Source organism: Marmota marmota, unplaced genomic scaffold (assembly GCF_001458135.2).
Source record: "Marmota marmota marmota unplaced genomic scaffold, marMar, whole genome shotgun sequence".
Taxonomy (NCBI): Eukaryota; Metazoa; Chordata; class Mammalia; order Rodentia; family Sciuridae; genus Marmota; species Marmota marmota.
This window is the reverse complement of record NW_026000016.1, coordinates 1,602,039-1,663,500: the sequence shown is the minus strand read 5'-3', so window position 1 is coordinate 1,663,500 and position 61,462 is coordinate 1,602,039. Positions and strand designations below refer to the sequence as shown.

The 61,462-nt window shown below is 34.9% G+C and overlaps 2 protein-coding genes across 3 annotated transcripts in view; both read left to right on the top strand.

Annotated features, from left to right (window-relative positions):
• The first annotated feature begins 1,354 nt into the window (after positions 1-1,354).
• Positions 1,355-29,021, top strand: LOC107140222 (signal transducing adapter molecule 1). Of its 2 annotated transcripts, none has more exons than XM_048809043.1 (10): positions 1,355-1,568; positions 6,118-6,208; positions 8,094-8,286; positions 11,757-11,851; positions 15,197-15,285; positions 18,399-18,486; positions 19,383-19,437; positions 20,020-20,173; positions 22,379-22,562; positions 27,715-27,846. In XM_048809043.1, exons 1-9 carry the CDS (start codon positions 1,458-1,460, stop codon positions 22,556-22,558), a joined length of 1,056 nt encoding a protein of 351 aa, XP_048665000.1. In that variant the 5' UTR covers positions 1,355-1,457; the 3' UTR covers positions 22,559-22,562; positions 27,715-27,846. The 2 variants fall into 2 exon arrangements, with proteins under 2 accessions (XP_048665000.1, XP_015338767.2); XM_015483281.2 differs by having other exon boundaries at positions 1,366-1,568; positions 22,379-22,554; positions 27,715-29,021.
• Positions 29,022-48,713: 19,692 nt separating this feature from the next.
• Positions 48,714-61,462, top strand: part of Tmem236 (transmembrane protein 236) — a 50,000-nt gene continuing 37,251 nt past the window's right edge. The window contains exons 1-2 of the mRNA XM_015483280.2: positions 48,714-49,667; positions 51,543-51,675. Of these exons, the coding sequence (XP_015338766.1) occupies positions 49,411-49,667; positions 51,543-51,675 (390 nt within the window). The 5' untranslated portion in view covers positions 48,714-49,410. The remainder of the gene's footprint in view (positions 49,668-51,542; positions 51,676-61,462) is intronic.

Sequence of the window (61,462 nt, the reverse complement as noted above, 5' to 3'; positions counted from 1 at the left end):
AACTTTTTTTTTTTTTTTTTTTTTATCAATGCCTAGGAATGTTCAAAGCCCTGGCTAGGGTTCAGGCCTATAGATGAAATGCAGCTGGATGGGTCACAGAGTGCTTTGTTTCTTCATGAGGACTAAGACAGAAAGTGGGAGTATGGGGGACCCTACAACTGTCTGCATATTTGGATGTAAAGTAAAAAATTAAATCCCCCAATTCAAAGAAGTTAAAAAATTAATAAGTATAGTTTAAGTTTTTCAAGTAAAGAATTATACATTCTGAAGATAACTATTTCTGGCTTTAAAAAATTTTTAGTATTATATATAAAAACTGTCAAAAAAGTTGGGCTGGGGTTGTGGCTCAGTGGTTTAGCACTTGCCTAGTAGTATGTGTGATGCACTGGGTTCAATCCTCAGCACCACATAAAAATAAATAGATAAAATAAGAGTATTGTGTCCATCAACAAATAAAAATAACTATTAAAAACTATCAAAAGGGGAAATGCTTCTTTTGGGGGGGGGGACGACAAAAAGTAGTTCCAGATTTAGTAGAAAAAAGCAGTGTAGAAATGTCATAAAAATTTAAAATTCTGTACATTTCAAATATGATTATGTGATAGTTCCTTTTCTGCTTTATTCAGGTATTTATGTTTAATTTTTTTCTGTTAATTAATAAACATTGTCTTTTGATGTCCTGAATGTTGATCAAAATGTACAAAAGAGATTCTATTCTTATGTTTTCTATAATTTAAGTGAAGATGTAATCTGAAAACTTACATATTAGTGTTATCAACTATTTTGAAAAGCAACTATGTATCACAGAGAGGACTTTATTTTCCAAATGTTTTATAATTTATATCATCAGTTTTATACTTAAGGAGGGGTTTTTGTTCTGAATAAATGAACTTTCCGAGATGATTAACATGTAAGTATCTCAGACCAAGCCTCAGATAATTAAACATTGTGGGGAAAATACACAGTTAAGAACATTAAAAGTCAGGAATTAATAAAAAGAATTGTACATTCTCTCCTTGCAGTCTTTAAAAATTGTTGTACAAAAAGCAAAACAAATAAAACTATTTTTGTCTTCCTGACATGCTTAATTGCAAAATACTCAAGTCTATGTCCTGTTGTTCTGATCTCCACAGTGTTATTACGTATTTAATACATTTCACTTTTGAAGTGAGATATAATGGCATATTCCTTGTCCCCCCCCGCCCCCCGTAGTGTGAAATAATATGTTTTTTTCCTACTAACTGTTCTATTTCAACATGTATAGTCTAGGGTAGTTATTTCACATGTATAACTAGGGGTGACTTGTAATTGAAAAAAAGGTCTACAATACTTTTAAAATTTTTATATTTAAAGTGTCTGTACTAAGTAGTTACCTAGGAAGTTGGTACTTTTTTATTAAATTTGTTGTTGTTGTTTCTTAGGGTCATCCTAAAGTATGTGAAAAATTAAAGGCTCTTATGGTTGAATGGACAGATGAATTCAAGAATGATCCACAGCTTAGTCTAATATCAGCAATGATTAAAAACCTTAAGGAACAAGGAGTTACGTTCCCAGCTATTGGCTCTCAGGTAGTATGTGTATGTGTGCTACAGTTTGTTTCTATAAAATAACTATGTTCAGTTGAAGTTTTCCTTTCTTTGTCCATTTTCTATGTAGTTTTTACTATTTCAGAGGAATTTTTAATAAGAATGATGGATTCAAAAGTGCCAGAAAAATGTTGTAGTGAAATGTTAATGTGCTTCAGCCTCTACATTCCCACTGTCTTTTCTTTATAAATGAATTTATTTAATATTTTTAATTTCTAATTTTTTTGTGTAGTTTTAATGTAGACAAAATTTTGGGTAAGGTCAGCTGTTTTGATTAGGAAGTTTATGAACATCTGTATTGAAAATAGGGCAGTGATATGAGGGTTGAATGGAAAGAGAAACACATTTTCCTTAATATGAGCTAACCTATATACCTGAGTCTTTTCCCTTTCCCTCAGTAGATGTGACAGAGTAAAAGGGTTAACTTCCCTCTTATACACAAATACATACACATAGTACACAAACACATGGAATTTTGTAATGGGATCATTTCTGATTTATGTTATACAGGGAAAAAAATCAAGTGGTATTTTTTTTATTACCTTCCTATATTTTTTTATTCTAGGTAACCATCTTTTAGCATGTCCAGCTAATCTAGGGGGCTTGAAATGGTTGGTAATTTAGTATACCATCTTCACCTACTGTGTAGATCAGGCCAAAATATAATGAATGGCATGAAACGATCAACAGAACACACTCAGTTGTGGAGGGCTCACCTTTGGGCTTTTGACTGCTTACAGATGTCTCCTATAGTCTCATCCAAATCTATGTAGATCTTCTTCCCAAGGTATTTGCATTTTATGTGAGTGCTCTTGTGATATGAAGATCCAGAAATATATATGAGAGAGGAAGCAAACAGAGGACTTTTCCTTCATAACTTAAATTTTTGGTCTTTGATTAGTTTTACAATGCTATGTCTTTGAGAAGTTATTTATTCATAATTGCTACCTGGCTTTACTAAGAATAATTGCAAGAATCTGTATAATTAAGCAATAATTTTATGAAGAGTGATCTAAGATAATATCTATCAATTTCTTGACCAAAAAACAGTGCTTGTTTACCAGTGAGTAAACTCAGTGCAGAGAACCAAAGAACACAGATACACAGTGGAATTGCATTTTCTTTTTTCTTTCTCTTTTTTTTAAATATTTTTTTTAGTTGTAGATGGACACAGTATCTTTATTGATTTATTTTTATGTGGTGCTAAGGATCGAACCCAGTGCCTCACACACGTGAGGCAAGCGCTCAGTCACTTAGCTACAATCCCAGCCCCTGGAATTACATTTTCTATACTTATTTTAGAACTTGTTCCTTGAAATATGATTTACTGGACAGCATCATCAGCATCGCATGGACACTTATTAGAAATGCAACCTCTCCTGTGACACTGCATACCCGTGAACTCATTTTTTCCATTTAATGAGATTCCCAGATGATTCTATGTACATATTGAAGTTTGAGAAGGAAAACTCTATAGAGTACAGGTTTCAGTGCAAGTGAAAACCACATTTCATTCCACAAATGGACTTAATCTGTAAGAGAAAGAAGTAATGATATATTTGACATGTAGCTTTGCTTGGTTAAGTTAGAATCTTAGCTATAGGAATAACTTAAGAAGAAGTGTCTAACCTTTTTCTCTCATTTTATAGATGAGGAAACTGGTACTCAAAATGGTTAAGGCACTTGACCAGGACCACAGCTAGTAGTTGACAGAGCTGGAACTAGAATACAAGGACAGTGATTTTCAGTCCAGTGATTTTCTCCAACCTGATCTGATCTTCTGTTTGATACAGTTTAGTGGATATGTGTCTGTCCAGATTAGGCTTCAAAGCACAAAGAAGTATAGCAAACACTGGCAAGGGCATTATTTTTTGATTGACAAGAGAAATCAGATGATTCTTTTATTCAAAATATTTAGGATATAGAGGACCAGTAGCAAAATTAAAACTGTATTTCTTTTGATCTAGATGTTATAAAATATCCCAAGCTAATTTTGTTATACTTGGTATATTTCAGTTATAAGAAATATATTAACTAGATATTAAACAAAATATGATAAAAGAATAGTGGGTTTTATTTATTTTAATTTTATTTTTTTAGTGGTTCTGAAAAGTTTTTTATTGGAAACGAGTATCATGTTTAATGAAAAAATGGCTCATTTGAGTTCAGCTGCAGAACTCCCTCTAGATTTTAAAGCTACTTAATTATTTAAGTCATTGCTACAGTTTTATCAGGTTAGATTTTTGTCGTAGCATACTTAACAAAAGTCCCTGAAAATAAAAAGATTTTTCCAAGTTTATTTTTTCATACAAGTACAGAAGAAAATAGTGTAAAAATGTTAAGAACAGTCGTACTTCAGATACCTAATTCATACTGATACATTTCTGTTAGCACTAATTTTTGATGTACTGATAGAATTAAGGCTAGCACTCTTACTATATTAGATTAGTTAATAAGACAAGTATCATTGTTTCACTAAGAACTATAGAGTATCACTGACCAAGTATACTTACAATTTTTCAGAAGTGAATAATTAAAACATTATCTAAATAGGTTTACAATTGGAGATGGGTCATAAGTAAGAGTGCTTAAAGTTGTATTCAAGTGAATTCCAAAAAGCTTTTTTAAAAATTTGCTTTTCTAAAGTAAATTCCTGTGCTTTTTTTTTTTTTTTTTGGTACTAGGGATTGAACCTAGGGGTGCTTAACCACTGAGCCACATCCCCAGCCCTTTTTAAATATTTTATTTAGAGACAGTCTTGCTGAGTTGCTCAGGGCCTTGCTAAGTTGCTGAGGCTGGCTTTGAACTGGCAATCCTCCTATCTCAGCCTCCTAAGCTGCTGGGATTATAGGTGTGCACCACTATGCCGGGCCTGTGCCAGAGTATTTGACAGTATGAAATACATTGAGAAATAAGAGTAATATATTTTGCTCTAATGCTGAATATTTTGGCTTTTTTTTTTTTAACACTCAACAAACATTTATCGAGTACTTGTAATATTTAGATACTTTTTCCCAAGGTACATATAGTCTAGTTGTGGAGAAAGAAATGTAGCCAGATAATTATTATATAAGCTGAGATTGATTGCCTATACTGTGTGCCAGCTAGTTCTAAATGCTGTAGGTATGATAATTTGAGTTCCATTTTTCTTCCTGATTGCTCTGGGAATTACAGCATCTATTTGTTACTTTTCACAATCTGCTTGAATTAAAACTAATATTGTATCATTTGCTGTAAAATATGGAAATATTAAAACTGTGTAGGTCTATTTACTCCCTGCCTCACCATACTTGTGCTATATTTGTCAGGTGAATTACCTTTACATATATTATAAACCCCTGGAGGTGATGTTATATTTCTGTTTTAAACCCTGAATGATCCTCATCTCTTCTGATTTTGCAGGCTACATGTGTTTATCCTCTAAATGCGCTGTGAGGAGCCCATGAAGTGTGGGTCTAATATTATCCTCATTTTATGGATGGGGAACTTGTGCAAAGAGCTTAGTGCACCAATGTCAGACTGCTAGAAAAAGTGTTAAATTTGTGGAATTTGACCTATGTTGGCCTGACTCCACAACTTTCCTTCTTGTCCACCCATACCATAGTACCTTGCTTAAAAGTGTTATCAGAGGAATACAGAAGAAAAAGTGCTTAGTTAAGAAGTTTAGGAAAGTTTCATTGAGAAAGTGATATTTTAGCTGTTCACTGACTCATGAGTTGGATGTGACATAAGGCCAGCGAGAGAGAACATTGTAAGTGGAGCAAAAGTGTGTCTTAGGTATAGAAGTAAAAGTATATAGACTGCTCAGGAACTGCTAGCAGTTTCTGATAACTGGTAGAATGATTGAACATGAGGCTGATAAATGTGTGGAATGTACATAAACTTAGAGGCCATGGAAACATAAGGCTTAGAAACTTGTAATTCCAGACATGTGAATCATTTTACATATTTGCTTACTTGTACATTGCCTTATCTATAAAATATATAGGCAGTAATATACAGTCAAAATTAATTATTTATATTTTGGTTTACAGTAGGATTTCATGAGCATTTATGTTGTTATATAGAAATCTGAGTTCCTGAAGATAATACCCTGGCTTTTGATCTAAAGGAAGCAATAAAATCTAACAATAGAGTAGTATTACATTTTTTAAAAACTATTTGTTTTTAAAATAATTATCTACTTTCCTCTCCCAGCCCCTTTTCTGGTGTTAGAATTTTTGTAAAATTAAAAAAAATATATTCTCTAGTCTCTTCATACCATGTTTTCTGTTTTTAGTTTAACCTCTTTTTACAAATCTTTGGGAATGTATTGGCTCTGTTTACTATAAGTGTCCAGTTGCTCTCAGTGTCTTTCCTCCAATTCTGACTGTTCTTTCTTCCTTTCAAGGTGGAAACTCTTTCAGTTTGAATGTCCATCATATTCAGAAATCTGTAGTGGGCTGATGAGAGGGTTCTTGCAAGTTCTTTAATTAGGTATAGTGGGAAAATTTGAGAACAACCCTCAAATATTGTGTTTCTTTATTTTTAGGCTGCAGAACAAGCAAAAGCAAGCCCAGCTCTAGTAGCCAAGGATCCTGGGACTGCAGCAAACAAAAAAGAAGAAGAAGATTTAGCAAAAGGTGCATTTTTAAGTCCCTGAAATATTTAAAGGAAATAGGACTTTATAGCTAAAGCAGAAATCTACTTTGTCTCTCTTCTTCAGAGGCAACTATAATCATGATTCTTTTCAGTCTGTTTTTATAGTATTTCACTTCCTTGTATATTCAGAAACTATGAGTTACTTTTTGCTATCCAATAAATTCATTTTTCATAAGCAGTACACTCTACCATCTGCAGCTTGCTTTTTCATGTATTATGTTTGAGATTTTCATGACACAAATGAACCAAGTTCATTTGTTTTAACTACTATATAAAATTCCAGTGTACTAAGATAGCACACCTTTTCTCTCTTTCTACAATGGGCATTTGCATTGTTACTATTTTTTCTCTATAACAAATAGTGCTGCAATATCCTCTATGTATTCTTTTTTGCATATATGTGTGACTTTATCATGTGGCACTAAAAGTGCCATTGTTGGAACATGAAATAGGTATGTCTTCACTTTTCTAAAGGGTTGCATGATTTTTTTTTCCATTAACAATGTATGGAAGCTGTGATTATTTTTAATCTCCTCACAGGAGTTGGTGTTATTAGAGTTTATTTTTTTGTGAACCTGATAGTTTCAAAATGATGTCCAGTTATTTATTTACCTGATTTACCTGATTAGTGAGGTTGAGTCCTTTTTTGTGTGTAGTGGCTGTTCTGGTTTCTTTTTAGGTGAATTGTCTTTTCTTTTGAAGTTCTTTTTTTAAAATAGTGATATTTCTAAAGATATAAATATTTTAGGTATTTATCTATTGCTATTTTATCTGTGTAAACATCTGCCCTTGCCTTTTGTTTTATTAACTTTGATAATGGCATGTTTTACCAAATAAAAGTGTTAGGGGCTGGCTCAGTGTTATAGTGCATACTTAGCATACATGAGGGCATACGTTCAGTCCCAGTTACTTGCCCCCCCACCCAAAAAAGTTATAAATTTTGATGTTAAAATTGCTTTTCTTTTAAGATTTTTACCATTTTGTGTTTAGGATGCATTCCCTTCCCCTTGTTCTAAAGTTTTGTTTTCATATTAGCTCTTTCATCACTCTAGAACAGGGGTTCAGAAGGGGTTATGGTTCCAATTGAAGGGAAGGTAGTGAGCACATTAAGATTGTATTGCAGAGTAATCTAGTTACATAATTGTTTCTGAGAGATGCATGGTGAGGATAGTCTGCATTGATGGAGTATGATAGAGATAGAGGAGACACATTTAAGATTTGTTAGGTGAGTCTTCCCACTGGTTTCAAAAGAATGATCTTTGTAACAATAAAATCCAGCTTCTTAGATACTGCCCTTGAGACTGTAATTGATTAAGTAGTTCTGCAGTGAGGCATGGTACTCTTGATTTCTCATGTGATTTTGATATCGTTTTGGGAACTTGCTATAGAAAAACATTTAAAAGTTGAAAAAAATGTAAAATATTTGCTACTAAATTTCATAAAGTATTCAAGAATTTATTTTTTAACCCCCAATAATTTTAATTATATTTGTTCAATAAAAAGTCATGAATTTCTCATCAAATTTTAAATATTCAGTTGTGCATATATGAATACTATTTTTTTTTTTTATATTTTTATTTATTTTTTTTTAGTTCTCGGCTGACACAACATCTTTGTTTGTATGTGGTGCTGAGGATCGAACCCGGGCCGCACGCATGCCAGGCGAGCGCGCTACCGCTTGAGCCACATCCCCAGCCCCTATGAATACTATTGACAAATGATTTCTGTTCATATATCAGGATATGTTCTAGTTTCCAGCTATACTTTTGAAAAAGTAATACTTTATTTGTTGAGATATCTTTTGGTACTTCTTTGGATTGTGGCTATATTAAAATTTTGGATATTTTAAAACTCATTATTTTTCAGCCATTGAGTTGTCCCTCAAGGAGCAAAGGCAGCAGTCAACAACCCTTTCCACTTTGTATCCAAGCACATCCAATCTTTTAACTAACCACCAACATGAAGGCCGAAAAGTTCGTGCTATATATGACTTTGAAGCTGCTGAAGATAATGAACTTACGTTTAAAGCTGGGGAAATTATAACAGTTCTTGATGACAGGTAATGGTTAATTATTAATTGACTATCCATGTGAAAATATGTAAAATCCCTTGTGTTTTACATTGTTCTGTTGAATTCAATTACAAAATGTAGTCAGAATATTGACCTTTTTCTGTGGAGGATAGAGTCTTAAAAGTTTTAGAGAATACACCGAATTTGTAAGACATTTGTATAGTTTATTGATTTATTTACATAGAACAGTCAGTGTATCCATGTGGATCAAAATAACTTTACATGGAATTACATATTTACATTATCATGGGGATAGTGTTACAATGCATCTCTCTTTAAAACTGCAGCTATATGATGCTTTACTTAAAATGAATTGTTACTGATCATGAAATATTAAAATTTGCAAGTACTTTTAAGAAATAAATTCAAATTTGTTTAAGGTTATTTCTAGTATCACTTATTGTTTTAGTTCTTTCATGCTGCTATAACAAATTGCTGTAGACTGTGTGACTCTTAAACAACAGGAATTTTTTTTCACATAGTTCTAGAGGTTAGGAAGTCCAAGAACAAGGCATTGTCAGATTTTATGTCTGATGAGGGCCCTTTTCCTGGTTCATAGATGGAAGTCTATTAACTATGTGGTGTTTTCTCCCTATATTTTATTTGCATTATAGTTGTACATAATAGTGGACTTTGTTGTTATATATTCATACATTCACATGATATAACAATGTAATTTGGCCAGTATTGTTTGCCAATGTTTCCCCTTTGTCTCCCCTTGGTCCCTTGCCTCTACTATATTCATTTCCCTTCTCTTTTTATGAACGCACCCCTCCTCAAACACTGCCTGCCTTGCGTTTCCTTTTTCCCTTCCAAAGAAAACATGGTTCGTGACTTTCTGAGTTTGTTTTATTTCATTTAATGTTACTTAGATTCTCTAGTTCTATTCATTTTCCTGCAAATGATGTAATTTTATTATTTTTTATGGTTGTATAAAACTTCATTGTGTGTGTGTGTTTGTGTGTGTGCGCGCGAGCGCACGTGCTCACATGTTCTTTGTCCATCCATCCATTAATGAACACCTAGGCTGGTTCCACAATCTGGCTATTGTGAAATGTTCTGCTATAAACCATGGGTATGCATGTGTCACTATAGTATGATGACTTTAATTCTTTAGGATAAATACTGAGGAGTGGTAGAGCTGGGTCTTATGGTGGTTTCATTTGTAATGTTGAGGAACCTCCATACTGATTTCCATAGTGGTTGTGCTAATTTATAATCCCACCAACAGGGTAAGTGTTCATTTTTTCCATCTCCTCTCCAGCATTTATTATTGTTTGTGTTCTTGATGACTCCCATTCTAACAGGATGGGATAAAATCTCAGTATAGGGGCTGAGGTATTGGCTCAGCGGTAGAACATTTCCATAGCACGTGCAAGGCCCTGGGTTCGATCCTCAGCACCACATAAATAAATAAATAAATAAATAAATAAATAAACAAATAAATAAATAAATAAATAAAGGTATTGTGTCCAACTACAACTAAAAAAATACATATTAAATAAAATCTCAGTGTAGTTTTGATTTGCATTTTTTTCCCTAATTGCTAGCGATGTTGAACATTTTATCATATGTTTGATGGCCATTTGTATTTCTTTTGAGAAGTGACTGCTTAGTTCATTTTCCCATTATTAATTGGGTTTTTGGTGTTTTTTTTTTTGTTAAGTTTTTTGAGTTCTTTATATATTCTGGATACTAATATTGTCAGAAGAGTAGCTAGCAAAGATTTTCTCCCATTCTGTAAGCTCTTTCCACATTGTTGATTGTTTTCTCCTTTGCTGTGTAGAGCCTTTTAAATTGATGTGATCCCATTTATTAGTTCTTGGTATTATTTCCTGAGCTTTAGGAGCCATGTTGAGAAGGTCATTGCCTGTGCCCGTGTGTTGGAGTGCTGACCCTAGGTGTTTTCTTATGTGTGGCGTAATTTTGGTGTATCTAGATCTTTGAGCTATTTTGAGTTGACGTTTTGTGCAGGATGAGAGGGATATAATCTTCTTATTCTATAAAATGATAACCCAGCACCATTTGTTACAAAGGTTATCTTTTTTCCAATGTATGGTTTTGACACCTTTGTCATGAATTGGATGACTCTATCTGTGGGGTTTATCTCTGTCTTCTAGTTTGTTCCATTGGTCTGTGTCTGGTTTTATATCAGTACCATGCAGTTTTTGTTACTGTGATTCTGTAGTCTAATACTTTGAAGTCAGATATGATGACACCTCCAGCATTGCTTTTTTGGCTTAGGATTACTTTCATTATTCTGGGTCTTTCATTCTTCCAAATGAATTTTAAGACTTACTTTTTTAGTTCTGTGAAGAATATCATTGTTATTTTGATAGGGATTATGTCCAATCTGTATATTGCTTTTGGTAATGTGACCATTTTAACAATATTAATTCTGTCTATCCATGAACAATGGGACGTCTATCTTCTAAAGATCTTCTTCAGTCTTCTTTAGTGTCTTCTTCAGTTTCTTTCTTCAGTTTTCTTTATTGTAGAGGTCTTTAACCTCTGTGGATAGAATTTATTCCTGGGGTTATTATTTTTCTAAGTTATTGTGAATGGTGTTATTTTCCTGATTTCTTTCTCAGCAGATTTATTATTGGTGTAGAGGAAAGCTATTGATTTTTGTATGTTCATTTAGTATTCTGTCTTCACAGTGTTCTTACATAGCAGAAGAGGTGAATGAGCTCTTTGGAGTCACTAATTCCATTCAGGAAGGTTCTGCCCTTATGACCTGATTGTTTCCCAAAGACTCTATCTTGATATCATTGCTCTGGGGATTAGGATTTCAACATAAGAATTTTAGAGGGATAAACATTCTATAGGATTTTTATTTTCATATGTTTTTTTCAAGGAAGAAAAAAATCATGTAAAGTTGAGACAGTTATCTGGAAATTGCACAAAATCTTCGTCCTGCATTCCTTCAAGAAAGTCTTTACTGAGGACTTGTTAGCTTTTCATGTATTAGACAGTGGGGATACAGTGGTGAATGTGTGTACTCATCAGGGAGTGTGTCTCTTGGAAAGATGTGCTGTAAAAAGTGTCCTCTTATATATCTTTTGTTGGAGAAAAAAACTTGCTGATGTGTATTAGAAAGAACAATGATTTAGGAATGAAGATTTGGATTAATGAGCCTACCTTTATGCTGGACTCAAAGAATTCTCTGAAGTTAACAGTTTTTAACTATAAATAGGGCCTCTTTTGGGGAGAGATTTATAGCTTTTTATTGGATTCCCAAAACACCAGCTGGCCCATAAAAAGATAAAGAACTGTGTGATTAATAGCTTTTTATCTTCTCTAATGCCTCATTTCTTATTTCTAATGAAGACACATTCCTTGGCTCCTTTATTGGATTGTTATAACATACTAATTTAATAAGAAACACTATAGAAGATAAAGATTTAAAGAAATAAAAATCTTTATTATTACAAAGCATTCTTTTTTGTTTATCATAGTGATCCCAACTGGTGGAAAGGTGAGACCCATCAAGGAATAGGGTTATTTCCTTCTAATTTTGTGACTGCAGATCTCACTGCTGAACCAGAAATGAGTGAGTATTTTTTATTCTGTCAACGTATGAAAGATAATTTGTAATCTTCTCAATGAAATTTGAGTAATGACTTTTAAATGCTGATGTGACTGAGGTGTATTTAAAAATGCATTTCTAGTAAGTAGTCCCAGATTATTTACCAGAAGAATAATCTAAGAATTCAAATCCTGACTATTAAGATTAATTTAACATAGACTATGGATTTTTCTTTTATTATATTTATATATCTGCCTAGATGTCCTTGTACAGTGTAAAACAATTCCATTAAGAAATGTTATGGAATTTATTAGTTTTGTATTTTTCTTATTAGCTAACAAAGTATAACAAATGCAATATAGTCTCGTATAGTCTTGCTTTTCAAAGTTTGGAGAAGTGTTTTAGTGTTTAGCCTCAGACTTAATGGCAATATCCTCTAAGCAACATAATGGTCCTAAGTTGTCAGCTCTATAGAAGGTTATAACTGATATTTAATGAAGTGCATATAGAACTTTTTTGTTTGATTTCCAAATCTTTGTTTAGGAAGAGAGGTAACTAGAAAGTGGGACCATGGAGAAAATGTGATATTAGTGGCAGCTGTAATATTTGCAGGAGATGTTAACTGTTGAAGTATTGAGAGATAGTTCACTACATTTCTACATAATGTATTTTAGTGAATCTTCATAATGATAAGTTTGAATCATCTAAAAAAATTTAAGTCGTGATCAAAAAGTTCAGAATTTTTAAAAAGAGTTTTTATATAATATTAGTTGGTAAGCTCCAGTTATCTGGCTGAATATCTCATTTTGTCTTCTGTAATGCCAGGTAGAAGGGAATCAAAGAAAGAACCACAAGATGGTTATTATTATTTTTTAATTTTAAGAAAGGATTTTTTGTCTTAGTCTTTTTCCCCCCAACAGCACCTAGTACTAAGTCTTACCTATAATACATACTACATAAATGTGTATAGAATAAATCATATAAATATGTTAACAGTAAAGAGATTCTTTACTGTCCTTTGAAGAGACATCTTTAACCATAAACCAGAAATTATAGAATTTCTAATAAAACATGGCCTTTTCAAGGTTGTGTTGTATCACTTTTCTATACAGACAGATTCCTAATACACATTCTTCTAATCAAGTTGTTTTTTTTTTTTCGGTTAGAACTCAAAAAATATGTAGAAACTTATTTAAGTGTATTGCACAGTATGCCAACTTTTTATAACCTGGACTGCTATTGTTGATTTTGTGTGTATATTTGTGTTTGGGGTGTGTGTGTGTGTGTGTGTTTAAGCTTATTTTGGTTCTTGAATCAGCTGTTGAAAATCTTTAAATTATCTTGAACTTCTGTTCAAGAAAAGCTGCAAGATCTCATTCAGATCATGTAGCCATTTCATTTTTTTCCTTTTTATGACAATGCAACTTTAATGTGAGTTTTCTAGTTCTTCTTTGTTTTATTCTAAACAATCTAAAAGAAAAACAGGAGGATCAGAGCTTACGTAATTCGTTTATGGTTCAAACTTGGTAAACAAGATGCTAGCATGATCCCTGTGACACCATTCTTTTAGAGGAAATAGTGCACTTAACCTGTTAAATAGAAGCAAATGCCCTACTTAGCTTGTTTTGTTTTAAGATGTAGTAAGATTGTGAAAACACTTTTATAGTATTTTTTACATATCACACATATATGTAATATTAGTGCCACTGAGAGAAAAGGCTGCAAACTTGTGCATTGTCAGCATATGAAGTCGGCTGTGTGTTCTCTCATGAGTAACAGCCAATGCAATGCTGCCCCAGCTTTGTGCTTGTTAATAGCTCAAGATATAAAAAGCAAATATGCCTGTAGCAGATCTCTTTTCCCCCATGGGGAATGAATCAGCTGAAACTTTCTTTTTGTATGGTATAATTTTGCTTTATGGTGGCTTGACTGGGGTAAGTATATTCCTTATGTTGGAATTTAAATAATTTCTGTTTAATATGGAAGCACATAAGACAAAATGCTTAAGTGATATGTTACTTGTTCTCAGAATAAAATTATAGGCCAGTTTCCAGTGGGATGGGCTAATAAAACAGTAGATTGGCATTCAAATCAAAGCCTGCCATTTATTAGTTTTCTTTGTTGAAGAGTTATTAACCTCTCTTGACCACCTTATTTATTAAGTGGGCATCTCATAGTACTATTTTGGAGATTTGCTGGGGGATGTATAATATTAAGTACATCTAATAGTTTAGTAAAAACTACTTCCCTCCATTAATCGTGCTGCTGCGGCATATCCCTATCTTAATTATTACCATTTCTTTGAATTTTAAGTGACCTCATTGATACAAGGATAAATAATACAGAGGAAGTTCAAACTGGGAGTAGTGGCTCATTCCTCTAATCCCAACAACTCAGGATGCTGAGACAGGAGGATTGTAAGTTTGAGTCCTTCCTTGGCAGCTTAGCAAGACTCTGTCTCAAAATTTAAAAATAAACAAATAAATAAATAAAAAGAGTTGGGGAGGTAGCTCAATGGTTGAGTGCCTCTGGATTCAATCTCTAGTACTGCCAAAAAGAGGGGGGGGGGGGACAAAGAGGGGAGGAGCTCATTCCTTTAGAGGTTTACATGCCTCTTAGTATTATTATTTGGAGTTTGCCATATTCATAACAACCTTGTATTCACATATTTACAAGATGTATTAAATGATTTTTAAAGATTGCTTTGTGAGCAAAAGAAAAATGGCTTCTGACCAATGGTTTTCAGTTCTCTTGATGACCACTTTTTCATTTTAATGCATAATGTGACTAGAAAATATAGGCCGATTTGTTGGAAAATTCAGATCCCTGCCAAGGCCACTGACAAAGCTCTTCTTTTGCCTGGAGGATATCATTCTCTTGGTAGTAATTGTGAGTGGCAGGTCAGAAAATATATAGCTATTTTCCTATTGGTGAAAAAGTGTGTGTTTTTTTTTCCAAATGAGATTTCTCTTTGAAGGCTTGATAATTTAAAAAGGATTCGTTTTAAGTTGAAGATTTTACTTATGTGATTATTTTTTTTATTGGTTGTTCAAAACATTACAAAGCTCTTGACATATCATATTTCATACATTAGATTACTTATGTGATTATAAAATTCTTTTTCCTGAACAGTTTACTGAATTCTCTTAATGTGATAGCTGAATAATTTTCATTTCAGAAACAAATCTTCACCGAATTTTATAAAGTACTGTTATGTCTTTTTGCCTAAAACTGCAACCCCAATTATTCCTTAAGTTTCTCAGCTTGATGGAAATTAAAGAAAAAAATCTGAATTTTCTCTTAGAATTTAAAATCCTAAATGTAATTTTAAATATATCATAAGGAAAAGATAATTTTTTATTTTTACAGTTAAAACAGAAAAGAAGACGGTACAATTTAGTGATGATGTTCAGGTAGAAACAATAGAACCAGAGCCGGAACCAGCCTTTATTGATGAAGTAAGTGATTTCCTTGGTAATAGTGGTTGGTACTTTGTACTGAAACTGGAATTTTTAAAATAATTAATTAGTTGAGTAATCTATTTTTTGTTATAATAATAACTTAAACAACATAGACAAAACACAGATTGCTTTTGAAATTTCCTCTCCAGTCCCCCCCCTTTTTAATCCTATCAGGACCTCATTATTTTAGGTTCCTGCTTTATATTTCATGGATATACTCTTGATTTTTTTAATTCCTCAACTGATGGGAAGTTTCTAGCTTTTCTTGCTAGTACAAACAGTGACATTTTTTCAACATTTCTCTTGGTGTTTCTTTTAAGATGTACAAGAATTGAATTGCTGAATTAAAAGATCTGTGTGTTTTACATGTTGATACTGCCAAATTTTTCAGCAAAATGGGATTTTTACACTCATTGATTTTTATGCAAGAGTACCTGTTTTCCAATTAGACCCAACAAGCATAGTAAGATTGTTTTCACATTAGTGAGAAAGGCACACTTACTGAATGAATTTGTTGAATAAGCCAAACTATTGTTTCTAAAGATTAAATTGTCATTAAATTACTATCTCATTTGAATAAATCATGGTTTCTTCTTGGATTGAACACATTTGAGCTTTTGGGAAAAACTTATGCTAACTTTATGTTAAATGTCTCCATGTCATTGTTATTATCTGTAAATGCTTACTTTCAGTGACTTCTTTGAAAATGCAGTGTCAATTTGGTGGCAGTCATTTTTGGAGCCAATAATAGTGCCTAAACTTGTATTATTAGTATTTAAATATATTAGGATTTAAATATAGGCTTTTCTTAAATCACAATATCCTGTTTACATAAGTTTTTGCTGAATTGAAGGATCTGTGTGTTTTATATGTTGATACTGCCAAATTATTCAGCATTGTTTAGCATTCTTTTAGGGGAGATAAGAGCACAAAATTTGAAAAGTGTTCTTTTAGAGAAATGGTGTAATTTCTGTGTATTACATATAAGAAAAAGAAGATTTAAATTGCTTACTTTTTCAGCTTTAAGCATGTTTGTAGTTGTCTTTTCCTGTTCAAACTTATTAATGTTATTTCCTTTTTTTGGAAAACAGTATTAACATAGCTGTGTTAACTTAATAGTACAATATTAAATTATGGAACTTTCAAGCCATATAGAATATTACCACCTGCTGGCCAAATTTGTAACACATCTACATTTGTTTACATATTTTCTTTTGTTACTTTTGTGCTGTCATAGAATTGAGTAACCTTGGTAGAAATAATATGGCCTGCAATGCCTAAAATATTTACTCTCTGGCCCTTACAAAAAATATTTTCTGATCCCTGGTTATAAATCATTTTAGAAGAATCTTTTCAGTTCTTTCTCATTTTCTATAAGTACTCTTTCCTAAAATTTATCAAAGTACTGACCCTGACACTGTAGGTCATTTCTTTTTCTCCCCTCCTTTTATAATTTCCCTTTGCCTTTGTACAGAAGAAAGCCTTACCCCTGGCTCATCCTGAGCTTTACTGTGGTGCATTGCCCTACAGTATAAAAATTTACAGGGACCATTTCAAATATTGGAGTTGGTGTTAAGAAAGTAATGACAAATGACTGAGTAAAATAGATCAGATGGTTTTATATATTTTGCTATGGAAAAAGAAAAAAAAGTTGGAGGAACAAAATGAATTGTCAACTAGTAGATAATTAAACATAATTTTTAATGATAAGCCACTGTAATCCCTGGTGTTAAACGCAGAGGATACTATAAGGACTTAATGATCATGCTGTAAAGCTTCTATTTTATGAACAAAGTTTTTTGTCACTTCTACCTGTAAAAACAAAAAATAGGAATGGAATCAATGCTTATTGCTGGATTATTTTATTTTCTAAAAGTTGAAATATGTTATTTTGACTCATAGTAATAGTAATCATTAACTCATACAGATGAATTTAATACTTGGAGCATTGTCAGTTTATATACATAAATATAAACTGACAATAATTTTATTGTGAGGAAATTTGATATAGTCATCAGTAGATGACTTTCAGTTATATTACACTAGGATAAAAATTTGTAGGGGTGGGGCCCAGTTTGTGGCTCAGTGGTGGAGCGATTGCCTAGCATGCGTGAGCCACTGGGTTCGATCTTCAGCACCACATAAAAATAAAAATGAATAAAATAAAGGTATTGTGTCCATCTACAACTAAAAAAAATTTCAGAAAAATTTGTAGGGGAAATTGAGTGGAAATCTGATGAGTTTAAAGAGAAAAATAAACAATTTGAAATTCCTAACAAAGACTAGTGTTTTATTTATTTTTATTTTTTTGTGGTGCTGGGGATCTAATCTAGAGCTTCATAGGCAAAACACTTTAGCCCTGAGCCACATCCCCAGCTCTAGACTGTTTTTTAAATGCATATATATAAAAGCAGAACTGTTTTATTTAAGATGCCAATATTTAATGACCTGGCAGTCATATCTTTTGTATTATTTTAAACTTGAGAAAAATGAAAAGTCATCTCTAAAAGATGTAAATGTACTTATAGATAGTTTAGAATTCTTTTAGGGGAGATGGGAGCACAAAATTTGGAAAGTGTTCCTTTAGAGAAATGATGAAGACTGTATTAGCAAAAAAGAATCAGGAATAAATATTGTCAGGAGGAAAAAAGTAAAAAAAGGAAAACGCAAAATAAATCCTTAGAGCTCTGCTTACAAGAACAGCTGTAATAGAGCTGAGTGAAGTATTCATGACTTGAGTTGTTAGTCATAACAACCATCTTGAGAGGGATATTACACCTGCCTTGTGTCTAAGCTGCAGCAGCTACAAAGCAAAGTGAAATCCTCTATCATGATATAAAAGATTGAAGAACTCACACATTTAAGTTTAAATGTGGTTCTTTTCTTCTAATTTTATAGAATATCTGTTAAAATACATAGGGATAGCATTCAACTGTTTGACTACACATGGTATTAAAGATAATACATGGGATAATAAAACATAAAAGCAAAATTGAAGTTTCTATAACTTAATGATGAAAGTTTTATGTCCCTTATTTAGTTAAATAAGTGAAAACATAATGTTTCATAAAGTTCAGTTGTTTTTTATATTAACTACTTAATTCTTGTAGGATAAAATGGACCAGTTGCTACAGATGTTGCAAAGTACTGACCCCAGTGATAATCAACCAGATCTACCAGAGCTACTTCATCTAGAAGGTAAACCTGTTTTCAGTTTACCTTGCAAAGAGAATAATTAGAGGTTCTATCTATTGTTCTGTTATAGACTTTTTTTTTTTTTTTTTCTTTTTGGTATTGGGGATTGAATCCAGAGGCGCTCAACTACTGAGCCACATTGCCAGCCCTTTCTTATATTTTATTTAGAGACAGGGTCTCACTGAGTTGCTTAGGGCCTTGCTAAGTTGCTGAGGCTATCCTTGAACTCACCATCCTCCTGCCTAAGCCTCCTGAGCTGCTGGGATTACAGGTGTACACCACCTTCCCTGGCACTGTTGTAGAATGGTTTTTAAGAATGATTTTAAACAAAGCATTTCTCAGTCTTCCTTGACCCAGTCTTATTGTTTTTTTGGTGTGATACTAGGGATTGAACCTACGGGTGCTCTGCCACTGAGCTACTGAGCTGCATCCCCAGCTCTATGTATGTATGAATTTTTATTTTGAGAAAATAAAAAAAGTCTTTCTAAGTTTTTGTAGCAGGCCTCAAACTTTCAATCCTCCCGTCTCAGGCTTCCTGGGTCACTGGGATTGCAGGCTTATGCCACTGTACCCAGCTTTACTCTGATTCTATAAAATGCAGTTTAAACCTTGGGTAGAGTTTGAATTCTCATACCTTTTTATCCAAATTAAACTTTTAATTCAATATTCTAGAATTTTATGAAATTAAAAAATTCTTAATTTTGAGATTAGTATTATAGATTAAGTTGTCACTGTCATATTCTGAGAAAATGAATTTTGGATTCTGTTGTCTAATATTAATTAATATAAAGTTTATTGCTCTAAATTAAATCTTTTATTATTAAAGTTTTGTAATTATGTATCAATGGTTCAGTTTCTTTTATTGCATTTTCTTATTTCTTCAAATCTTGTTATATTAGCAATGTGTCACCAGATGGGACCTCTCATTGATGAAAAGCTGGAAGATATTGATAGGTAAAAGAATATGGACTATATTTGTATTGTGTATATTTGTCCTTAAAACTGTCTCTATAAACTTCAGAGTGAGCTCTATTTGCTTTCACAAGAACCACTCCTTTTTCAGTTGTTTTCAACTAGATGTGGGGAATTGGACTCATTTGCCCTTTTTAAAAGTGAGGATTTAATTGAGTCTCTCTCTCTCTCTCTCTCTCTCTCTCTCTCTCTCTATATATATATATATATATATATATATATTTTTTTTTTTTTTTTTAACAAATAAGATTTAAGTAGCCTAGTGCAGTCATCTTTGCTAAAGTGGCATTACCAGAGCCCACAAATGATCCATTTATTAATAATTGGGGAAATCTTAAGTATTTCAGAGTACCGTCAATTGTAATAAACTGTGTTTCCCCTCAGCACAGTACCTAAATCTTAAACAGTTTTGGTTGCCTCAGCACTAAAATACAAGATAATTTTACCTAGGTTGAATCTTTAATAATGTGTACCAATATTAAATTTTGCTATTTTGATATGTCATAGTTTAGAATATTTTATCATTTAAGCAGTTATGTTTCAAATTATTGTGTAATGTTTCAGGAAACATTCAGAACTCTCAGAACTTAATGTTAAAGTGATGGAGGCACTTTCGCTGTATACTAAATTAATGAATGAAGATCCCATGTATTCCATGTATGCAAAATTACAGAATCAGCAGTATTATATGCAGTCATCTGGTGTTTCTGGTTCTCAGGTATGCTTTTAAAAGCTCAAGAATATTGTTTTAACTTCTCTAATGAATTTGAAATTGCTTATAAAGTATGAAATTTTCTAAAAGTAATGTTTAGAATGAGAATAAAGTTTAATACAATTTTTTACTCGGTGAATGCAATTTATAATATATTAAATATACCAGTAGTTGTATTGCTCTTATATAGCAATAGGCAGCAGAATCAGCCATCAATCTTTTTATTTTACTTTATTTTAAATAGTTATTTTGGTTCTACTCTAGACCATTGAATAACAATCTTTAAAGTTGAGGACCTAATATCTACATATTTTTAAACTTTGTATATAATGATTTGGTTAAGAACTGTAGTTTTATCAAATCGACCCAAATTTTTAATTATTACTAAGTTCTTCTGAGTATCTAATGTTTTTATTTTACAATGACCTGATTATGCAAAGTGTTCTTATCACAAAAATAATAAAGAGAGTACCAGGGAACTTTTGGATTGTTGGATGTTCATAGCATAGATTATGGTAATGGTTTCACAAGTATGTACTTATCGCCAAACTCCTCAAACTGGGTACACTACATAAATACAGCCTTTTGTATGTGTTATCTCAATATTGTATTTTTTTTAAAAACCCACAAATTAAAATGTACCATTTTCAGAGATGGGAAAATTCTCTTAAATATCTAATGACTTTTAGTAATACTTAAAAGGAAAACTTAAATGCAGTGGGAAAAATGGAATTGAAAAACTCTTAACCAACAAAATGTAATATTTTCCTATGTTTTTTAAAAGCTGCTTAAATAGGGAATTTCCCCCCCCCCTTTTTTTTTTTACATAAAATGCATATATTGCAATGTAGACCCCTTTTTTCTCTTTTCATCTGAAGCAACTGTTTAAGAGCCCTTTTTCCATAAATTCAGCAATTTCCAGGTATAAGGAATAATCAGCCAGATTCTCTTTTGTTTACAAAGATTTATCACAAACTTTGTTCAGAATTTTTTTTTTTTTTTTTTTAAATGGGCCGTTTTCCCTGAGATGAGGGTCTAGCACTACCTGGAACTAACAGCCAAGCCCTAGAAAAATAAGGCTAGATGATATCTTCTCAAGGGAATTCAGTTTGAGTCAGGCAAAAAAAAAAAAAAAAAGCAAACATTCATGAAAAGAAAAAAGTAAAATAGTTATATGAGCTGGTAGAGCTATGTTTATAATGAAGACCTTTTGGATTCTGATATGGTATGTGTTGTGGTTTAACAGAAGTCCATGATGATTATTGTCCTTGCCTCTTGGTGGTTGTCATATTGATTTAACACATAGTAACAATATTCTTAATACATTTATTTATTTTTATGTGGTGCTGAGGATGGAACCCAGTGCCTCACCTGTGCTAGGTGAGCACTCCACCACTGAGCCACAACCCCAGCCCACAGAAGTTGTCTTTTAAAAGCGAATACTATAGAAAATTAATAATACCATGTTTAACACTTTTGATATTTAAAAACTTCAATCTCTGTAGACTAAAAACAGTACAATTTTTTAGATATAGGAGTAAGCAAATGAATCCAGCCTGCCTCCTGTTTTTGTTGTTGTTTGTTGGTTTGTTGTTTTTTAGATAACTTTTATTGGAACATAGCTATTCTCGTTGTCTATTGCTACATCCTATATCTGTAGATTGTAGTTGTTGTGACAGAGGCTGTATGACCTACAATCCTAAAATATTTGCTACTTGGCCCTTTATAAGAAAACATGCTGACCCCTGCTTTAGAAAGTTAACTTGCTCACCTTTGCTTTATAAAGTTAAGTTGCTCTAGGTTCAATAAATTGCAGTTTAGGAAATTTATATTATAAATAAAGTTTATGGCATTGTAGTCTCCTAAAATGTGCCTCCTAAATGTCATTTTGGATTCCATATTATCATACAAAATATTAAGTATATTTAATAGAAACATTATTTTAGTATAAAGTTTCAAGGTAATTTCCTTTAATGCTTCTGTATTGCAATAAATAATAGTTCAGGTAATGTTTAAAAACAAAAATCCTCAGCTGTCCACATCACTAAAAAGTGTTTTTTATAAAATGCTTGTTGACAGAAGTAAGTTTTTAAAAAATGATTCCAGAGAAATAATATGTGTTCTTTTTGTAGCTGAGTTCCTCTTCAGAAAATATTTGGAATGTGTGTGAAGGTTTTACGATCAAGTATGTTTTCTCAATAACCATCCTAGGTATATCCAGGGCCTCATCAAAGTGGTGCTTACCTGGTTGCAGGGAATGCCCAGATGAGTCATCTCCAGAGCTACAGTCTTCCTCCAGAGCAACTGTCTTCTCTCAGCCAAGGAGCAGTCCCACCATCTGCAAACCCGGCCCTTTCTAGTCAGCACACTCAGGCTTCTTACTCAAAGTAATTTGATATATTGACTATTACTTGTGATTTTGCTGTTAAAATTCTTTAATTGCCTCCAGTCATCAGTAAGCATAGATCTGAATAAGAAATCTCAGGTAGAGGTCATCAGTGTTGCCAGACAGCCCCATTTGTGGTGTTGAGTGGATTTTATAGGAACCCCTTTGATACTACAGTATCAGCTGCAAGCCAGTCCATTGACTGAATAACTCACTCAACTTCTGTATTTGGGGGGTAGTTTTGTATTTTTTGTATTCCTATAAGTGGGATATTTTTGTGATTTTGAGTCAATGATGATATTTGATAATTTATTTAAAGAAACTAATTTGTGACTATAATTTATCATTTTCCCACAAATTTTATGTAAAATCTAAATTCTGTTATTGTTTTGGAATATACACCCTGGGCTATCTCTTTAAGTAAGAAAATATTTCCTTATTTTTGTATTATATTGGAATTTGATTTTCATTAAAGGGGGTACAACATTTGAAAAGAAAAGATGTAAAAAAATGATTTGCCTCTGTGGTTCTTGAGGCAGATAGCTAACTGATTATGTGATGACAGAGGCCCAGTTCTTTTGGCATTTACTTGTATTCTCTGTCATGTAGTTAAATCATTATGAATTTTTTAAATATTTTATGTGTGTGCTTGCTTTATTGGGAATCTAAGCAGAAGTCTTCCCCTTGAAACAAATAAACTTTAAGATAGTTTACTAGCATGTATTCTACAAGTCATGATATCCTGATTTGTGTAACAGACATTTCTAGGTGACCCACGCATAATTTCTAGAAACCTTTCCATCAGTGTCTATAGATATGTAATACCCTCATTATTGTAATATTCATCCTCAAAGAGTCACATGTTGGAGAAGCTTGGGAATTTTAAGGAATTATCCTATTGTCACATCTAGTATTCCAGAGTCACTTAAGGTCATGGGGAGGCTTAACATGGGATGTTTAGTATCTGCCAGGCACTCTGTTTTATGTTTTACATATATTGATTCATTTGCTTCTTGTAATAACGTAGGGGGAAGCTATACTAGTATTTCCCATTTATTAAATGGGAAACTGAGACGGAGAGATGGGTCTAAGGTCCTACTTAACTTCAGTTCAAAGCAAGGCCTTCTGGCTCCAGAGCTTAACACACGTGGCCTCTATACTGTGATAGTGCAATATTGTGGTTCCTATTGGTATAAAAAATTTGACTTACTGTAATATAAGTATATATCACAGTGTAATGGACTGATAATAAGTGATGCATATAGCAAACTGGCACATACTAAACATTCCATTAATATTAGCTTTTACTGTATTCATTCTAACTATATACTTCCTTATTTTCAATTTAAATTTTCCCTGTCTACCCAGTAGCCTGGGACAGAACTCTGCATTTCACCCAGTATTTCTTTTATGTCTGCTCAGCACTTTTCCCTATCATAATACCCAACATAAAATTATTTGCTAATTTCCTAAGTAACTCTTCCCTATTAATATCATCATATCTTGCAATTAAACACTGTAGAATTTCTTGCCTAATCTACATGGTTCTTTGGCTTCTAATCTTGCTTCTGTAAATTTATCTATCCTATTTCCATTTAAAATTTCTTTATGAGCTTTCTCAGTATTAAGAGTTAAGCTGCTTAGCGTGCTCCTAGGACTACATGTTCTTCAATCCTTGTCAGTATCTCCAGGTGTACCTTCAATCAGTTAGTAACAGGGTAATTCCCAGCACACATCAGGCCTTTCACACTTTCCATCTTTGCTATACCATGCATACCATGCCATTCCATTCCAGCATTATCTTTACTCTTGTTAGAACATCTTTCTTACTTTTTTCTCCCCCTTCTGATCTAGAATAACACAACTTGAGTTATTTTCTTGGAAAACTTATTCACCTCTTTAAACAACTAAAGAACTGTGTATATATCTTTATTTATAACTTATGTTGTAATAAACTACATATTTTTATATGTTTACTTCTGCTAAATAGGAAGCGTTTTGAAATTAAGAAACTCTAAGTAATGTTTGTATGTCAGATGTCTGCCATACATACACTGATTTGTCCCTGAACCTCATTTTAGCAGAAGCAAATTTAAAAAATAAACAAGCTTTGCTGCCTTATAAAGTCATTTACTATCACTTTAAAATACTACCATCTCTACAAGTAACTTTTGAGAACTGAATCAGAGCTACCTTCTCCAATGAATAATAAGATAGCCCAAGAATGACAGAAGTCTGAAAAACTGAACTCTGAAACCAAAATTATCTGTGGAAGAATTTTAAAAAAGTATTTTTAGATGTGTACTGAAGATCAGGGAAAACAAAGAAACAAACCCTGCCTGTCAAAAACAACAAAAATTCTCATTGGCCTTAATTTGCAACTAGAAAACTCAAGTCAAATATGCAGCACACTTCAAGCAAATAGACTTCTAACCTTGACTCTCACTTATTCCAATTTTGTTATATTACATTTGCTCTGCTATCAGTTTTCTTATTTCTATACTGAAACACTAGGCAAACACATTTTTGTGTGTACACTTATGTATATATGTATGTATATGTATATATATGGTACATTTATACATAGATTCTTAAATTGCCTCAAAGTTTTATGAAACCCTTGTAAGGAATAAAGAAATACACCTCACTGGCTTAATATAGCACCTGAAATTGTCATCATTAACACTTAAACATTTATTTTTCAAATATTTAGCAGGTTCTTATACAGTATAAAACTGTGTCCTGTGCAGTGTGACTGTAAAAGATGAAAGAGACTCAGTTCCAGTTCTTAAGATATTATAGTTTAGTAGGGATACATACAAGTAAAAAGGAAACTATCAGAGAATATACAATGATAGTTATACATTCAGGGTCCTCTGATGGTACACAGGAGGAACCATGCCAGAAAAGTGGGAAATCAAGGAATGTATCCTAGTGAAAATGAAGGTAAGCTAAGAATTAACTAGAGAATAAACAAATGAGCCCAGCCAAGAAGGCAGCTAAATGTTTCAATGACATGTTCTACAAAAAACACCCGTTGAACATGTACTCCTTCAGAGATGGCATTAATAACTATACTAAAAATTGATAGGGTCAGACTCTGTATTAACAGTTTCACATATGGGGTATAGTCAGATCTGAATAGGTAATGGTATAGTTGATAAATGTGGTGGGGTGGTATATAGGTGGTCTCTCTTATTCTGTATTTTTAGGAAAATAGAGAAATGAAACAATCAGTCTTTCATTATCAGTAGTCCATTGGAATTATTCTTGTCAGGAACACCGATGATTTCCATATCACCAGATCATGGGGTCAATTTTGTTTTTGTACCTAATTTTACAGTTTATTATTTCTTTTTTTTGAAGTACTATTATAGTTGGTCATGACCATTATGACCATTATTTTTCTTTTATTCACTGCTACTACTGCTCAGTTTCCTTGGCCTTGCTCCTGTTTATCTTATCTTTCAGATGTGTAGGGCTGACCAGATGGACTGCTTTTTTCTCTGCCGCACTGTATAGGTTAGCTCATTCAGCTCTGTGACTCTAAGCACCATGTATATGCTTGATGACACTCAAATGTTTTTTCTACTCTTAACCTCTCCACTGGACTCTAGACTTGAATATCTGACTGCTTAACGTATCATGTTTTCTTGTATATTTTCTAGACCTCTCACTTCAAAACCATTCTTGGTTCTTCTCCTCTTCAGTGAATGGCCATTCTGCCAGTTATTTTTACTAAGTATAAAATCTCAGGCATTCCCAGTTACTTTGTTCATTATTATATTTTGATGGCATGATCTTCAAAATATGTGAATGCCCTTTTCTTCCATCTCCACCCTGGCTTTGACTGCCTGTCAGCTCTCACCTGGAAAAATCTAATAGCCTCCACTGTTCTTGCTTCTGTCCTAGTTTCAGGGTGAATCTAAGTGATATTACATCACCCTTCTGCTCAAAACCAACCAATGTCTCTCCATCTCATGTTATAAGCCAGAATCTTCGTGGCCTTCAAGGTACTATATATGCTATAGCCCCTCAATTCTGCTATCATATATCACTCTTACCTACCTGTGCTCACTTGGCCATAGGCCTCTTGACCTCCTTGCTATTCCTTGAACATGTGTGGTGTTTTCTCTCCTCAAAGGCTTCTTTCCTCTATGCCTGAAACAAATTTTTCCTTGATAATTGATATGGCTCCTTCCCTTCCTTTATTTTAGGTCTTTGTTTAAATACTTCTGTTTTAGTCAGCTTTGTGTCATTGTGACCAAAAGATCTGACAAGAACAACACAGAGAAGGAAAAGTTTATTTTGGATCATGATTTCAGAGGCCTCAGTCCATAGAAAGCCAACTCTATAGTTCTTGGTCCCAGGTGAGGCCGAACATCATGACAGAAGGGCATGGCAACACGGAAGCAGAGAGGGAACCCGGCTCACCAGGGACAAAACATAAGCTCCAAAGGCAGGCCCCAGTGACCTACCTCCTGCAGTCACACCACACTTGCCTATAGTTACCACCCAGTTAACCCATATCAGTGGACTAATCCACTGACCAGATCACAACTCTCATAATCTAATCATTTACCTCAAGACATTCTTGCATTGTCTCAAACAGGAAAGGCACCACATATCCAAACCATAACAATTGCTCTATCTGAAAGGCCTTCCTCTACCACCATACAGAAACTAGAATCACTTGCTTCAGGACTTTTAGTCCTACTAACAGACTCTCTTCCATCTCACAGCTCTTATAACCCATTGGCTTCTCCTGCTAGAGTGGAAGCTCCATGATGGTAGTGATTTATTTTTATTCTGCAGCATCCCAGTGTCTCAAATAATAATGTCTGACATCTGTGTCAAATGTTTAAACAGTTATCAAAAGAATTTAAATGGGGGCTGGGGTTGTGGCTCAGCGGTAGAGTGCTCACCTAGCACGTACGAGGTCCTAGATTCGATCCTGAGCACCACATATAAATAACTAAATAAATAAACAGACGAATGAATGAATGAATAAATAAATAAATAAAGGCATTGTGTCCAAGTGCAACTAAAAAAGAAGAAGAATTTAGATGAATGAGTGTTTAACAGATAACAGGCTTTACTATTATCTCTTAATGGCTGTATTTTGGTAGTTAGCTAATTGGATGTTTTTCTCCCTCCACAGTGCAATGGTTCAAGGAAATACATATCCCAACCAGGCTTCAATATATAGTCCTCCTCCCACTGCTACTGCTGCAACTGCTGATGTCACTATATACCAGAATGCAGGAACTAATATGTCCCAGATGCCAAACTATAATTTAACATCGTCAACCCTGACTCAACCGGGAGGCAACCAACAGCCTCCTCAGCCACAGCAACCATATTCTCAGAAGGCTCTGCTATAGGACCCAGTGTTCCTCTTTGTGGCAGATATCTGCTAAATGCCACTGACAATGTTATGAGATTCGTTAATTCTTAAGATTTGTTTATCTTCAGCTTATAGGAATCTATCTTGGTCAACAAGTTCAAATATTCAAGAAGGTAGAACTCTCTTCAATTTGTACTGACTTTTTAGAGGGTCACCCTCCACCAGAGGAATGAAACTACTTAACAATATTTGATTCCTTTCATAATATGAAGAATTGATACAAGATTATATGTCTTGTAAAATTACCTGGTCTGCAAAATGTCAAACTTAACAAAAACTGTCGTGGCAAATGTTATGTATATATATTGATATGTAACTCTATTAGTGGCCATTTGAATCACAATGGTGATCATGTGAATATATTTAACACTGTGTTAAATTAATTTACATTGCTGTTTTATTTTAATCATGAACAACTACCTTGTTTCCTAATGTTTTGTGTAAATTTAAGATATTTACACTGTCCTTTTAAACTGCAAGAGAACAAAGTTGTAGCATATTTACGTGAAGGCATTGTTGTCTGTGTTTCAGTTTCACATTAAACTGAACCTTCCTTTTCCTAATTGTGATCTAAACTTGTGTAAATTATGTCTTTCTGTAGCCTCTGCATACTACTGGCTGTCATCACACCAGCGTACAGTAGCTAAATTTTTGGTGCAGTTATAGCAAATGATGATGTTCCCTTTTAGACTTTTACTTTTTGGCATGATATTTCAGATATGTGGGACCCTGAGACAAAATTAAGTAGGATTACATTCTTTACATCTTATTTTTAAAGAAATAATGTTGTTTTACTTTTCCTATTTGAAGATAGTAATTAGGTTTTTAAGCTGTATACTGTGTTTATTGGTGGCAGTGACACCAAAGATAGAGGCAATGAATAGAAATTTTTTAACTGGAAAGAAAACACTACATTTTCAAAGTCTCTTGTAATTGTTTAGGATACAAACAAAGTTTGATTCACCTGTCTTACCCCACTGCTAGACTTTTAAATATGTCTTTAACATATTGTATCCTTGAATTCATCATTAAAATGGATATAAGTAGCTGTTTCAAAGTAATTTTATATTCCTGGCTTTGCTTCACAGTTTATGTATTTATTATTACCTTTCAAACTGGAGTTTTTAGTTTTCTTCTGTCTTTTAAAGTTCTAATGAGTGATTTTGGCTTTGTATTTGGGAGTATTTTTGAATATATTCATACGAGGAATGTTTCCACTGACATTTTAATCTTAAATATTTAAAACTTCACTGGTTTTGCAATACTATAATTTAACAATATTATTTAAATACCTGTTGAGTTGAGTACATTTAATGAATTAATAGGTTTCATACTATAAGTGCAAATTGGATTTGTATTAAACTATTGCAGTCAGGTAACTTGTTTGATTGCTTGTTGACAAATGACTGCATCATTGGCAGATAATCTTAATGATGATTAATTCTACAGGTTCCTATTTAAAGCATCATATTCAGCTTAAATGTTTGACTCTGGTAGTGTGTTTGAGTTTAGAGTGTGTTGCTCTCAAATAATAATTTTCAATTTTCAATTCCGACTTCACACCTTAACTATTTTTTATAAGTTGCTTTTGATAAACTTTGTTAAACAGATGATAATCTTTTTCATTTCAATTTGAATATTATGTTTTTCTGATAAACTTTTTCCCACGTCATTGTATTTTTCTTTCTTTTGATGAATTCCTGTTTAAAACTGTATTCTTTTCCCATTTTAATTTTGATATCTTTTATGTTACAAAATCAGTTAAGTATTCTCTATCCTTTTTTGTCCTATAAAAGTCAAAGAATGATGAAATGAAAAAAATACCCTATTTCAATGTATATATATTATTTTTTACCTATTGGTTATCAGGCTTAGGGAGATTTAAATGATGAGGGCTTAAAACATACTATATTTGTTTGTGCCTTTCGTTTATTAAGAATTAAAATATCAGGTAAAAACAATTTCAATGAAAATTAAACGCTAGCTTTTCCATCTTTGAAATGACATGACAGAGGTGGAAATAGGAAGGGACCAGCTAGAATCACAAATGATTTTGTTTTGAGACCTTTGTGTTTTGCAAAATTTCTAGAAATCTTTATTACTAGCAGTTTTCATTTTAAAGGGGTAGAATTATCTATAAAATGAACTAATTTTAATGTAAACTTCTGTGAAGCAAATTTTATTTTTCAGTTTATCTCTTTTATAAAGTTTGAGATTTGTTTCCACCAAAGTAACAACTAAGTGGAAAAATCCAATTCAGTTACTATGTAGCATTAATAGCCAACAGACCCTATGGCTGATTGGATATGATAATATATCAGTACCTTAAACCTACTAAGAGTTATTTGGTAATACATCCTTAATATGATGCAGTCTTTTCCAACTTTGTGGTCTTCCTTCACTATGCTCTCTCGCTTCTCAGTGAGGGACCATCTTATGTGCCTAGAGATGCACTTCATCTTAAATGCTTCTGGAACTTCTTTTCTATACCTCTTAGTTTTTGTATTTAAAATTGTTAATAGACCATTAACTACCATTCATTTCTGGTAGATATGACTTTTATATGTGACAGTCTAATTGAGCTTGAAAGTATCTTTTGTTCAAGGCTTCGTTTGTATAAGACAAATCATTGCCCTATCTGCTAAATTATGCAACTATAAAAATTATAGAAATTATTTTCCAAAATGAGGTTTATTGGTATAATTGGTCAAATTTTTATCTAATATACATTAAAATCACTATTTTCTTCTTCTCTATTTCCTTGTTTTGCTTACCAGTTATACTAATAACCGTAAGTTCTTGTTGTATCATTTTAAATATTAATACCAAAACTGTAGTTTAAAATTTTCACTCTAGTGTCCTTTCCCAATTTTTTTTTTTTTTTGGTTTGCTTTTTGGTTTCAGGTTTTTATTTATTTGTTGTTGTTGACTGTTTATATCCCTTAGATCTTACATTCAATTATCTTTTATTTTAGAAGAGGAGTAGGAATTACTGTATTGGTCCTTTGAAATATCTAATAGTATGAAGGGTGCTTTTCCCAACAATTTTTTTGTATTGAGAATTTTTAGACCTACCAATAGATTTGAGAGAATTATACCTTGAACAATTAAACATTCTTCATCTAGATTTTGTAATCATTAGCAACTTGTTTCCTTATATATATTTATACATGTATAAATGTATATGTATAAATATACATATTTACACATTTATATATGTATATGTAGATGGATGTGTCACTCCCACACACTTTATTATGTAGCTAGCCAAGTTGTTGACATTGTAAACCATACTCCTACATACTTTATTATGCCTCTCGTAAGGATAAGGACAGACTCCTATATAACCTAAACCTAATATCACATCTAAGAAACCTAACAATTCTGTAATATTACCAAATGTCCCAACTGTATAAGTGAGTGTGTATGACTTATATACAGGAACGTATACCATTATTTTTTGTTCTTTTTTTTTTAAGAGAGAGAATATCTTTTGTAGATGGACATAACATAATGCCTTTATTTTTATGTGGTGCTGAGAATCGAACCCGGGTCCCGCCCTTGCTAGCGAGCGCTCTACCGCTGAGCCACAATCCCAGCCCCTTTTTTATTCTTTATATGGTGTTATTTAACTTGATGCTGTATTTTCATTGTAGTGACTATTATATATTCCTAAGAGTTAACAATCAGAACCATTTGATTTATGGTTCAAAAGAATGAAACAAATATTTTCATGATTATATCAGAAGCTGTTCTCATAAATGAACATTGTTAACCTTAAATTATTTGTATATGCTGTATAATAGACTCTAACCTTAGGCCATTGACATTACTGTAGCTCATTATAGTTGTTTTTCTGTTCTTTATTTTCAGTTGTGTTCAGAGTAACTGAAGAAAGTTTGTTTTTCCCCCCTCTCCAAAACAGCTCCTCCCTTTCTTTTTTTTTTTTTTTTATTGTTGGTTGTTCAAAACATTACNGGATTTCCAGTTTTCCCAGCACCATTTGTTGAAGATGCTATCCTTCCTCCATTGCATGCTTTTAGCCCCTTTATCAAATATAAGATAGTTGTAGTTTTGTGGATTGGTTTCTGTGACCTCTATTCTGTACCATTGGTCCACCCGCCTAGCCTAAATCATTTTTTTTCTCAGCTCATTCACCCACTGGACTTACTCTAGCTGAATTTTGTGTAATTTTAGAAGTACAGTCAGCAACTGTAGGGCTATATTTTTGGATACATAAGTTTTGGAATGTTAATCTTAAAACTTATCTATAATTATACCTTCTGTTAAGAAGGGAGGGAAAGTTTTTTCTTTTTAAAAGTTCTAATTGTGACTTAATTTTCTGCAAGTTGGTTACCAAATCGAAAGCAAGCTGAGTAAAATGTATAAACCACAGTCCAGGTAGAAATACATACGAGTCACAATAATGTTTAGGACCTTAAATTATTTCAGTTGGTTAATGGCTTTATAAAAAGATATATAATAAATACTTGCAATCTATTGTTTCTGTGGCAGGATATATAAGGTTTTTTAGCTTCAAGACGATTATATTTCTTGCTACTCTAAAGAGAGACAGTAGAGAAGGTGTTTTTTTTTTTTTAATTTTGCATATAGTATTATCTGTTAGGTAGGTAACATATCAAATAGGAAATTTGGTAAAATGTACATAGGATATGGTTTTCTCTAAACCGAAGAACTTAAAGTTTCAGTATAAGTACTTTTGATATTCTGTAATTTTAAAAGGAACGATCAACACCAAAGAAGTTGGTGAAAGTGACTGAAGAAGTTGTAATCAAGAATATAAAATCGAGCTGGGCACAATGATGATGCCTGTAATCCCAGTGACTTGGGAGGATGAGGCAGGAGGAGCACAAGTTCAACGCCAGCCTCAACAACTTAACAAGGTCGTAAAAAACTTGGTGAGACCCTGTCTCACAATGTAAAATAAAAAGCGCTGATGGTGTGGCTCAGAAGTTAAGCTTCCCAGAATTCAATCCCAGTATCAAAATAAATAAATAAATTGATCCAGGCTCTACATCATCTACTTCTGTGGCCAAGGTGCCTCTGAGCAGCCTATGTCTCCTGGAAGCTGCAGGTGTCAGGAGATCCCTAGGGAGGACACTGGGTCATCCTAAAATGCAAAAACAAAAAGGACTGTAACATAACCTGTCAATTTGAGCCAGGCAGAGCTGCAGCTCTGCAGCTATACATATGTGGGATATTTTTTAATAGCAATTTTTGCTTTTTAAAAACTTTTTTTTTGTAGTTATAGATGGACAGAATGCCTTTATTTTATTTATTTATTTATTTATTTATTATTATTTTTTAATGTGGTGCTGAGGATTGAACCCAATGCCTCATGCATGCTAGGCAAGCACTCTACCACTGAGCTACAGCCCCAGCCCCATATGTAGGATATTTTAGAATTCATTGGCCTTTTAAGATGTGGCTGTGAAGTTTATCTAGGAAGAATGGTCTTTGCTGGATCCTTACTAGATGAATGTTTACTTACACGTAATATAGAAAGTCTTCAGAAACCTGGCTTCTATAGGAAGACCGAAACATTGCAGGTCAGAACAAAAATTCTGGGGAAAAAGTAAGGTGCATACAAAAACAGACCACATGAAAGTGGAAAATGTGAAGAGAAGCCATGTAAGTTTAAACCACACAGGAAATCTATTATTTTACAAGTACTCAAACATAAATGATTATGTACACTGGAAAAGGACCTTACAAATGTTTAAGTGGGAAAAAAATTCAGTTTTTTCAGTTCTATTCCAAAACATGCATGTAATACTGGAGAGAAGCCGTATGCATATATACAACATGCTAAAACCTGCACTAGTTCTGCTTCCCTTCATAGACATGAACAGACTCATATGAATGTAAACATGTGATAAAGCCTTCACTTGTTGGAGATAACGTCATACACGAGAGGATTCACATAGGAGAAAAGTACTATGAATGTAAACAATGTGGGAAAGCCTTTTTCCCATCACCTTTAAGTCCATCAATGACATCATACTGGTGAGAAGTCTGATGCATGTAAACAATGTAGTAATGCCTTCTTTCCTACTGCTTACCTTCACATGCATGAAAGAACTTAACACTGGAGTAAAGTCCTATGAATGCAAACACTGCAGTAAAGCCTTACAGAGTTTCAAATGAGAATAAGCTCATACTGCAGCAAAGCCTTACGAATGTAAACAATGTGGGAACACTTTCTCAGTCTGCTTACCATCAAAAAATATGAAAGAATTTATACTGGAGAGAAGCCTTATGGGTATAAACAATGTGGTAAAGCCTTTGCTTATTATTTCCCTTAAAAATCCTTGAAAGAACTAAGTTGAGAAAAGATCTATGATTGCAAACAATGTGGGAAGGCCTTCACTTGTCACTGTTTCTTTCAAATACGTGAAAAAACTCATACTAGAGAGAGACCCTATGCATGTAAACAATGTGTTAAAGCCTTCACCGTCTTCAATTTGACTAGACAATATGAATGAACTAATTCTGAATAGAAGTTTATGAATGCAAATAGTTTGCTAAAGCCTTCAGTAGTCCACTTATCTCCAAATACATGAACAAACTCAGAAGCCCTATGAATGTGAACAGTGTGGTAAAGTCTTCGCTTACAGTTACATTCAACATCAGACAATTCATACTGGAGAGAAGTCCTTATTAATGAAGGTAATGGAAGATAATCATGTTATTATATTTTTCTTTGTAGACATAAAAGAAGGTGTACTAGAGAAAAGTCCTTTGAATACCCAAAGCTGCTATAACGTCCCATATTTCCATTCACCTCAAAGACGTAATCCAGAAAAATGTCTTTTTTTCTTTTCTTTTTTTATAATACAGTAAATTTGAGTGCTCTCAGTTACTTTCAAAGCCTTTTCACTCTTACTGTAAAACAACCTCCTGAGTGTATGTTTCCTTTTCCTTTCTATACATGTAAGTTCTCAGTGGAAAGAAACCCTGTACACTTGTTATGTTATAACATGGCTAATAGAAAATTTACATATGTGACTCTTTGTGTGTGTGTGTGTGTGTGTGCTTGGTATCTAACTCAGGGCCTTGAGCATGCTGGGCAAGTACTCTATTACTGATCTGCACCCCAAGCTCTCATCATATTTCTATTACTACCCATCTAGGACTTCTGGGACCTGACTGAAGTCTTAAAGACTGTGTCTGACCTGTGGCAGACAGCCTCTGCAGCAGGTCCTCATGACACCTTCCTCATGATGATTGTATCTTTGTTTAAGCCTTTTCCTTTGAGTGTGAGCAGGATGTTGACTTGCTGATAACCAACAGACTACAGGAAAGGTAACAGGATGTCACTCTAGTGATTATATTTTGTCATATAAGATTCCATCTTGCTAGCAAACTGAGCTTAGAAACCCTCTTGCCAAGTGCGGCCTCCAGATGAGAACTCAGTCCTGGATAACACTGTAATCATACCTGGAAGAGGTCCAGCCTCCTTATCCCCAGAAACGGAGATCATAATTGTATTCTGTTTTAAGCCACTAAATGCATGGTAATTTTTTATGTAGCAAGAGAAACATAGGCTGGGAAAATAGGGTCAATGCCCAGTGAGAACTATGGAAGTCTAGCAAAAGGGAAATCTGGTGAGAGTAAATCTCAGCAGGTATCATTTGAGTATTCAAGTCTTCAAGTGGTACACAGTGCTCTGGTACTGAGTGAACTTTCTACCCCTGTTTTGCTTTCACAGTCACAGAATAGCTTGGTGATTATTTCTTGTTTCTTGTGTTGGTCTGCGTCACGTTGAGCAATTTCTGGTCCATCTGACTTTTGAATGTAAATTTTGGTGGTTTGTGGGATTTATTAGCTACCTGGGTCCAGGCCACAGGGGCATGGTTAAAGTTGGCCTTATCTTACTTCTTGGAGTCCTGTTGGTGTATTTTAAATTGAATATTATGGGAGACACAGATTTGGTCCTAACCTCTGTCATATTAGTCATAGTGATGGATTGGTGTATCGATGGGAAAATTTGCCAACAATTAAATGGAAATGTGGGCTAGCAATTGTTGGGAGATAAATTCTCCTTAGTTTTTTCATAGTTCTATACACCTTGTAAGCAGAGACACTAACTATGTTTTTCTAAACTATGTTTTCAAGGATGTTTGTATAACAGATAGTTTTTGAAGTAGAGATGTCTCATGGAAATTAGTGCAGGTTTGTTAGAGTCTTAGAAGATACAGTTCCTATCTCCAGTCAGAGCAAAAAGCAGGCAGGTTTGCCATGGTAAAATATTTGGGTTCTCTAAGCTCAGAGTTCTTCTTTTGTTCCACAGCCCACTGCAAATGCAAGTGTTACCTGACCTTCGTATGTCCCCTGTTCTTGGGGAACTGGCACATGAACATGCTGGTGTTCTGGCTTCTGCTAATGCTGTCAGTAACACAGTCATCTCTTTTGGAGTCATGCCTGCTCTTATGTTGTCCACTGGCATTCAGGGAACTATGACAGGCTAACCTTTTAGTTTGCAAGTAGAATAAAAATTCAGACCCTTTATAGATTTCAACAGTTTTATGTTAGGTAATTATAATAAAGTTACAAAATGGTTTATTGTGTAGCAGAATTCAGTCACTCATGATTAAACCTTTTCCAATATAGATTTGCATGCCCATGTATTTTTCTATGAGAGGAAAATGATTTCTATTTGTTTTATTAGATAAAATTACTCCATTTATTTTTAAATTGTGCTGTACCAACCAACAAGCAGATCTTAGGAGTGAGGTTATCTGGGTGGCAATGGCTTTTTCAATGGTTTATTGCATTCATTTTTTTTTCTGGCCCTCAGTTTTATCATGTATAAAATGAGATAATTATGGGATTTATTAGCTACCTGGGTCCAGGCCAGGTAGCGTAAGTTTCCTTCCAAGTACATTACTTCCATGTAATATAAAAAATAGCATCACTTTAATTTGATATATTCAGCAGGAACTTACATTTCCCCTGCTGTTGGACAGGCACCAGTGTAAATGCTTTTCAAGTAACTCAAACTAGAGTGATATTCACATCCTCATGTGTAACATGAAGGAATGAGGCAAGAGAGCCTAGTAGTTTACTCACAATCCCCAGCTAGACTGTTTGAATGACTGAAACCTAGTTAAAGCTTGTACTTTTTTTTTGTTCAAATATCTTTATAGTTGTACATGGACACAATATCTTTACTTTGTTTATTTATTTTTATGTGGTGCTGAGGATTGAACCCAGTGCCTCATGTGTGCAAGGCAAGCCCTCTGCCACTGAGCCATAGCCCCAGCCCAAAGTTTGTATTCTTATTTACCATGCCATGCTGCCTTCCATCTGGTCACTGGACAGTGGAATCCCCCTCTACTGTGTGAGAGGTATGTTCTGAGAATGCTACAAGCCACAGTGGAGAATGAAACAGTCCCCACTCTGATCTCCAGGATTTGGGCACTCATGGAAAATTTCATTTTCTTTGTGTGTGTGTGTGTGTGTGTGTGTGTGTGTGTGTGTGCGCGCGTGCATGTCCCAGAGGACTCCAGTGTGAGCATTTATGTGAGAGAACACTCATTAGAATGCAAAAGCATACATTAAGTATAGACTAAATAATTGGCTCCAGGTTTAAGATTGTTTGCAATACACTTTAGGGTTCCAATCTAATGGTAGTAAATGTGATCAGAACTTCATAGGGAACTAGGGAGACATAATTGGCTCCAAAACCTTTCTGTTTGGTGACTAAGATTTAAAACATTGCATACAGAAATTAAAATTCTTATGTTTAATCTTTTAAAAATTTTTTAGTTAATCCAGATCCTCTTTATGTATGTTAATGTAAATACCAGAATCTTTTTTCTCTTTGTATCTACCATTGCACCAAGGACAAGATTTTTTCATAGTATTCACTTAGTAAATATTGAGTGACTGATCAATTCCATTTCAAGTATACAGTCTGAGTCTTCAGAGTCATGGCCCTGGAGGAAGCAGGATTATACTCAGGAGGTTTGACTTAATACTTTAATGAAAGAATTATTATTTACTTAAGGGAACAGACAGGGGAATTGAGGCATCTGCAAGTGTCACCACCTCTAGGCCTGTAGAACAAGTGTTTGGTGTCCAGTGTCTGGAATCCAGTGAGAACTGAACCTATGGACAGGCTGACACTAGTGTAAGTAGCATACCAGTCAGGAAAGAGGGACAAGGAAAAAAATACCACAGCTTCCCATGCTGTCCTCTGACCTCCTACCAGTCTTCTCATTGGCTGAGCCTAATTGGAATAGAGAATGAAGGGAGAATTCTGGGAAATGATGGGGATGGAGGCAAATGGATAAGAGTCAGCATGCTAGAGACATTTGGAATGAAGCATGCAACGCCATTTCAATCAATTTAATTTGTCACCTGCAAAAACATTAAATTTTTATTTTATATTATTTAATGTAATCATATTATCATGTGTAATTATATTATCATGAACATCATTTTGTGAAAAGCCAAACATGTTCTAGGCATTTTCCAAATAATTGTTTAATATGTACATTGCTAAGAATTTACCTAAAGCACTGAATTTAAATTATCAGTAGGTGGTGCTGCTGAGATTGAGTCTTGAAAAATCTAAAACAGATATTTAACTGAAAATTATCTAGGCTCCAGACAAGTTATTTGGGAAAAAGAATTCAGTGTTATTAGGCAGTCAATTTCCCATTCATCATTTTACCATGCCATCTGGAAAATGTTGATGTTTAGAGTTTTGATTTGCTTAATATGCAGCATATTCTAGGTTTGCTCCAAAACTAAAGAAACTGAAACTGACATAAATCTTCAGAATCTGAAGGAAGAACATATTATCAAACATAATATTGATCATTTATGATAGGTTGTATTGGGGGTGGCTATTGCCTTCATGTTTAAATTTACTGTGATAGATCCAAGAAACAAATCAGAATGTGTATTAAGATTTAAAAGAAAAGTTCAATTTGAGTTTCCTGGAGAAGAGAATTATATGCAAGGAACTTCAGAGCTTTACATTCTGGCAGAATCAGAAGTGACCCTCTGAGGTACCATTTTCATGTCAACTTTCAAGATATAGAGAGGACTTCAGGCCTTTAACCAATTAGAAATAGGCCCATAAAAATCATGCAATTATAAAATGTCCAGTCTGGTATGGATATTAAAGACGCTGAAATCTCTATTCGCCAACCTACGTCAAAGAGAAACGTAGTAACATATAGACTCCCAGGAATTTGCCTGAAGATTCTGATTTGGTAGGTCTGAGATGGGACTGGAAACCTGTAAACTAACTAGAATCCCAAGTGATCCTTCAGTTACAGCAGTTTGGGAAACATAGTATGCAACCTCCTCCTTTTAAACTGTTTCCTTACCCACTTGGTATAAGGTTCACAAACAGAATTCTAAGGTCACAATCATCCTTGATTAGTTGATGAAAACCATGGACCCTCACCCCAGAAAAATGTTCCTGCCCAGTTTTGCATATAGTTTCCCGTGCTTGAGAGACCCTCTAGAACCCATTTATGTAACTGATCTTATAAAGCTCTATCCTATAGAATCAGTTTAAAACTCCAGCCTGGATTTCCTATCCCACCCTACTGATGGAGCCTATTGTTTAATTATCCCCATTATAGCCAGAAGTTGTGAAAATAGACCCATTTTATAGATTATATTCCTGAACACATGAACAAATTAAAAGGATCCTATATGCATTGCTTGAAGGTCTCCTGTTCTTCAAAATACAGAATAGAGTCTGTTAAGGAAATTTTCCAGTCAGGATTTCATGCTGTGCAGTCACTGATATCTTCAAGGGGGTTAAAAAAAAAAAAAAAGTAAAGGAGACTGATGGTCTGTCAAGGTGTGTGTGTGTGTGTGTGTGTGTGTGTGAGAGAGAGAGAGAGAGAGAGAGACAGAGAGACAGAGAGAGTCATTCTTGCAGCACAGTGGTAAAGTGCAGGGACTCACCCAGGCTTGGCCAGAGACTTTCCAACACATTCTTCAGCATCAGCAGGCCTGGATCTTACAGACAATTAGAGTTGTCCTGTCACTCAAAATTTTTAATTATTTCAATAATAAATTTGCTCTTAGTTTGAATTAATCTATCAACTGATACCATCCCTATGATATAAGCCTGAAGTATTATTATCATTACAGAGAAGGGTCATATAGATAAATTTAGACACCTTAGGTCAGATCCTGAGATGTCAAAATAGAAAGCATATCTGGGCCACTATCTCTGTGTTGGTGATTTAAACCATTACAGTCTGTTTTCTTCTATATTTATTATGATGATGAGCTTGCTGTTTGAAATTGGTTCGTTCAGACTTAAGTAATATAGGAAAAAAAAACACAAGTGAAGTGGGAAGACAGTTTTAAAAAAACTTACATATGGACCGTTTTAAAATTAGGTCGTACTTTTTTTTTAACGTGTGGTGTTTTCATTTCTTTAATTTACATTTCCTCATTTTAACAAAACAGTGCAAAGTTGAACATGTACTTCAGAACATTAGTTAGTAGTACTGGGGTCTAATGATGAGTAAGTGGACAGAAAGGGGTTAACATCATAGGCTGGAAAGGCCTGTTTATAAAGGTGGCCCTCTGTTGGCATTGGGGAACTTGGATTGGGAAGGATTTCCACCATTCCCAGAACTGATCAGCATGGCCTACTGTGCTTAAATAATTTGCATGAAAGATGTGGTTTATGATGAACACCTGCTTTCATTCTGGGACTCTGGAATTTTGAAGCATGTCAGGCAGAGAGTGCTTACATGATAAGCCCCAAGAAAAAACTCTGGGCACTGAGTGTCTAATGGGCCTTCCTTGTTGGCAATATTTCATGTGTTTTGTCACAACTTATTGCTGGGATGATTAACTGTGGCCTATGTGGCTCAAAGGTGAGAGGATCCTTGGGAGCTAGTTTCACCCCCTGTACCTCCTCCATTTGAAGCATTGTCTTCAAGTCCATTTGTTGTAATAAATCATAACCATGATGATGACAGTAGGCCAAGTCCTGTAAGTCCTCTTAGAAAATCTTTGACAGTAGTGTTAGTTTGGGGGTTTCTCCAACACAAGATCTATTTTGGTTGTAATTTTGTTTTCCTTAATACTAGTTTTGTAAGCAAGAGAACGTGCCTGTTTTAACTTTTACCGGAACCTCTAGGTTGATCAGCACCTCTTTCCTTTACTCCCAAATGGCCTGGGCATATGTTTTGCTTCTGCTGAAATTACCTGTAGATCCAGCTAGACTAAAAAGCCTGGAAAACCCAGCGTCAGTGCAGTAGGTAGTATAGACTTCACCCAGGTCATCTGGGAAGTCATTCAGCTGCTCATTCAATAAAGATGTGTTGAGACCTTACTATGCTCCAAGTACAAGTCTAGGAAGGAGCAGAAATCAAAATTGTTAAAAAAAAATTTTTCCCTCCAGAAACTTACATTATGTATAAAAATATATTCTAGTTCAGGAAACAGGTAATTAAATAATAAGATAAACATGATGGTAGTTTTAAGTGATAAGGAGAAAAATGAGGCAGGGGGATAGAACAAATAAATATAGAAGAAAACAGACTGTAATGGTTTAAATCACCAACACAGAGGTAGTGGCCCAGATATGCTTTCTATTTTGACATCTATTCAGGATCTGACCTAAGGTGTCTAAATTTATCTATTTGACCCGTCTCTGTAATGATAATAATACTTCAGACTTAAATCACAGGGCTGGTATCAGTTGGTAGATTAACTTAAACTAAGAGTGTTGACTTTAGGATCATTTAAGGGACCTACAGAAAGCAAGGTGGCTGCCTTTTTGGATGTTGTGGGGAGAGCTTTACATTCTGAGAGAACAACGAGGGCCAAAGGCTTTATGCTTGGTATGTTTGCAGAATATTGAAGAGAGTGATGAGGAGGGACAGAAACAAAAATCAAAATTACAAAGGAGGTAAGGGATAGATGGTGTAGGGCTTTGAAAATCATGGTAAAGCCCAAGACTTTGACTGTAAATGAGACAGGAGGTCACTAGGTTGCTTTTGATGAAGAGAAGCTCTGACTTCTCTCACTGAGTGTTTGTAAAACTAAATGAGCCCAGTTTATATAGTGTGATAAGATACAGTATATTATGAAAAACTACATATACCTTTATAGCCAGCCTAATCTCTAGGGTGTATAAAAAACTCAAAAAGCTAAGCACTGAAAAAACAAATAACCCAATCAACAAATGGGCCAAGGAACTGAATAGACACTTCTCAGAAGAGGATATACAATCAATCAACAAATATATGAAAAAATGCTCATCATCTCTAGCAATCCGAGAAATACAAATCAAAACTACTCTAAGATATCATCTCACTCCAGTCAGAATGGCAGCTATTATGAAGACAACAATAAGTATTGGTGAGGATGTGGGGGAAAAGGCACACTCATACATTGCTGGTGGGACTGCAAATTGGTACAGCCAATATGGAAAGCACTATGGAGATTACTTGGAAACCTGGGCATGGAACCACCATTTGACCCAGCTATCCCTCTCCTCAGATTATACTCAAAGGACTTAAAACCAGCATACTACAGGGACACACCACATCAATATTTATAGCAGCACAATTCACAAGAGCTAAACTGTGGAGCCAACCTGGATGCCCTTCAGTGGATGAATGGATTAAAAAAATGTGGCATATATACACAATGGAATTTTACTCAGCATTAAAAGAGAATAAAATCATGGCATTTGCAGGTAAATGGATTGCGTTGGAGAAGATCATGCTAAGTGAAGTTAGCCAATCCCAAAAAACAAATGCTGAGTATTTTCTCTGATATAAGGAGGCTGACTCATAGTGGGGTAGGGAGGGGGAGCATGGGAGGAATAGACGAATTCTAGATAGGGAAGACAGGTATGAGGGAAAGGGATGGGGCAGGGGATTAGAAAGGGCAGTGGAATGTGATGGACATCATTATCCAAAGTACATGTATGAAGACTCAAATTGGGTGTCAACATATATATGTATATGAACAGATACAAAAAATTGTGGTATGTATGTGTAATAAGAATTGTAATGCATTCTGCTGTTGTGTATTTAAAAAGTAAAATCAATAAAACTAACTAAATAAAAATTTTTAAAAAAGAGAAAAAAATAATTGTAAAATAAGAGTATCAGAAAAACATGGGAAAAAAAAAGAAGGGTAGTTTAGGCTGGAAGATTCCAAACCCACAAGGGCTTTTAGAACATTAACTCAAAACTGTGCTTCAAACCAAACAAAACCCTCACTACCCAGTGGAGTTAGGAAGCACTGCCCATAGAAAACACCATGGAAAGCTAAGCTATTTTATCTATGTTGACCAAATTAATTGGATAATTGTTGTTGCCTAATTTTGTGAGAGTATGGGCAAGGCTACTAAAAGAAATTCCAAATTTTTTTAATGTAAGTAACCAAAAATTTGGAGAACTGCAAACTTGAACCCTTAACAGTAAAGATTTGGAAAGTTTAGGCCAAGGCATCCTTGAAAAGTCAGGGATAAATTTATGCTAATTATAATTAGAGAAGTACTTACGTTTAAATAAGTTTTATTTATTTACATAAGTTTGTTATGTTGAAATACTTGAAAGGTCAACTCAAATTGCTGTCTCTTGAAAAATAAAATTTGAGAAATGTGAAAAGTGAAGTGACTGCTTTTCCTTAAATATCGCTTTTTGTAATTCCCAGCTTACTAGGTACATGGTTTATGTGATGGCTATACAGTGGAATGGGAGGTATTCATTTGTTCTCTTTCTTCTTCTTTTAAGACCTAGGTAATTATAACCGAAAACCATTTCAAGGGAGCACAATAATTATTTTTAAAAATTAAGGTCATTCTCTATATTTTGTTAATTTTAAGAAGAGTTAATTCAGTTAAAAGGGTTACAAAAGTGAATATGGTGTCATTTTGCTCTTACAAAATTGCTTAAATTACATAATAGCCACACAAACGAACTTGTACTTTGTCCTACACTATAAATTTAGTATGTCCAGTCTGCAAGTGCTTAGCGGGGGGTGAAAATGACACATAGCAAATGATGTCAGAATCTTACCAAGTTCCCTCCAGGTGATTTATTTGGTAACACCTGTTTACGAGGATCACAATTTTATTGGAAATTGTAAATAATCAGTGAATTGGGCCCAGAGACACGCTCTCTCCTATTCCTTAGACTCTCTGGAGATCCAGGTTGATCCCGAGAGCAGTTTCACTCCATCAGGTCCTGCCTTTCTGCACATCAACACCATACGATCACAGGAAACAAACCACGGATATGCCAGAACATTCCTGGCAGTTTGTACATTTTGTTTCACAAACCCTCCACTGAAAACAATGAACAAACCTTGAGATTACAAATGATCTTACTAACAATTTTAGATTTTCAGTTTTTGACTTCCTGCCTGCAGGAAGGAAATGACAGTTGGAAGTGTGGAGAACAGGTGTTCCTCTGGGCAGAATGATATCTTCTGCTTACTAAAATAAAAAACACTGCATCAACACTCCTACATGGAAGTGAATTCTAACCACAAGACTCAGTCTTTCCACCACGGATCCAGCCTCAGAAAGCCAAGTCTGTTCTCTAACCAGGAAGTTCTTAAAGATAGCAAAAAGAGCAGGCGAAGGCACAGGGTTCTTCAAATCAGTACTGGACAAATCCAAGGAAAGAATTTGGGTGGTTTGAAAATGTACCTCCTCCATGTCCTTCCTGTTATTGGAAGTGCAATTTCATGGCAGAATCATCAGGGGACTTAAAAGGGAAGGAATCAGGACTGGAGTAAATGGGTCCCAGCTGAAGGGTAGGTGGTTTTAAAAGCCTTTTTTCATCTCCCTTTGTCTTTGTTTCCAAGTCAAGCTCTGGCATTACTTCCTCCCAGGTAGCTTCACGTTGGCACAATGGCATTCTTTTTCTCTGCCAAGCTAGCTAGTTGCTGTATCACTCACGAAGGAACATTCCCTGCCTGCTAATCTGTTAAGTATAATTCAGGCAATGACACTTTAGAAGGGCTAAAAAGTGAAATAGTTGAAGGCTATTCCCTGGACCAGACAAACATCAGATGGTCCTCTTCAGCTTTCTTTGATAATGGTCACATTCATTCTGGAATATGCATTGTTTGAAGGCATATGGGCTGGGAAATGTTGGGAAAGATATTGTAGCATCAGTGTCTATAAAGCCTTTGTGAATGCTCAGAGAGGATTGGAGTCTTTTCCTAACATTCATCATGAGATTAGTCTGATCTGCAGTCCAAGGGGACTTTGTCTTTCTTTCCTTGTGACCCTAAGGAAAGTTGGTTATGAAGAAAAGAGAGCTGGTAGCTGTAACTGTGACCAAATCCAGCAAGGGTGACCGGGACCAAGCAGGGAAATGGAAGTTGTATACTGAGCTAGAAGATTTAATGGGGCAGAGAGTGCATGATTTCTCCTTCTGAAATGTCAGAGTGAGAGGCAGCATTCCTTGGAATAAAAGAGCAGCCATTATCAAATCTCTGCACATTCCCCTGACTGCACCCTGCTTCTCTGATCCTTCCTTCATTCCTTCCAGGAATATGTATTAAGGGCCTATTATGTGCTAGACACTGTGCTGAGAGAGAACACAAAAATGAAAGCCGATGTTCCCTGCCTTGGAGGAGCTCATGGAAGGTGTAGGGACCACATGTAAACCAATGAGCTAGGGTGATAAGTCGATCCTAGGATTCAAAAGGTATTTTGACATAAAAAAGGAAATGCTTAATTCTGTTTGGAGAAAGACAGTAAAGAAAGTTTGCACAGAATAGAAAACACTTGAAATGACTGTCAAAGCATGAAGGCTACACATCCAGCTTTCTCGTATGACAGCCGAAGGCAATCCAATACACCCCAAATGCCCGGCCAGGAAAAAGTTATTCAAAGCTTTCCCCTGTCTTCTGCTTGCTGCTTGAACATTTCACTGCTCTTCAGTACTGTCAGTAAAAGGATAAGTGGAAGTGAAATTTGTTTATCTGGCTTCTGCTTAAAGAAAAGCAAGGGAAAACAAATTGGTGAAGGAAAGGTTAAAAGAATAGAGCACAAACTTTTTATTCAGTTGGAATGTCTAAAATCATTTTCTAATTTTTATGCTTATGAAATATTCAGACTATGGTAATATTAATCAAAGGCAAAAGCCTTCTTAACCTCACCTTCCTCACCCACTCCTCAGGGTCAACACTATCAACAGTTCAGATGAGTGTCTTTTTGGATTTTATAATTTACATACAAATCTACAACTACAGTATTTTAAGAAAAAAATGGGATTGTGCCGTTGATTATTGCTTATATACTGTATCTGCAACCTGCTTCTCTCCTCAGCTTACAATATAGATCATGGACATTCTTAGAAATATCTTTCAAAGGAAATGTCATTGCACTGTACAGAGACAATGACTGTAGAAATATTGTAGCTATTGCTTTGAGCCAACAGAAAGAACAATCCAAGTCCAAACTCACTTCACTGGGAAGGCTTCACTTGATGAACTCTACTTTGGGATTTTTTTTTTTCAATCTGGTGTTTTCCTCTGAATTATCCAGTATTTTCACATGTTGTTTCTGAATGATATTTGGCCCCTGCTCCTAAACATACTACTTTATGCTATACTCAAGCCCTTTGTGTGCCGAGGAAAAACTGCTTGTTATAGGGATGTGTATGAACTGGAGACTTCTCCAACTGAGGTGCCTGTTTGGAGACTGGTCTCTCTTGGTATGCTTGCTGCTCCCTGTCCATCTGTTCCAGTCTTCTCACTCTCCAGATTGGCATTGTGACTCTACTTGCTTCTCTGTTTCTTCCCTGTCTGGCTTCTGTTTGTTTGTTCGTTCATTCATTCATTCATTCATTCATTTATTAGAGAGTTACTGAATATTACCAACATGCCAGAGCTGGTCCTAGCACATATAGTTTGGTTCACTCTAATTTCAACTCTCAATCATGGTCTTCTTTAAATCCACTAACCAAATGCTTCCCATGTTTCTAAGTCCAAATTCCTAAAGGGTGAGAACTGATTGACTCAGGTGACACCAGACCTTATGGAGACATTCTATGGCTCAGAGCCTATTTGTCCAGACACATGTGGCTCCAGAAGGAGGATGGAGGACCATGGGTAGGATGGCCCTTCACAGCCCTAACCTGTGCTGCACGCTGTCTCAGATCTTACCTGTGCATTTGCGTTGTCTCCCTGACCTGTACGTAGTTAACAGGGACTGCCATGGTCTGCACACAGCAAGTGTTCAGTGGACCACGTTAAAACTGTCAATCATTTCTTCGCACACAGTAGGGCTTTCTAGGGGCAGAGGGCTAGAACCACAGACTCCTTCCTGCTCAAAGAAAGATTAGCTAGTGATAAGAGCGTTGCACTTGATAGAAAAGAGCAGGTCATGTCACATGAGTGCTAATGCTCTCTGTGTTGTCTTTGAAGTTAAAGGTGAAGGGAGAGTATAAACCAGAGGAAAATTATGGGTGGGAGAGACACCTCGAGAAATACTGGTTTGTGTTAGTCTGAGAGCAGGCACCGGGGACCATCTAGAGAAGCAAGCTTATAGGAGGGACAAGAGTCACTGCCTGTTGATTCTGTCCCCCCCTGGTCACCCCTCCATTGGTATTAGCAAAGGCTGTCACTTTTTGCCTGGCTTCCTGTGGTTCCCACCAGTCCTCCCTGCCTCCTGGTAGTGCCATTTCTGTCTTTTCTCCACATCAGCACTGACTTGACTTTCCAAATGATCAAAGGATCCCTGTGTTTAGAAAATATTGAAACTTTGTTTTTTACTGCCTGCCACGCCCCTTCCCCCAATCCTTAATGGGACATTTTTTTTTTTCACTCCCATCAAGTTTTCTAACATCACTTTTTCCTATTATCTGCTATGCTACACCACACTCTTTTTTTTTTTTTACTTTTTTATTTATTTATTTATTTTTTTAATTTTTTATTGTTGGCTGTTCAAAACATTACATAGTTCTTGATATATCATATTTCACACTTTGATTCAAGTGGGTTATGAGCTCCCATTTTTACCCCATATACAGATTGCAGAATTACATCAGTTACACATCCATTGATTTACAAATTGCCATACTAGTGAACACCACACTCTTCTTTAACAATATTTTTTAGTTGGAGATGGACACAATCTCATTATTTATTTATTTTCATGTGGTGCTGAGGATCGAACCCAGCCTCACATGTGCTAGGTAAGTCCTCTACCATTAAACTAGGGCCCCAGCCCTACACCAGACTCTTATTAACCAGTGCATCCTCCCTGCCTTCTTTTTTTTCTGTCTGAAATACCACCGACAACCTCCATCCATCTCCATTATCGACATTTTCCTCTCCCACAGGCCAAAGGAGAAGTCCTTCTGTGTGTCACCACAGCATTTATGCTTCTGACCTTTGTTCTTTTTTGTTGTTTATAGGTTTGTTTTTTCCATTGGACTGTGAGCATTTTCAGGACAGGAACCTCTTCATTCATTTATCTTCACACCCTAGTAAAGCACTCACCATGAGTGCTCCAATATATTTTCTTTTTGTTCATGTGTGTGTAATGCTTTATTTACTTTTGGTAGTAAAAATTAAACCCAGGGTTCTTTACTACTGAGCTACATCCCCAGATCTCTTTATGTTTTATTTTGAGACAGGGTCTCACTAAGTTGCTGAGGCTGATCTTGAACTTGTGATCTTCCTGCTTCAAACTCGAAAGTTATTAGAATTACAGGTATGTACCACCACACCTGGTTCAACCATATTTGTTGAATAAAGGATATTTATGGACACAATTATTGTTTTTTAAAATATTTGTGATACCTCTTAATGTGCTAAGCCTGATAAAAGTTTTCTAATGTTGTCATTTTAGTTTCTTAAGAAAATAATGTTAATCTGTGGCTTATGATAATCAACGTGAAATAATGCATGAAAATAAGTATCAGGAAACATCCTGGTTAGGAAGTTGACAAAACGAATCCAAACTCCCTTTTTGAACACGTCGAAGAAAAAGGAGGGGCAGTTCTCTAAGATGAAGATTCAGAGTCTGAGTATCTCCTCTTTCTCTGTTACATCTTTCTTTTTAATTCTATAATGACACTACTTCCTGGTTTTACTTAACAAGGTTTGCATATTGTAGGAGTTTTTGTGCTAAAATTAGCAATAAACACTACATTAAAACAAAACTCTGTTTTTACCAGTGTTTCAAGACAGGATTTAGAGTTCATTCGATTTCTAATAATGGATGTGCAAATACGTTTAGTGATCACTCCCATAATGGCCCTGTGTCTTTAAGAGACTGTGGTTGTTAAGCTAGAAGATCATTGAACCATATGAGGGTCAATAAAAGAATAAAGTCACTGGTTAGTGATTCGAGTACAAGGAACTTGATCCTCATTCAGTATCTGTGTGTCCATATGCTGCTCACTGTCAAAGGGGGAGCAGTGGATCCCTGGCAGCTTGCTTCTCCTCAGGATGGCTTCTGGAAAACTGATTAAGCTCATAGTTTTTGAGCTGCTGGAGTTTGCTGCTTTCTCAGTCCCCACTCTGGTGGTTATGGAGCAGTTTGCCACCGCCTATCAGACGACAAGGAATGTGTCTGAGCCAACACATTATTGGCTGATCGTTTCCTGTTCTATTGCTTATGTGGCTTCAGTGACTCTATTGATTTGGGTCCCCATAAAAGTTATCTTATACAAGAAACGTCATCTTTACAAAAAAATCACAGGATGGTAAGTAAAACAATTCTTTGGCAGGGAATCCCTGGGAGACTTAACATGTATTTTCCAATGTACTATGAAGAAGGATGAGAGCCTAGCACTGGTGTGTATAGACAAAGGGAGATCAATGGTAAAGGTACAATCACTGTCTCTGTATTTTGATACTGTCGTATCTTCCACTTTTTCATGATAAATTTTCTAAGTGATAAAAATTATATGTGTTATATGTGTGGTGTTAGCTTGAGTCCATGACATCCTAAGTTGCAAACATTGCACCTTTATGTCTCTGCCCATTAAATCGCATGCAGTTCTCACCATTAAATTATACAATAATAATCATGAGATTAGGATGTAGAACTTTACTTTGGTGTAAATCTGAAAATAATGTCTTTTAAATGTTTACATTCCATTTTTCGGATCTAAGGCGTAACTGGACCATTAAGTAACTGAGATACTATAAGCAACTAGTTCTTTTAGATTAAAAAAAAAAGCACTTTACTATGTTGATAAATTCTATTATCCTTTTACAGAAAAAGTACTTCAATAACAATACAGAAATATTTTTAAAAAACCAAGATTTAATGTTGGTTTAACTAGCAGTTTTGCTAAAGGCTGTACTGATCTCCTGAAAAGTATTGAGAATGAATCATCCCTGACCTTGGTAGACTTTTTCTTTCAGATCTTCAGATATGATTCTTACCTACCTGGGATTTTAAAAATTTTCTCTGATATAAATGTGCTTACTGATCTTTTAAAGTAAAAAAAAAATGGAAAACACACTTGTAGAGTGAGGAGCTGGAAATTGAACACGAGCAAGGGTATAAATGTAGAGATAATTGATAGAGCGATCTGGCTAGAAATATCTTTAGGGGAATGCTGAAAGGGAGAGGTGAAGTGTGGGTGGAGTTCAAGAAGTTCTCTTTAAATATGGAGAGCGGGTGTGGCTCCCCTGAACACTGTCAGAGGACTTTCAGTTCTGCAAGAATAGAGCTCTTAAGGATTTTCCCAAAATAAACTATTTGCTTTCATTTGTGGCTATTGCTGACATAAGTGAGGTGTAGAGCCTTTCCAACTTTGGCCAGAGCTCCAGGGTCTCCGGTGGGTAGTAAGGAGCTAGCTTGGGCCCTCCACCCGTCACAACCTACAGGAGTTATTTTTGACTGTCCAAGATTCTTGGTTGGACCAGAAATTGTGAGGGAATGATGGACGTTCCAAATGACAGCAAGAGTAAACCAACAAGAAGCTGGACCACTACAGTCCAAGAAAAGCTCTTGGGTTTGTTGTTTTTTTCTTCACGTTGGCTCAAATCTCTAGGACTTAGCTGGGTGCAGTGGTGCACACCCGTAATCCTAGTGGCTCAGGAGGCTGAGGCATGAGGACAGTGAGTTCAAAAGCAACCTCTGCAAAAGCAAGACGCTAAGCAACTCAGTGAGACCACGTCTCTAAATATAATACAAAACAGGGCTGGGATGTGGCTCAGTGGTCGAGTGCCCCTGAGTTCAATTCCTGGTACCCCGCCCCCCAAAAAGTCTCTAGGATTCTATGTTCCGAATGTCACTTAGGCAACAAACTTTCCTATGTCATTTGCTATTATTACCATTATCATTATTATTATTAAGCTCTAATTGCTTCTTTATGGATAATTTATTATGTTCTGAGAGCATTATATATGGACTTCATTTCACCACCTCAATATGAGTATGTCACCTCACGAAACAGCTATCTTAATGACTTTACCATTATTATTCCCAAGAGAAAACTGATGATTAGAGAGATTAAGCAACTTTCTCAAAGTCAGCCAACCAGTGAATGGAAGACTTTGGCCCTAGATCTGTCTGACTGTATAATTGATACTTCTAACCACTACCCTAAACTATCTCTTTGAAGGTCAAGGTCCCAATCATTTAAGGCAATTGAGAGTGAGGAGGAGGGTAGTCCTTGGTTTCTACCCTCTAGTGCATGTTGTATTCTGGTTGCTTCTGGTGTCTATACGGATTTCATTTCTAACATCCTGGTGCAGGTATTCCTCCTGAGCTAGAATATCTTGCTTTGTGACAACAATTAAACCTTTTAGCAATTTCTCTTGGGAAATCCTCTTCCAGTCTTTAGTTTCTGTGTATGGGTGTAGGCAGCCACACATGTATTAAATAGATGACAGTTTATCTATGATTTCAGGGAACTAGGAAACAATTTCCTCATAGTCTCATTCATGAGCACTATAACATTGCTCTCTTTTAGCAGTACAAAATAGCAAAGACAGCTACTAAACATTATTCTAGTAGCTTTACACATTCTGTGTTATTAAATCTAAATTTGATGACAAGCCAGTGACATGGAAGTGCTAAGGTTCTCATGTTATAGATGAAGAAACAGAAACTTAAAGCAGAGATTAACTTTGTCAAGTGATAAAGCTATTAAGTGGTGGTGCTGGGATTTGTTAGCATGGATCTCTGTCCTTCAATGTAATTTTCTCTATCTCATGCAATTTTTCTTTTATTCTTCCTGATTGTTTTTTCCATATTTTTATTAGAGCATTATAATTATACATAATGGTGGGAGTCGTTGCTTCAGATTTTTATGTGAACCCAATATAGCAATATGATTTGGCCAATATTATTCTCCAGTATTTCCCCTTTTCCTTCCCTCACTCCTTCCCCTGGTTCATTTCTCTACTCTCTTGGTCTCCCTTCAATTTTCATGAGATACGGGGATCTCCCACTCCCATCATAACCTTTCTTTTTTTTCCTCTAGCTTCCACATATGAGAGAAAACATATGACCCTTGGCTATCTGAGTTTGGCTTACTTTCCTGCAAATAACATAATTTTGGTCCTCTTTATGGCTGAATAAAACTCTATTGTGTGTGTGTGTGTGTGTGTGTGTGTGTGTGTGTGTGTGTGTGTATATATATATATATATATAAAATTTTCTTTATCCATTCATCCATTGACAGGCTCCTAGGCTGGTTCTATAATTTGGCTATTGTGAATTGTGATGCTATAAAGGTAGGTATGCATGTGTCACTAGAGTATGATGACATTAGTTCTTTAGGATAAATACTGAAGAGTGGTATATCTAGTTATATGGTAGTTCCATTTCTTCCTTTTTTTATATTTATTTTTAAGTTGTAGTTGGACAAAATACCTTTTTTTCATTTACTTATTTATATGTGGTGCTGAGGATCAAACCCAGGACCTTGAACGTGCTAGGCAAGCACTCTACCGCTGAGCCACAACCTTAGCACCCCCCCGCCCAGTTCCATTCTTATCTTGAGGAACCTCCATACTGATTTCCATGGTGGTTGTACTAATTTACAATCCCACAAACAGCATAAAAGTGTTCCTTTTCCTCAACCTCCTCTCCAGCATTTATTATAGTTTCTATTCTTGGTAACTGCCATTCTAACTGGTTGGGATGAAATATTAGTGTAGTTTTCATATGCATTTACTTAATTGCTAAAAGTGTTGAACATTCTTTATATATTTGTTGATCATTTGCATTTCTTCTTTTGAGAAGTATCTGTTTAATTTGTCCATTAATTAATTAGATTTTTTGGGTTTTTTGATAAGTTTTTTTGAGTTTTTTATATATTCTGAATATTAATTCTCTGTCAGAAGAATAGCTCCCCCACCCCATTCTGTAGGTTCTCTCCGCACATTCTTGGGTTTTTTTTCTTTTTGCCACGCAAAAGCTTTGGAATTTGATGCCATCCATTTTGTTTTTATTCTTTTGCCATTACTTTATTAGAAGATAGGAAAGTAATCTTTAGCAAATATATTGTCTGATGAATTTCATATCACATATTTTCCTAATTTTTTCAGTGTTGATAGCCATCTTATTTATTAGTTCTTGGTATTATTTCCTGAGCTTTAGGAGTTCTATTGAAAAAGTCATTACCTGCACCTATATGTTGGAGAGGTGACCCTATGGTTTTTTCTAGGAGTTGCATAGTTTTTAGTCTAATTCTAGGCCTTTGATCCAGTTTGAGTTGACTTTTGTGTAAGGTAAGAGATAAAATTTTAGTCTATTTTTTCTAGATTCCAGTAACCATTTTTCTCAGTACCATATTTTAAAAAGTCCATCTTTTCTCCAGTGTGTGTTTTGGCACATTTGTCAAGGGTCAGATGACTGTATTGGTGCCGGCTTATTTCTGTGTCTTTTATTCTGTTACCTTGGTCTGTTTTTATACCAGCATCATGCAGTTTCTGTTACTATAGCTTGGTAGTATAATTTGAAGTTAGCTCTTGTGATTCCTGCCACATTTTTTTTTTGGCTTAGAATTGTTTTGGCTATACTGAAACTTTTATTATTTCAAAGGATTTTTGTTTCTAGTTCTATGAAGAATATCATGAGGATAATTTGACAGGAATTGCATTGAATCTATATATTGCTTTTGGTAATATGGCCATTGTTACTATAATGTTATTAATTCTGCCTATCCATGAGCATGGGAGATCTTCTTGTGTCTTCTTCAGTTTCTTTTCTTCAGTGTTCTATAGTTTTTGTTGTAAAGGTCTTTCACCTCCTTGGTTGGATTTATTCCTGAATATTTCATTTTTTGGGGGGTGGGTGGGTATTGTGAATGGTATTGTTTCCCTGATTTCTTTCTCAGCAGATACATTGTTGGTATATAGATAAGCTATTGATTCTTGTTTGTTGATTTTGTGAATTGCTACTTTTTGAATTTATTAGTTCTAGATTTCTTCTCATGGAGCCTTTTTGGATCTTCTAAGCATAGGATCATATAGTCAGCAAACAGTGATAATTTGACTCCCCCCCCCCACCATTTTTGTCATGGGACTTTTAGAAGATGGTTGATGTGTGGGGCATGAGAGTTCAAGACAAAGGAAAGCAGTTAAGAGAACTTATTGGAGGAAGATATGCTGCAGCCTTGCAATGGTAGCATCACAAACACATCTGCCCACCCATTAGAGAGCTTTGGGCTTATATGCACTTCTGTGTTCTTTGTTTGCCTTTGGCAAGATTTTTTCCAGGAGTGATTTAAGCTAAACAACAAGTAATTAACAGATTCTTGTGCCTTACCCATAATTCTTATTGCACAACCACCAAAAGCTTCTTCCAGGCTTTACATTATGTGTATGAGCTGCAAGTAATATGTATGGGGTAGTACAGTAGGGGATTTTCCCTTCTAGGCTATCATAGGTCAAACTTGGGTATCTCTGCACATGCTCCTTTAGATGATTGGGCAATTAAAAAAATTTTTTTTCATTTACATTTTGTGGAAGTCAGCTCCTCCAGTAACAGCAATGGTGCAGGATGAAAAGGAGGTCCTCAGGCTCACATCAGCTCTGCCAATTGAGGAGGGGTGGGGCCTGAGATGAGTCCTGAATCTATCTTGCCTCAATTTTTATTCATTTCATCCTCTTCCCTTGTTTCCAGCTTCTTTGGCTAAAACTCCTAGTACTGTATTGAGCAGGCATGGTCAGAGTGGACACCCTAGTCTTGTTCTTTTAAAGATATGCTTTCAGTTTTCCCCCATTCGCTGTGATGTTGGCTTTGGGTTTGTTGTATATAACCTTTACAATGTTGAGGTAAGTTCTATCTGTCCCAAGTTTCTTCAGTGTTTTGTTTTGTTTCATGAGTAAGTGCTAAATTTTATCAAAAGTTTGCCCTGCATCTATTGAAATGACTGTGTGATTTTTTTCCTTAATTCTGTTTCTGTGGTGAATTATATTTATTGATTTGCATATGATAAACCGTCCTTGCAACCATGGAATGAACCAACTTTGTCATGGTGTATAATCTTGTTGAATATGATTTGCTAATATTTATGTTAAGGATTTTTGCATCTAAGTTCAAAAGTGATATTGATCTGTTGTTTTCTTGATGTGTACTTATTGGATTTTGGTATTAGTGTGATTCTGACTTCATAGAATAAAATTGTAAATGTTCCACTTCTATTTTGTGGAAAGCTCTGAGGGGCATTTGCATTAATTCTTCTTTAAAGGACTGATAATTCACCTGGCCTTGAGCTTTTCTTTTTTCTTTTTATTTCTTTTTTTGGAGGCTTTTGAAAAACTTACTGCTTCAATCTCACTGCTTATTATTGGTCTGTTTAGGATTTCTAGGTTTTCTATATTATCTTGATTCAATGTTGGCAGTTCATATGCATCTAGAAAAATGTATCCATTTCTTCTAGGTTTTCAAATTTTTTACAGTGTAATTTTCAAATATCCCTAATGATCCTCTTGATATCTTTGATATTTGTGGTGATTTATCTCTTTTCATCCCTTATTCTATTAATTTGAGTCTTTTCTCTTGTTCCTTGGGTTTGTTTGGCTAGGAGTTTATCAATATTATTTCTTTTCAAGGAAACAAGTCTTTGTTTTATTAATCCATTGTATTAATTTTTTTATCCTCTATTTCATTGACTTCTACTCTGATCTTAATTATTCCCTTCTTTCTATTGGTGTTAGAATATTTTTGTTCTTTTTTTTCAAGGATCTTGAGTTGCATATCTAAGCTGTTTATCTGGGATCTTTCCGATTTTCTTATATAGGCATTTGTAACTATAAGTTTACTTCTTAGACTGAGCACAGTGGTACATGCCTATAATCCCAGTGCCTTGAGAAGCTGAGACAGGAGAATTGCAAGTTGGAGACCAACTTCAGCATCTCAGTAAGACCCTGTCTCAAACCTAAAAAAGAAAAAATAAAAAGGTATGGGGATCTGATTTAGTGTTGAAACACCCCTGGACTCAGTCCCTGGTACAAGACAAACAAACAAAAACAATATCAACAACAAAAACAAAAACAAAAAAAACAAAAAAAACCCTTTCTTCTTAGGACTGCCTTCATAGTGTCCCAGAGGATCTGGTGTTGTGTCACTGTTCTTATTTGATTCTAAGAATTTTTAAATTTCTTCCCTGACTTCCATCTCTCACTTATCATTCTCAAGTGTATCATTCAAACTCCATGTATTTAAATAGTTTATTTGGTACTGATTTTATTTGGTACATCTCATTATGATCAGACAAGATACAAGGAATTATAGAGACTTTTTTGTATTTGCTGAGTTGCTTTGTTGCCTAAAAATATGGTCTGTTTGGGAGCAGGTTTCACAAGAAGTTGATAAGGAAGTGAATTTAGCTCTTGTTGGATGAAAAGCTCTGTAGATATCTATTAAGTCCATTTGAATTATAATATTTTTTAGGTCTGAATAATTTTTACTGACTGAATGACCTATCTATTGGTGAGGGAAGTATGTTGAAATAACCCAGTATCATGTACTAGTCTCTGAGTCCTTACATAGAGTAGTGTCTGTTTTATGTAATTAGACGCATTGACATTTGGAGCATAAATGTTTACTATCAATTATATCTTTTTGTTATATTGCTCCTTTTACCAATATGAAGTAACATTCTATGTCTCTTCTGATTGGTTTTGGCTTGAAGTCTGCTTTGTCAGCTAGGAGAGTCACTGCTCCTGCTTGTTTTTAGGCTCCATTGGCATGGCATATCAATTTCCATCTTTCCCTTTCAGCCTGTGGCTGATTTTGCAAGTAAGGTCTCTTGGAAACAGCACATAGTTGGGTATTGTTTTCTAATCCATTCTGTCACTCGGTGTCTTTAATTGGAGAGTTGATATCACTCATTGTTATTATAGAGATATTTGTTAATTCCTGCTGTTTTGATTTATTTCTAATGTTTAATTTGGAGAAAATAAAATTTACCAGGTGTTGTGATGTATGCCTGTAATGCCATTGACTTGGGAGGCTGAGGTAGGAGGATCACAAGTTCAAGGCCAGTCTCAGTGACATAGCAAGGCCCTAAGCAACTTAGTGAGACCTGTCTCAAAATAAAAAAATAAAAAAATTGGCTGGGGATATAACTCAGTGGTAAAGCACCCTTGTGTTAAATCCCCAGTAACTTCCCCCACACATACCCCCGCCCCCCAAAGAAAAAAAGAGAGAGAGAAAAGAAAATGTGACAGAATGGTAAAAGGAAAGTTAGAATGTTCAATTGTGAACACAGAGCAAGCAGAAAAGACATAGCAAGTGATGGCTATAAAGAAAGAGGATACGTTGATTTTTGTGCAGGGTGAGAGATAGAGGTTTAATTTCATTTTGGTACATATGGATTTCCAGTTTTGCCAGCACCATTTGTTGAAGAGGCTATCTTTTCTCCTGTGAATGTTTTTGGCACCCTAATCTAGTATGAGATAACCATATTTATGTGGGTTTGTCTCAGTGTCCTCTATTCTGTACCATTGGTCTACAAGTCTATTTTGGTGCCAATACCATGCCGTTTTTGTTACTGTTGCTCTGTAGTATAGTTTAAGGTCTGGTATTGTGATGCCTCTTGCTTCACTTTTCTTGCTAAGGATTGCTTTAGCATTTCTGGTTCTCTTATTTTTCCAAATAAATTTTATGATTGCTTTTTTTATTGTTATGGAGAATGCCATTGGGATTTTAATAGGAATTGCATTAAATTTGTATAACGCTTTTGGTAGTATGGCCATTTTTACAATATTAATTCTGCCTATCCAAGAGCATGGGAGATCTTTTATCTTCTGAGATTTTCTTTAGTGTCTTTCTTTAGTGTTCTGTAGTTTCATTGTAGAGGTCTTCACCTCATTTGTTAGATTTATTCCCAGGTATTTTATATTTTTTGAGGTTATTGTGAATGGAGTAATTTTCCTGAATTCTCTTTCAGTGGATTCATTGCTGATGTATAGGAATGCATTTGATTTGTGGGTGTTGATTTTATATCCTGCTACTTTGCTGAATTCATTTATTAGTTCTAGAAGTTTTCTGATGGAATATTTTGGATCTTCTAGATATAGATTCATATCATCAGCAAATAGTGATAGTTTGAGTTCTTCTTTACCTATTTGTATTCCTTTAATTTCATTGTTTTGTCTATTTGCTCTGGCTAGCGTTTAAATCAACTCAAAGTAGATCAAAGACTTAAACACTAGAATAGAGACCTTGTGCCTAATAGAAGAAAATATAGGTCCAAATATTCACCATGTCAGCCTAGGATCTGACTTCCTTAACAAGACTTCTAAAGCACAAGAAGTAAACCAAGAATCAATAAATTGGATGGATTCAAATTAAAAAGCTTCTTCTCAACAAAGGAAAAAATTAATAATGTGAAGAGAGAGCCTAAAGATTGGGAGAAAATCTTTACCACATGCACCTCCAATACAGCATTAATCTGTAGGATATCTAAAGAACTCAAAAAACTTAACACACACACACACACACACACACACACAAAAAAAAACAACCCAAATAACCCAATCAGTAAATGGGCTAAGAAAATGAACAGAGACTTCACAGAAGAAGAAATACAATTGATCAACAAATATATGAAAAATTGTTCACCATCTCTAGCAATTAGAGAAATGCAAATCAAAACTATTAAGATTTCATCTCACTCCTGTCAGAATGGCAATCATCAAGAATACAGGCAACAATAAATGTTAGTGAGGATGTGGTGAAAAAGGTACACTCATACATTGCTTGTGGGACTGCAAATTGGTGCAACCACTATGGAAAGCAGAATGGAGATTCCTCAGAAAACTGGGAATGGAACCACCATTTGACCAAGCTCCCACTTCTTGGTTTATACCCAAAGGACTTAAGATCAGCATACCATAGTAACACAGTCACATCAATGTTTATAGCATCTCAAATCACAATAGCTACACTATGGAACCAACCTAGGTGTCCTTCAATAGATGAATGAATAAAGAGAGTGTGGTATTATATACTCAATGGAATATTATTCAGCTTTAAAGAAGAGTGAAATTATGGCATTTGGCAGTAAATGGTTGGAGTTGGAGAATATCATGCTAAGCAAAATAAGCCGATCCCACAAAACCAAAGGCAGAATGTTTTCCCTAATATGCAGATACTAATTCACAATAAGGTGAGGTTCACTAGGGAAGAATAGCACTAGATTAGGTAGAGGAAAGTGGTGGGAGGGGAGTGGATGGGATATGGAAATAGGAAAGATAGTAGAATGAAACAGACATTATTACTGTATGTATATATGTGATTACATGACCAATATGATTCTGCAAAATGTGCACTCAGAAAAATGAAATTATATTATTTCTATGTATGATACATCAAAGTACATAAATGCATTCTACTGTCATGTATAACTAACTAAAACAAAACAAAAAAAGTAAAATAAAAAAATTTGCAAAACAAAAAAATGAAAGAGGATATGGGAGGAATAGATGAACTCTAGATAGGGCAGAGGGGTTGGAGAGGAAGGGAGGGGGCATGGGGTAATTAATGATTGTGGCATGTGATGATCATTACTATCAGAAGTACATGTATGAAGATGCGAATTGGTATGAATATACTATATATACAACCAGAGATATGAAAAATTGTGCCCTATAGCTGTAATAAGAATTGTAATGCATTTTGCTGTCATATATAAATTTTAAAAAATTTATACATAAACCAAATAAAAAAATAAAAAAGAGAGAGAACAAGAAAATTTGAGTATTATAGGGAGAAGAAATGAGAGAAAGAGAAACAAACAAAAATATATGAAAGAAATCCAAAATTTAAAAAGATCCTAACCCCCAGAAGACAAACAAAAATTTTAAAAAACATTAAAAATTATAAAGATGAAAAAAGGAATATTTATGCATGTATATGTACATCTATGAACCAATCAGAGCATCAAGGACACCAAATAAATAAGTAAATAAATAATAAAATTAAAAAAATAAAAGAAAGACAAAAAGGGAAATAAGAAAAATTACACCACTGAAATGGCCAATACTGTAGACAATGAGGGACGTTTATTGACCTTCATTCTCTTGTGTGTGTGTGTTTGTGTGTGTGTGTGTGTGTGTGTGTGCACGTGTGCTGGAAACCATGGCCTCACACATGTTAGACAAGCACTCCACCACTGAGATGTCCTAGCCCTTCCTTCTGTGTCTTCTTGTGCCACGTACCCCTTATGGAGAACAAGGGTTGGGGGTTGTTAAACCCTTTCTTTTTGTGTTGCTCACTGAGGTGCCAGCTGGAGTGGCCTAAAACTGAAGTTGACTGGAATGGCTTTCAGCTTCATTTCATCCCAGTGTAAGGTAAATAGAATGGGAAAAATTGTTGATTGGACTTTTATCTGGACAAACCAAATTGATACATTTCCAGGATGGCACTGGGGCAGAATTCTAAATGGGATGTTCCAGTGGCTGGGGCTCAGCTCTAATCAGGCCTTTGGGACTTTGTCAGGTGGTATCTTCTCTGGTAAGGTTAGATCAAAATACCCATAATGTTGTGAAATTAGTGATTTCTGCTGGGTATCTGCATCTCAGAGACCTCTTGAGAATTCTTCTCAGGGCAGGGGAGCTAACCTCTTCACAGGTCTTACCCACTTTGCCATTCATGAATTTGGACTTTGCAGACTGAGTCCCCAAATATAATTACATACGCCTGTACAGCTTCCTGACCCTCTTCAATAAGGTCATGTCAGCCACCAGACTCAAAGGAAAAGTGAGCTGCACTCCCTTCCATATATCTGATGTGAATTCCATCAGATACAATCTTTTCTGTGCCTGTTTTTATCATAATCTGCTAGGTGCACCCTAGCTACATAGCAGGTGCTTCCTGAGACAGAATGGCGATAATTGCTATGATCTCCTGGATCCCACAGGAGCAAGATACAGCATGGCCTCTTAAAGATAGTTACTGTCTTCAGCTCTCCACATGCAAGTTGAGAAACACAGAGTACTTTTCAAATACCTGTTTACTATGCAACTAAATTCAAACTACTTTTCTGTATAGGATTTTCTTTTTTTTTTTTTTTTTTTTTTT

What these genes read in the sequence shown, in the direction of transcription:
- LOC107140222 (XM_015483281.2), top strand. Translation starts at nt 1,458, where the DNA reads ATGGTTGAATGGACAGATGAATTCAAGAATGATCCACAGCTTAGTCTA. An exon ending in AGAAGAAGATTTAGCAAAAG is followed by an intron (nt 6,209 to 8,093) that starts GTGCATTTTTAA and finishes ATTATTTTTCAG; the next exon opens with CCATTGAGTTGTCCCTCAAG. An exon ending in AACCAGCCTTTATTGATGAA is followed by an intron (nt 15,286 to 18,398) that starts GTAAGTGATTTC and finishes TAATTCTTGTAG; the next exon opens with GATAAAATGGACCAGTTGCT.